The sequence below is a fragment of the Empidonax traillii genome, unplaced genomic scaffold (assembly GCF_003031625.1).
Source record: "Empidonax traillii isolate 1590-97213 ecotype Southwest subspecies unplaced genomic scaffold, ASM303162v1 scaffold91:size2966241, whole genome shotgun sequence".
Lineage (NCBI taxonomy): Eukaryota > Metazoa > Chordata > Aves > Passeriformes > Tyrannidae > Empidonax > Empidonax traillii.
The window spans coordinates 860,017-932,105 of NW_020955284.1; positions in this window are offsets into that span (position 1 = coordinate 860,017).

The following is a 72,089-nucleotide window of genomic DNA, read 5'->3' on the forward strand; positions in this document are numbered from 1 at the left end:
ATTTCCTCCAAGCGTTTAAAGAAAGAAATGCATTCCTGCAGAATGTGTATTTGTAATATTCTGAACCCTATCTGGAATATTATGGAAAAAAAAAGAAATATAAATGCCTGTCTATATACTTTCACCCTGAAGGAGAAAACTGAATTCCTGTGCACAGATAGCTGCCTCTCTCCCTGTAGCACCAATCCCCACTTTTCCTGTGCACAGATAGCTGCCTCTCTCCCTGCAGCATCAATCCCCACTTTATTCCAACCCGGGGGAACCGCACAAAAGCAGTTTTCATTGGGCAAATCTGTGCCAGTGTAAGCAAGGTGACCCAAATTTTTAAAGAAAAGGAGAGGCTGAGAGGAAGGGTGAAGAAGGAGGCAGGAGCAGGAAGGAGGATGCAGAACCCCCGTGGATGTGGAGGGGGCCGTGCCGGGCTCACACGGGTCACACGAGGATGCGCTTCTGATTTCGATCTGTTTAATTTGATCAGGCATCAGAGGTGCTACACAGCGACCAAAGTCAGAGGAGAGGAGCTCTGTTCCCTGCAGCTTCAGACAAGTACAAGTGCGGATTACCACTGTCCTTTGCGTTCCATGTCCTAGAAAATGCAGGCGAGCCCAAGTGCCACTGTCCTCGTGCCAAATCTGCTATTTGACCTGAGTGCTGCAGCCCTACTGGTATAAACAGATTTACAGGGCTTTAACCACCAGCCAGGGTTTTTTTGTTTGTTTGGTTGGGGTTTTTTTGTTTGTTTGTTTGTTTTTGTGGTTTTTTTTTTTTTTTTTTTTTTTTTTTTTTTTTTTTTTTTTTTTTTTTTTTTTTTTTTTTTTTTTTTTTTTTTTTTTTTTTTGTTTTTGTTTTTTGTTTTTTTTTCCCAAGTGCATCTAAATAACTGTCAGTATTGCAGTAAGAACATTGCAATTTTAGTGAAGAATCACTCTTAATTATGTCAGATTCCCTTGCAGCTCCACAGCCCTAATCTCTAGCTGGGGGACCCTCAGCTGCAGTATTTTCTGTGAAACCCTCTGAGTGTAGTAGAGGGCTTTCAACAGAGGCGTTATGTGCTGAAAGATCCTAGTTGCACAAAATGGCTTTAAAACACATATATATTTAGTGAGCTGTGAGATGAAGAAGAGCCTGTTCTGTCCTGGGTACCGTTGTCTCCCATTGGATTTCCTCGAGGCGATGCAATTCTCCATATGCAGCCTCTGAAGTGGAATGTGCTGTTTGGGTTGTTGCAGGACACATGCAACACAACAGAAAGGCAAAAATCTTGCCTCGCTATTTGTGGCAATTTATATTTGGAGCTGCTTGAATAATTCATGACAGGTCTTAAACCATTCCTTTTTATGTGATACTTATTCAAAGGTAATTTTTCTCATTATCTGACTATTTTTTGCTTATACATTTTTGATACATGGTAATGGAGATAAACCAGTCAGAATTGCCTCCTTTTAATGCTGAACAAGGAACTTTATTGCAATGAGCAAAACAGTAGCAGCTCAACAGTTTGTGGTTTATTTGGTATTTGAAGAGATGTGGTGTAACATCATTTCTCTTCCTTTCTGCTCCTCGCTAGAACACTCGTCAAAAGCAAGTATCCTGCTCATAAATCCCTTCTCCAGGCAGTGATGGGAGAAAACAATGGATGTGTATTTGCAACCAGCAGCAGTCCACGGGTATAGATGTGCTGAGTTTCACGATAAGCACCTCTTAAAAGTATTTCAGAGTTTGTTTCAAAGGATATGTTAAAATCTGTCTTCCTGTTGATGCGTAAGTTAATATTCTAAATGTGTTTACAAATCCTAATACCTGATTTTAAATGTGAGGAGGTATCTTAGGTTGTTATTTCGGCTCTTTTTGTGCAGATGCATGTGAAAACCCACATTTCACCAATCACAACCATCATTCTGCTTTCCTGGTCATGTTCCTCCTAGCCAGGTTTAGTTTCCAGGAATGTTTACCCTGTTCTAGGTTCAGTAAAACAGTAAACGAGGCAGAGTCCCTTCCTGGGGGGCTGCAATCACTGTGATTTATCAGCCTCTAAATGCAGATTCTGGATGCTTCATCAGAGTGCCCACATTTGGAAACTGTCCTGTAGGGACACAGTCCGATGTTTATGGAAAGGAGGAAAAACAAAAACCTCCCTTTGACATCAGATTTTACAGGCTTTGGAGCAGACTTTAAATGTTTTTCTCTTCATCGTGTTTTTTCTGTTCTTTTTTTGAGTTACCTTCCCCCTCCACCCGTGCCTTTCCCCCATCCCTCCCTTTTCAAAATCCAAGGTTGTCAGGTGGGAAGGTGATTCTGCCTTCCAGACTGGACAGGTTCGATCCACAGTGGGAGTTTCTCATAGAGAATATCTGGGGGATGACAACTGTCCTGCGTGACCTGCTGGCTGTCACATGCTTACATAATTTATTTTAGGGCGGTGTGGTGGGGTGTTTTTTTTTTTTTTTCATCAGGATTTATATCTAAAAGCACCTCTCCTAAGCTCTAGATGCTTGCAGTCTGCCAGTTCCAACCAGCCAAAAATATTTCACCTTCCTTGGCTTGTGGGCATTTTTGTATCTTTAAAAGTTAATCCGGCTCTAAGCTGGATTAATAATGGAACATCCCTTTAACCAAAGGCACGTAAGGTCGAGGCAGAGCTATGAGGATATTCCAGGCTGGTAACCACGGAAGTAATTTTTTTTTTTTAATTTTTTTTTTTTTTTTGTCCTATATAGGGCCAAAAATGATTTATGATTTATTTCAGCAGTATTTTTTCCTGCTGGACTGAAGGAGGAGCAGAGGAGCAGGAACAAGGGTAGGCTGAAGGAAGAGCAGGCAATCCGAGAGGTCGGTGGTGGGGTGGGGGTATTATTGGATGAGCAGGTACCTAAAGGCAAGAAGAGAGACCAGAAAAGCACCGGCCTTTCAGCGAGGGAGAGTCAGAGGGTGAGAGGAGCTCTGTGCACAGATCAGAGAGAGGCAGGTTGGCACGAGGATGCCTTTTGGAGCGGCAGCGAGCGCACTCAAGCTGCGTTCGCGTGGTTCGTGTCGTCACCGGGGCACTTTGATGCGCTCGGCTCGCCCTGCAAATCCCGCCTGTCTGTCATTTATTCGGCAGCGTTATATAATGTGCTGTTAAGATCACTGACTGTGCACCCTCGGAGCGCCAAAATGCTTCTCCTTGTTACCCCCCGAATGAAGAAGGCACACAGAGATCTTCAGATGCTCCCCTCCTCCCGCTTTCGGTTCAGAGCCTTTAAAAATAAAATAAAAAAGGAAGTAGAGGGACTTTTTTTTTTTGTTTTGTTTCCACGCAGGGCTGTTTCATCAGCGTGTGCTTGTCTGGAGCCAGGCGAATTCCCCTGGGGTTGGAAGTGATGTGAGAGCCACATTGGGCCTTTTGATCCCCAAAAATGCGGTGGCAGTTTTGGCTGCTTTTGTACTGGAGCAGTGCCCTAGTGAAGCACTCACTGGGGTTGGATCTGACAGTACAGGCATTAAACCACGGGCTGGTGCTCCTGAAGGCAATAGAAAATTTAGGCAGCTAGAAATCTGTGGTTTGAAGGCTGCTATTTTTCCCTTGAATTATTATTCTCTTCCTTTTCTTCTCTTGAAGCCCAGAAATCAATGCTTTTCAAAGATCCCCAATGGATAGGTTTCAGAAGTGTTCTCTTTATTGTCTATTTTTGTGTTCCCCCCTCTACTCTCCCCCCGTTTCTCCTGCTCTCTGACAAGAGTTTCTGGAGTGGTTGGAGCAGGGAGAACATTTTATCAGTGAGGGACATGGGGGAAACCACCACGGTGCCTGTCCCAGAGTGCTTATTGAGTGTGCTGTTCACACCACCTGAGGCTGCATCTGGCCCTGAGGTGGTGGGTGCTTTTGGGAATCTGGATGGATAGAGGACTTCAATTCAGTGGGCAGATGTAAAGCAGAACTCGGTTAGCCTTGGTCTTTGGAGGAAAAAATTGATTTGGTCTTGCTTTCTCCACCCAAAACTATTTCATTCATTCTCTCCGAGTCTTCCTGGCAGAGCCTTCAGCTGTTTGGTGCTTTAATAAGCCTGTAGAGATCAAATCATGTAAAAGAAACAGCATGTAAACTTCTTATATTGAGGGACTTGACCTTTCCTTCTCAGTGCTTCCAGGGGCCAGGACAGTGGCAGCTGGCTGAGGGTCCAGCTGTGCACCCCAATTCCATCAGCTCTCAGATTCTGCACTTTCATAGTTTAAACAGTTTCACTGTTTAAATTATCAGAGTACAAAACTTGGATTTGAGCATGAAATACCTTACAGCTTGGACTTTTCTGAGGGAACTGTGCTTGAAACACACATAGGAGATATATTTATCTATCTGTGTATACATACATAGAGTTTTTGCTGCTGAAGCAGGTTTATTGAACATCACAGCATCTTTATCAATGACGGACGAATGATTGATAATTTTCATGCCCATTCCCCAAAATCCTAAACCCAGTGTGTCAGGCAGCTCGGTCATGATCAGAGCCACACAAGAGATCCCTTAACCAGACCAAATGCTTCTTTCTTACCTATAAAAACCCGTGCTGTAAGAGACATTAGCTGCAAACTCCTAACAGATGGGGCTGTAACAAGCTGTTACAGAGCATCTCCTCTGCGGTGGGGCTGCGCTGCTGAAATAGTGCCACGTGGCTGTCTGAGCCCTTAACGCAACTGAGACGAGCTGGAGGAGGAGGCTGTCATCTGTCTAGGTGTTGATGTCCTGCTCGTCACCCAGAGATCTAGTCAAGCAGCTGACCCCTCTGTTAAACTCACTCAGCTCCTCTGCATGTTTACAGAGGCACCAACGCTGCGAGTGGAGTTTCCTCTTGTTAAACAGGTGCCTTTGGCGTCCCAAACATTTCACGAGTGATTTGGAGAGGGCACAGCGCAGGAGAGGTTTTTGGGCAGGCCACGTGTATCTGTGGTACGTTAGAGCTGGTTCTGTGGAGGGTTTTTTCCTCTCTCATCTCTTCAGGTGGTGGGGTCCCTCGGAGAGGGAATAAGACTTTAGATGAGCAGTGACTGAGTTATCATGTTCTGCATGCACATATAAACCTGTGGGGTGGGGTGTGCACAGTTATGGGGATGTGTATATATATATATTCAGCAAAATGTATACAGACATATACAGGTGCCTTTGTATATCTGAATAATGAACAAATTTATTTAAATCCCTGTGGGTCCCTCCCAGCTCAGCATATTCTGTGATTATGTGAAATTTAAGAGAGAAATCTCCCAGAAAAGGAAGCTCACCTACAACTTCTCAACATGACAAAATAACTGAAATAATAAATGTTAGAACTACTTTTATACAGAGGTGACATATTTCATTAACCCTGTGCAACCCCTTGAAGCAATTCCTCTACTCTCCCTCTGACCTAGGAATGCACTCCCACCTACATCGTGTTTGAGAAGACAATAAATGTTTTCTCCTCATTTTTTAGTATGTGTTGGCCTCAATCTTGGGTCATTCCCCCCTGCCCCAAGCAAACTGGAGTTCTTCTGAAGCCTTGCAAAGCACTGCTCTGTAATCCCATAATGAAAAGCAGGATTACCTCCAGTGTAACACGTGCAGGACACGTCTTTGCATGGTGATCACACTGGGCTGGTTACCTGGACAGAGGTCTCAGCTGCCCTACACAGGAGGGACACAGAGGCCTTCCCAGGTCCCTGCAGCACCTTCACCCCATGTGAGCTCCCCGTGTCCTGAAGCATTTCAGTCTACCATTTAATCAGGCATCTTGCCCTCAAACTGCAGAAGGACCAGGAGAAAATTAAAATGCTTGCTAAAATCAGTTAACAAAAAAGATATTTTTTTTTCCCCCAGCAAATCTATCTGCAAGTCATCCTTGCATCATTCTTTAAAGGTGAGGATTTAATATTTAAAACTCAGCCCCAGCTGTTGGGTTTGGGCTCTGTTGTAAGAGTGAATTGAACTTGCTCTTCACTGCATTCAGAGCCAGCGCAGAAGCATCAGGCCCAGGAAATAAATGGGCCCCCTGTGCAACTTGTGAATAATTCAGGTGCCTCAAAATCACACAAGGGAATTTTATTTTTTTTTTTAAATAACGCCTAATCAGCCCTTGGCACACAATGCCACGAGAGTTTAATGAGATTCCAAAAAGAGCCATCTCCAAACAGCTGCAGATTGAGCTCGTGTGTGTAAAATACATAATTTTGTGCCTGGGTATGTTTATGTGTATATACAAACACAAGAATGCAATAAAATAGTTGGGAAAAGTATTCTCATGAATGCTGTGAGAAAAAGGAGATTCAAATAAATTCACAACGACCCAGCTGATATGCCTTTTTAAAGTCATCTTCTGAATCTTCAAGATGTCCTTGTTTATTTTCTTTGATTGTGCTTTGATTTAAAATTCTAGCCTTATTAAATGCCATAAAAAGAAACATTTACATAATTTACAAGCTCTTTATATGAACATTTTAATAAAAGAACACACCTTTAAATCAAATCACAAAGGCATATGACATCTTTGAAGGAGAAACTTATATTCCCAAACACAATAAACATTCTTCTATTACTATGTTAATTTGGAAAACAGGTCATGGGAAATTAAATTGCTTAAAATAGGTCACCAATTATAACTCTGCATTCTATTAAAGCAAATGCATCTCTGAAATCTTTATTAGTTTATTTTAATTAAAGGCAGAAAAATATTCAGTGCTAAATTATTGCCATTTGTATGTTTTACATTGATACGGACACACATTTATTATGCAGTGTAAAATGCTGCACATCTTTTTCATTATGATGCTGGTATTGTTCTTAGTTACTTTACCCATAAAGAAAGTCTATAATAATGTTGTTTTAAACATAAAAGGAGGGGAGCCCAAATGAAGTAACGGTGCAAATTTAATTTGATCATTTATAAAAGGAAATGCAAAAGCAAACACTGCATATGAAAATAGTTACTGACCTCCTCAAAATTGTTATAGTGCTGGAAAGGCCTGAATTACATTTGTGTCCCATGTTTGTATGCAGTATTGCAGCTCACATTACGTTTCTAAATTAAGTACTTTGGGGTATATTCCCTGTTGATGTTCTCTCATAAATTCATTAATACCAGTGGTAATTATTGCACAAGCCTATGGTGAGAGCTGAAATCTGCCCCACATGCCCTTATTTGCAAACACCGTTCCCAAGTCACAGTTAGAGCCTTGAACAGAGATTGGAGTGATTATGAGCTGTGTGCCTCAATCTCCTGGGCTACACTGATGGCCCAGGTTTGGTGTGGGGCACACACACTGGGCCCTGCACAGGTTTTGTTAAGGTAGTCTGGGATATAATCTGTTCCTTCGGACTAAAAGAGGGTCCTAAAGTAGCTTTAGCATCACTAAATACCAGAACCATGTAAAGGAGAAGCTCAGCAGCGGTGTGAACGTGCACAGCCAAGATGGGAAGTTGCCTCTGTGCCTGTCCGGGCTTTGTCCCACCTCTTGCGCCACCAGAAATAAGGAATGTTAACTTTTTATGCATGTAAGAAGTGAAAATGTTAAACATGGGCAAACTGACAGGATGTCAGTAATGTTTTTTTTTATGGAATACCAGGAGGACCTGTCTGGAGCTGCAAGGATCACATTAAGGAACAATTCACAAGCATAACATAGCACTGCTTGAATCCACTCCATGTTCTCCTGTTGAATGTGCTTCTCCAGCCCAGCTGGAAAAGGTCACTGTGGCTTCACAGAGCTGTATGGAAATGGTTTGCCCGGATGCCACAGAGGTGTTTAATGTTATAACCTTTCCAAATCAGGATGGCAAGAGCCTTGAATGCTCCTAATAATAAGCAAAGAGATATAAATGCCCTTTTAACTGTAAGCTATTGGTTCAAATTCAGCCTCCTCTCATGCTCACTGGTCTCTGGACCTGTGAATCCTTTCCTTGCTTTCTGTGCTGTTTGTGAGCCCTTCTGCAAGGTCCCAGCCAGCTCGTGGGAGGGCAGGAGCTGGACATGGTCCTCTTTAAGGTAAGGTCAAAACTACACCTTCATCCTTCATCCTTCACTCAAATTCTTGGCTTCTGCGAGAGGTTTCGTTGTTCAGTCTGTGCTGCAGACAGTTTTGCTGTTCAATCATCTATGGAGACCTGCCAGGGCAAAGCAGAGCAGAAGAGTAGCTTTGGCTTCTTGCCAGTGGACTCACCTATAGATTGCTTGTGCAGAATCCTTTTTTTTTTTTTCTCCCTTCTCTTAGCTGCTCAAAGCACGTCCTTAAAAGAGGCTCAAGAGATCTTTAAGTCTAAACAATAAAAGACCTATTACTTACCTCAGAGACCAACAACAGCTCTCAAGGGTAAACCTGCATTAATTATGTATTTGAGCATTTGTATGTTATGCATTTAGACAGCACATGTGTTATTTACTGAAGGGCTGGTAATGGCTGGGAAGCAGTTGTGATGATCCAGGGTAAACAGGAATGTCTGAGGATTTGAGGTGAAGCAGGGGGACACAGAAATTAGGGATGGGGCACCAGGAATCTCTCCTCCCTCTCCTGGCTGCGTTGTGGCTGCTGCTGTTATTTTGCCAGCCTCGGGACCATGCAAACGTGAATGGTGGTGACAGAAAGCCACATACAGTTGCTATTAAAGTCCTCAGATGGTTTTGTAGCCAGAATCTACCCTTTCAAACACAATAAGCTGTATTCAGTTTGGTGGCTGCAAAAGAGGGGAATGCTTGTTTGTGTGTGAGCCCCTGGAAGATGAAGGGAGCTCTTGAGAATTCAGAGGTTTTCTTCAGTGTAACCAGGAATGTAGATTGCCTTTTTAAAGGTAAAATCCACTCAAAACATGTATAGTGCTCCCCTCTGAATGCAGTGCTGCCCCTCTGTAGGAACATCAGGATTTCACAAAGGAATACTTGATGTCTTCTTCAAGAGAGGAAGGAAAAGCAACCAGTGTTGAAAGTAACAGAAATTGAACCTAAACATCAGCCTGGTGCCACCAGCTGTGCCACAAATCTGGATTCATCAGAGACTCTCATGGAGAAACCATCCCTCTGCAAACCCAGGGGACCAGCTGCTGGGAATAATAGAATTGGGTTGGAAGGGACCTGGAAGAAAGCTGTCTCTTGGCCAGTCCTTCCTCCCTCCCTTGCTTTTGCACTAAAAGGTGTTTCCAAAAGAGTTGCTTTCTTTCTGCATGACTGTGATTTTCATTTTCCCAATATTTATTCAGATGTAATGTTGTAAATATGAACCAGATGGTTTTATGAGGATAACTTTTATCAGTGACTATGTAGCTGTTTTATCAGGTAGCAGTTAAACAAACAAGCAAATCTAAAAAAATTAAGATCCATCAAGTGCTTTTGTTGATGCTCTTATGGAATCAAATTTGCTGAAGCTTCATAAAGATGCATTATTACTTCTCTGAAATAGCATATTTGTGTTTCTTCCCACCATTGTTACAGATACAACTTAACAAGTTACAATCATTATTGATCACATTTCTCTCTCTCTGGTGCCAGTGAACATTTACAGGGTTTTTTTGAGTTTTTACTCTGACACTCTTATGCCCAGACATAAGAGGTCTTATATCACAAGGGTTGCTTGTATGATTTAAGCTTGCGTGATTGGGTCCAAAGCTGGGATGTGTTCTTTAAAGTCCTAAATCAAAAAAAATATTTCCTTCAGAGAGGCACTGGAACGTATATCAAAATGTCTCTGCAACCAGTGGGATTTAACTGTGCTTAAAAGTAAGAATCATCTCAAATATGGACAGATTTCAGTCTGTTCTTAAATGCTTCCTTCATCTGCAGTTTGGATCTGCTCAGTTTTATGCCAAACTTGTAAAAATTAATTTTGAACTATTTAACACAAAATACAGTCAGACAAGCACATTCACCAAGTCTGCAGCCTCAATTTTAAATTTCTGTGGGAAGACTTACGGGGTTTAGGTTGCTTTAACTTGAAGGGTATTGTTCTTGAATCTTAGTCTAGGTGCTTCAAAATGAAAAAGTTGAAATGATACAACTGTGCAAACAGCATTACTATAATCTGCATAAAGATGGGTGCGGAAGAGCAGGGGTATTAGCAATTCATTAATATGCAATGAAGAGCTTATTTGCACTTTGTCTAAAAGTAACAGTAACTTCAGATTTTCTCTCATTTGCATAAATGATGCAGCACAAGACTAAACCACTCCAATAATAGTCCTTAATAGGATAATCATGCAAAGGTTTTATGTATAGGCTCCTGAACTGTCCATTTAGGCACATTTAAGTTAACACACAATACACAGCAAGGAGGACCACACTAAGGAATGTGCTAATTTACTGAATCCGGCTTCCCAGGCAGCATTTACAGGGGTCATTTTTCATGAACTACCCTAGTCACTTAAATCATAATATTTCATAATAAGCATCAAAGGCTACTGTACAGTGGGGATCATAAAAAGGCAGCAAAGCTGCCCCGTGCTCATATTTGCCTTCAGCTTGGACCACTGCCTGGCTGGGGGAGCATCAGCCCTGGTTTTCAATCATGAGAATTTTAAACATATTTACAGCTTCTTAGCAGCAAAGCTCAACATATAATGGTGTCTGCTAAACCTGCATTAATGACCAAAATGGTCTTCCCTAGAGGTGCACTTGCCCTCTAGAAGATAAATCCTCACCTCTAGTAGATAAACAGCTCCATCTTTGCTCACAACAAACCTGCTGCTGAGAGTTGCAGCACAGTTCTGGGAAAAGCAGCCTCTGAAAGCTGCTCCCCTGTGCTTCTCCAAAGAGATTTCTGTGGGTTTTTAACTTGTGCTCATAATCCTTCAGTGATTATTGGGATTGAACCTGCTGGGCTGCTGGGGCTGCCAGAACTGATCCCCTTCACCAAAATATTGAATCATTAGGTGTTTAAGCAAAACATGTTTAATTTTAATTTTAAACCTGTCCTCACACTGTTAGCTGACTTCACTTGGGGTTGCTAATTTGGTGAAAGCAGAGCCCACCCTTTTAAATGAGATCCTTTTAAATAAGACATTGGTAACTAAAGGGATCTTTCCCAGTGCCCTTTCCCACATGCATTTAAATGGTGACACTTGAAGGAACCAAGCTGAAGGTGTTACCCATTGCAGATGTGAAGACAGTTGTGAAAAGCCTGTTCCAATAGTGTGGCAGCTCCATTGTCCCTCCTCTCCTTCCCTTCCCTTGTCCAACAATATTTCAGCTTCAGAGCTTGACCCTGAGCAGTGATGGACACCCAGTAATGTCAGAGACTTTGGAGCTGCTGATGGGCATGGTTACACCCTTCTACATAAGGTTTTTTCTGTCAGAGAGGATTTTTACTGATACAAATCCATTGATTTCTGTGTGTCTGGCTGCTGAGTTTCATGTGAGAGGCTAATCAAGCCTGAATGTCTCTAACTTTCCTAATACCAGCAGCCTCTCTGCAGATGAACTCTTCTCTGAAATATTCATTTTGGTGGCACATCTTAATTGCATAGCAATTATTTCTGAAGTTACTCTGAGAGCTTTGCCTTTGCTGCTGCTACATTTTCCATAGGCTCTTAGAGCATTCTTTAAATCAGATGGTGCTCAGATACCATGGTGATGGTTGACATTATTATGGGTCACCTCTTTCTTTTGGCCTCGGACAGCAATGGCTGACAATAAAGAAGAGCATTTGCTGTTTCTGTGTCAGGGTTTGTGGGTGTTTTACAGTCCTCATGTGAGATGGTGGGTGCAGATTAAACTGTGGATTTTAAACCATAAAGCAGGGAGAACAGAAAAGTCATATGTGCAAATGCCACTAAGAGAGGCTCAGCTGATTTCTTGACACTGCCATCAGCATCCCCGACATCACAAACTCCAGTTACAGGGAAAACAGATTACACTATTTTTGCAGGGGTGGAATAAGTATCTGCTGAGAAAGCAATGTGATTTTCTGCCTTGGCTTTGTGTGTTTGCAAGCACATATGGGTGGGGAAGGGTTAGGTGTTCAAACCTTTTGCTTCCATAGCATAAACCTCTTGATTCGGCCTTGTAGAAAAAAATAGGGTCAGAAATTCAGCCTGCAAACGTGATCTCACAGGGGTGTCTGTCAACTCGTTTTTCAAAATAATATGTGTGTGTGTATACACACACAAACACAGAGAGATGTTTCCCTTTGGACCCCAAGATTTTCATTACAAGAGCCCTGGCCAAGCCCAGGAGATAAAACTGTAAAATGCTACAGTGTGGATGGATCTACAAACCAAAAAACCCTTACTAAAAACAAAGAGAGAAAAAAAAAAAAAATCTGAGTCAAAATTCTGATGATTTTATTGGACTGTGAACAGGGTTTGGAATTTGCAGCTTGAACCTTAGAGACCCCCAGCCGGAGAGCAACTGCTAAACTGGCTGCCCAGCAGCCGGTGACACTCCCGCATTGAATGTTTAAACACCCTCAAAACAGAATGAATTTTTCATCTATCACTTCGGCAAACAATCTGGCTCCTGTGTGCTGAGGGGATGAATAGCCACGCGTGTGGGATCTTAATGGAAAAAGACAGGAAAGCATGAAGTGATGCTTTCTAAAGCGCGTGCGAGGAGCCACCTCACTCGCCTTTCAGGAGTCACTTGTCAAGAATTGTGTTTTGCAACAGCACGACTTAATAAATTTTCCCTCCGCTGCCTTCTCTGGTGGTGTCTCCTGAGCCGGCAAAGGGCTTTTTTTTTTTTTTTTTTGGAATAGTTTTAGGCTGTGGGGTTTTCCTGAGGGGAGGGTTGGAAGCTCACACCTGGCTCAGTGAGGCTGTGACAATTTCTGCTGAGCCACCGCCCCCCCGGTTTGTCTTTCATGCAGTGCTGGAGGCTCTAATAGATCCCAGAATCACACACTCTCCTGTCTGCAAGGCTGGAATGAAGGTGTCCAAAAGATGGACCATCTCCCAACTCCCTTCTCTTGCAGAAACACAGGCAAGAGGGAATATTTATAGAAACGAAAGCGGCTTTTTGCAGTCCCCACCCCATTTCTCGCTTCCTTCTAATCTTGATTCTCCATGTTGGTGACTAAGTATCAGCTTGACTTACTATTTGTAGCACTCCAATTGCTAGTAAAAATAGCAGTTTTCCTATATATTCTTTTTTTTTTTTCTATTTCCGTGTTATTTTTGTGCTGTCACGGTTTTTAAATTTGTTTCCTCTTCCGAGCACGCCAAGTATTTAAAGGAAAACTGCTAGATCAATGTGACTCTTCAAATCCGATCCGTTTGTTGCCCTGATTCAAAAATCCTACAAACACACACTGGTTTTTATTGCAGGAGATTTTGTCTTGGGATCAGTTACGGAGGCTAAAAAGCAATGGAGCTTCTGATTGCTGATGATGCATTTAGAGGTAGGACTATTGTGCAATAATAAGAAAAAAAAGAAGGAGAAGAAGAGGTATCCATGGAAAAACAACATGTGGACTAGAATTGTCAGAAAATGAGTTATTTGTACATAAAATTTTAGGGGACAAGAAACTTTAAAAATTTATTCTACAGTAATTCCGCTTTGCTTCACCCCGCCTTTGCTCTTCAAAGGTTCTGAGAAAAAATGAAGCTTTGGGGTGAAAAATTTAGAAACTGCTATGCTGTGGATATTTTTCATTAAGAAATTACTTTTGGAAAAAACTGTTTCCTTTAGAAAAGCCCATGGTGCAGGTTTTAACCCCCTTAATTTCCATGCCATCTCCTATGGAAGAAGATGAGGGGCTGATCCAGCCCCAGGCAGCAGTACCAGAAGTGAGAGTGCTGAAGTGCTGATTCTCTCGCTGATGAGGTCAAGGACAACAGCAGTTTTCATGGGTTTATTGTGTAAAACAGTTCAAATATATAACTTTTTAATATTTTAATATTTCTTACTGAGTACAAAGAGGAGGAAGCAGAGACAGGAATCTCTGAGTAAAGCTGCAAGTCATGCCACTGGCTCAAAAAAAAAAAAAGGCATCTCTAAGACTCCAACCTGAAAAAAATCCAGATGTTTTGAGTTTCTTTTCTTTCCTTTGAGCCATTTTGCTTTGGGGCAGCTTTTGGAATAGTTTGTAAGCTCTAGGGAGCAACTTACCCTTTTTTAATAAAGCTGAGAGTCTCCCACAGCACATTTCCAAGAGCTGAAGTCTGTAGGGTATTGTGTAGAGATATTTTGCAAGAACATCTTGATCATCTTCAGAGTGCTTTGGCCTTACCTGTACTTTTTAAGTCTATATACGCAAGTGCAGGAAGATGATCACTCCATCATATTATAGCTGATTGCAAAATTGACCATGGAGAAGGCAAATGAAAGGGTTTTCAGGTGGAGTTGACACTGGTTGTGTTCTGCTGGTAACTAGAGCAGGTTCACTCAGTGAAGACACCTTGTGCTGAAGTCTCTATTGTAGATGAAACTGTCCAGGGACAGAATTCCCACACCAGCAAGACTGGACTTTCTGGGAGCCAAGGGTAAGAGGAAATAGCAAGCCTTTAGTTCTATCCCTCTCCCCAAAGACCCACAAGTATTTAACAACATCTCAGTCCCTGGGACAACCTTAAACAACCCTGAAGCTTCCAAAGACATAGCTCAGAAACAACTTCTTTGTTTCCCTGGGAGTTTTGCTTTGGCAAGGACAGCACAAGCTCGTGTAGTTGAAGGTGATGGAGAGGTAATCTCTGGAGAAGGTTCTTGGATGCAGTTCATGGGGGTTCAACCCCAGCTGATATCAGCAGGACTTTGGTCCACTGAGGCCTCCCAAAGCCCAATGAAGAATTCACCCATTACAAAAACACTGTAGGACTGTGGTTTCATACCAACCTCCAGAGCAAAACCAAGTGAGAGAGGTGGGGCTGGAAGAAATACGTTGGTAGAGAGGGGATTTGAGCCTCAGAGAATGTCTGACTGGCATTCTGGTGGACACCAAAACAGCGACAGTGATTTATTTAATTACCAACAGCATCTCTGGCTGCTCTGCCTGATGTCTGTGGCTGCGAAGAGCTACTTGGAGCAATAAAAGTTAATGGCACGTGTGGCTGTGCAGGATGGGGCTGCTGGAGCAGCTTTTCTTGGGAAAGCTGGCTTTGATGCACATGTTTCTGCCCTCACCATTTTAGTCTCAAGGCTTGGGAAACAATTAGTGTATGAAAAGCACATGTGGCAAAAATGCACCCAAAAACCCAAGCGTGAGGCATTTAGTATATCCCCCTTGTAATTTCATTTTTATGGTTTCACAAATGTAGGCTGAGAGCCTTTAATTGCAGGCAAAGCACTGCAAAGCAAGGAGGGATATCCTTGGTATGTAATAGCTGGCCAGAATTAGGCAATAGCTTTGCCCCACCCGCAGCACCCTCGGTGATTTCCTACAGTACTCAGTACAGTCGTTGGTATGTGTGGTGCATTAGTTAAGTTAATTACAACAGCACAGAGATTCATTGCAAATTGTTCCTAGTTAAAACTGAAAATTCACTGGAACAAGGAGTGCTAATTATATTCCACTTGTTACTGCTGTGTCTAGTTAATATTCCAACAGCTGCTTTGGCAAGATAATGATGGCTCCAGCAGAAATTACTGAACAAATAGATTTTTAAATCAGTAACAACATATTTACCAGGGTTTTTTTTCCCCTCTTCATACACAAAGTTAAGCCCTGCCAGAGTTGAGCATTCATATTCACTGAAAAGTAGAGATAAAAAAAAATCAACACTGCCATTATTGTGTTAATTTGGCACAATTAAAAAAAAAAAAAAAAGCTAAGCAAAAAAAAAATTATTGATAAATAAATGTTTCTAAATTCTTATAGGGATATAATGCTCTTCTCAGGGTCACAAAACCCAGTGTTGCTTTTTAGTTGACCATACTCAGTTAATTGCCCAGCATTGCTAAGGACAGGATCGGAAACAGATCTTGCTCTTCCTCACAGCCTGAGTAATGAAGTTAAATGCTTGTGAGACCTCGTGAGGCAGAGAAACCCTTCCATTAAAGCTGCTGTGCTGGAGGCAGGAGCTGCCTGCTCTGCTGGGGAGGAGCAGCCAAGATTCTTTGGTCTTTGCTTTGTGCACAAACATCTTAACCCACAGCCCACGTACCACGGGGAGACTCTCTTAGGCAAAAGTTTCATCTGGCATCTACCACTGCGGCCCTTGTGACCTGAAACAAATCATTTCCATGTCTGAGACAGGGTTTCAGGGCTGTTGGGTGTTGGCATCTCTGCCTGCACAGGAGCTCAGAGCCTCCTGCCACAGGACTTGGAGCCTGTCCCTGTGCTACAGCCCAGACTGGCACTGCACCCACGCAGCGATGCACAGCTGTGTTCAGCAGGACACGTGCACACCACCATCCAGCTTCTCTGCCTTCTCATACCCAGCACAGCTCACCTCTAAACTTTCCAGGGTTTTTATCAGCAGCAAAGTGCCTACCTCAAAGAGGCACCACCACCTCTGTCCTGCCCTCTGAGCACCCGAGGCCCAACAAGGTGGAGAGAACCACCTAACCTCGCCCTAAGGCATCACCTAACCAAGGGGAGAGCTTGGGGTTTGTCCCTCCTCCCACCTTGTGCACTTGTCCCTGCGTGTATGAAAAGATGCAGGACATTTTTAATGAGTCGTGAACAAGAAGTTCAGCTGGTGCTGAATGTTTAAAATCAGAGGCAAAACAAACATGCTCGAGTGTCTGGGGTTCTTTTTTAATGGATAACACAGCTTCTGGTTTATTATTACTGCTATTACAGTTTGCAGCTGCAAAATGATCTGAAATTTCAATAGCAGCATGCCTCTTCATGCTGCTACAAGAATGTATATGCTCCGTCGTATAAATCGACATGCACCTCTCATCCAACCAGGCTGGAGCTCTGGATCACACCATTTTATCATTCATCTCCCAAAAAGGGGAAGAGATACACTTTAACGCCTCAGCTGACGAGGGGGAATGTTTAGCAGTGCTACCACTGTGAGAGCCGCTCCTTTCCGAGGGAGAGCGTGCAGCAGGGCTGCCTGGCTGGAATTGCTTCCATTTTCAATTAGAGAGAGGATTTTCTTCCCACTTAGTCATAACACCAGGATGTGTTAAATAAATTCACTCTGGGTTGTTCCTTGTCTGGCAAAAATAATTTGTGAATCAAGGTGGGGGGAAAAAAATCTAGTTAGCAGCAATTGAACATACAAAGTGGGGTGACCAGTAACTCTCTGCTGCTGAGCCAACATTGATATATGTCCTGTGGTGTCTTATGGGAGGTTTCTAATTGCAATATGAGTTTTGCGTGGTAACCTACTGGGAGAAGGGGAGATGCAATTGCTTATCAGTTTATCATTACAACCTTTTATTAAGGTTGTTTTTAATTAAAATGGAGCAACAAATGTACACTCTTATCCCTATAAGCAATCTTATCTAGTGTGACTGCTGCTATATTAGTGAACTAAATCCTCCTGATTACATTGGATGTGATCTTATGAAGTATGACAGCTTTACATATTAATAATAGGAACTGTCTGAATAGGCTGTCTCATGACCCTCTTCTCTGTGGCTCTCCACCAGCACAGTTTTAATCTATTTATCTCAGTCCTTTCCCAAGATAAGCTGTCATGCTCTCACGAAAGTGCAGTTGCCCCCATTTCACAGCTGGGGAGTGGAAGCAGAGTCCTGGGAAAGACCTGGGACCAAATCCCCAACCACAGTGCTTTCACCCTTGGTCCCAGGAGCTCCTGCTCGATCCCTGCCTTCTTTAGAGGTGTGGAACAGTAGGAACCTATTTTATTCTCCTCATGTAAAACTGAATCTCCTGGTGTTCCTGGCATCAAATTTCTACTTAACATGAGATGAGCAACTGCCTTTGTTTAGTCCCTTCTGCAGCACCAGGAGCAAGTGGGCTGTTCCTGGTGACTCGGCTGTGCAAAGGGACATCTAAAATGAGTGTGTAGGTGGCTTTGTGGGTCCAGGTATGCAACAGCTGAGATGACAAAATGGGAATAAAATAATGGGACTAAAGAGGTATATTGTATACCCAAATTTAGCATTACAAATATGGGGTTTGTATTATGTAGCTATAGGCTCTTTATTGAACTTTTACATGGGCAGATAGGGATAGGACAAGGGTGAACAGTTTTAAACTGAAAGAGGAGAGATTTAGATTAGGTGTCAGGAAGAAATTCTTCCCTGTGAGGGTGGGGAGGCCCTGGCACAGGTTACTCAGAGAATCTGTGGCTGCCCCATCCCTGGAAGTGTTCAAGGCCAGGTTGGACAGAGCTTGGAGCAACCTGGGTTGGTGGAAGGTGTCCCTGCCCATGGCAGAGGGTTGGAACAACATGGTCTTTAAGGCCCCTTCCAAAACAAACCATTCTGTGATTCTGTGATTCTATGAACCATTTTTGACTAACACTGCTCTGACTGAGAAGAAAATCCATCTCTGTGGCATAATAAGACTGATGAAAGATGAAGAGGCTTTATTTGCTACCTCATTTGCTTGCCTGCCTTCCTTCACTCTGAATTAGGATTCCCTTTAGGCCAAGGTAACTGGAGGTGCTCTGCAGCCACTCAGCTGCTATAAATCCATGCAACTCCATGGAAGTGTGGAATTGTAAGATCCACTCACTTCTACCTCGGCTTTACAGGAAAAAGCACATACTGCCCTACAGTTTCGAGTCAGTGGCCCAAATTCTGCTGCCTGCAGCATCATTGCAGCATCCTGAAACTAGTGGAGCTCTTCCAGGTCTGCAGCAGCGTGGGATGGGGCTGTGTAATCCCACAGAGCTGGTTCTTCACATCTACGCCTTTTATGGCAAGCCAGCAGAGTCCCTCCAGAGCCACTGGGTTTTTGTGGCAGACAGGAAAATCAAAGCACTCTCAGTGGGTTAAAGTTTAGGAAATCTGGAGATACAAATGAATGGAAAGGAGGCATGGGATGTGTGACGCAGTTTAACTGTCGTTGTGCCCTCAAATCGTAAATGCAGCTGGAAGAGATCTCTGACATCCTGGAGACCAACATCAAGCCAAGGAGAATACCAGGCACTTACTGCTTCAGCGGTTGTATCTAAATCAGAGTCTGGATGCCTCTTCCCACTCACAACTCTACATTATTGTATTGCAGCATTGTTCCATTAACACTCTATTTTTGTCTCATAGAAAGTTTGGGGGAGCTTGTGCTTTTTTAACACTTTCAGGTAATGATACTTTGCTTTATAATCATAGAATCATAGAAGAATCAAGGCTGGAAGAGACCTTTAAGATCATCCTTTAAGTCTACCAGCACTGCCACTGTAACCACAAAACCACTAAACCATATCACCCAGTGCCAGATCCAGATGCCTCTTAAACACCTCCAGGGATGGTGTCCCTTCACTGCATTTTAGAAAGACAGTTCATTACTATTTTGACATTAATTCCATTTTGTTATTTAAAACTTCACCTCCTTAACAGGAGTGACCTGTTTTAATAATAGTCTGTTAGCCATAAGTAACTGAAAGGAATAGCTTTACTTCCCTAGGAATTCCCTGGCTGTTACAATGACACTCCACACATATTTATATAACTTTTATGATTCCTTTCAGCTGGTCTTTGTAGGCTACAACAGCTGAGCAGTGAGGTTTGCTTTCTGTGCAAGGAAAAAAGATGCATGAGGAAACGTGCCAGACAATCTAGAGGAGAAAAAATAAATCCATTCTCCAGGGAAGCTGGAAACACTGATGCCCAGTGGCTCATCCAGATCTTAGTGGGAGGATTCAGTTGGTGCAGCTTGACCATAGTATTTGTAACCTACTCAAACTAGTGATGTATCTGACAAGTTCCTGAAAACTTGGACATTTGGAAAGTGTGGATAGTAATCAATATACGCTTCTAGAAAGAATCCAGTTGAGGAAAAGTGGGTACTAAATAAATATGACAGTAAATCTGATTGGTACTCTGATTTGAAAATATATGTCTACCCCTATGGATAGGGGTAGGTCATTATAAATAATCAAGTTCAAGTAGATGTTTTCAGCACTTGTCATAAGTTGATTCAGAACTGGGGCTGTTTCCTTCCATGACACCTCCTCTGCTTTAACAAACAACCACCAGACGATTTATCTAAAGGGCCTCAGATGCCCCGGCCAAACCGCTGGCATGAGTAACGGTTATGGCCCCACGTAATACACAAGGATCATAAACAGTTAATCTTCGCCAAAAGGGGGAGTGAAATATTGTTTGATATCATTTTTAATAAAGAGAATAAATTAGGCTTTAAATATCATAACGCATCTTTAAACGCTGGTTACAGCTCCTGCACGCGGGGTGAATTAGCAACTGAACGAGCGTGTCAGGGGTTATCGGCTGAATTATTACCTCCCAGTCCACTTTGCATTATGCTGGCCGTTGTGTCCATGGTAGCTTGCAAGCTGGCCACCTGCTTACGATGGCTGTGCAGATAACCAGCTTTGTCTGATGAATTAAAATGGTGGCTTTAATCTTGCCGTTAATTCCTGATTCCGCAACTAACGTCGGCGGCGTGAGGGAGGAGAGCTCTGGCCACCCCTATTTACCTGTCAGTGTTTTAGGTTTTGGTGATGCCCAATCTCCCTGCCATGGCAAATTTAACTGTTCAGGTCTCTGGCCTGGAAATGCTATAGTTGCGGTGGTTTATTATTCTCCATAAATCCAGTGTTGTCAAACAAAAAAGGAAGGGGTTAAAAAGAAATTCAGTGCACACGTCCCTTCCCTCTGGCTGTGCATCAGATTGAATTCTAAGAAAGATTGATGGTGGGCTTTAAAATTAATTGCAAGTACAATTGTTATTATTAATACACATGAATAGCGATCTAATAATACTATGGAAGTGTTAGGAATAACTGTGCCATGAGAAGGTAAATCAGATGTAAATTCCAGGTCTGGTGCTGTTTATCCAACAATGCCCACCTTTGTTATAATGCTTCCTTCAGGAGCACGAAATAGTCTTCAGAGCCATTGATGCAGTGAGGCTGATTATGTTGAGGTTTTAGGCAATCCATGAGAAGCAACTCCTAGTGGTCCCCACAGCAGCAGTTGTGGGAAGCGATGCTGTCACTCCTTGCACGAGGCTGTGATTTGTTGTACTCTGATCTATCCTACTGCTTTAGGATCTTCATAGACCCAGTGAGCAAACTGCCAGCACTGCCACAGGCTTGCAGTGCCTTGGTTTCCCTCTTTATACATCAGAGAGTACTTAATGATCTCACCTGGAAGATCAGAGGCCCCCGAGCCGTATGCGAACTAGCGTATAACTCAAACTAATTTGAAAACCAGCAAGACACTTCCCCGCTTCTTTTCTAAGCAGAGGGACAAACACTGCTTGCAGACAGGCTGGTATACATCCAGAATATCCCTGTGGAAGCTGGTGGTAGTGTGATTCACTGCCATGACCATGTACAATGCACAGTACGATACAGAGCCCTGGAAAGGCTGAACCACCTCTGGATTGGGGAGCATTCCTGTTGTGCCCAAGCAGCATATCTGAGTGTGAACACAACCAGGCTGCTGCTGGGACTCAGGCTTGTGCTTCTGCACATCACCACTCTGTCCTGGTCACATGCAAGAGAGGGATCCCCTCACTTTCTCCAAATCCAGCTTCCTCCCTTACATATCCTCTGGGAAAAAGCCCATGAGTGAGGGGTGACTCCACCATCCTCCTAATTGTACTGGCACTGAAGGCAAATCAGTTTGTGTATTTCTAATTCCTGCTGTTCACATGCCTTATTAATTATACCACCTAAAGCATATTTCCAGAAATATACATATTTCTCTTTTGAGAAGAATCCTACATTTTGCTCTCTATGGTTAAAAAGGGGGCAGAACTTGAGAAGATCAGGAAAAAAAATAGAACCAGAACAGTTTTCTTTGTTGAGAATTATTTGATCTTTTTATTTTTGAGGGGGAGGGAGGAAATCCTAAACTTTGCATTTCAATGGATTTTTTTATTATTATAAATCCATCTGTGCTCACACACACACACACACAAGTCTTTTCTGTTCTGTACAAGGCACAATTTAAGGCATCTTTCAGAAATAAAAGGCAGAACAAATGTTATTGTTATTCCCAATATACAGATGTTTATTCTTATCTTCCCCCCCCCACCCCCTTTCTTTATTTTTATTACTGTCTTCTCGGTGACATCATAAGTAGGACTTGTCTCTTTATCGTCTTGCAAAGACTTTTGTTTGCTGGGACAGGAGCCTATTATGTCGTCACACGCTGGAACAGTAATAATCTCCCCCCTCACTTGGAAGTCTTCATAGAAGACAATGAAAGAAACCATATTGTTTTCTGCTGGCACTAAATAAAGGAAGCAAGGGAATCTGAAGGGGGGAAAATTACCCAAGAGAAGCAGTCACTCTGGCATTTTGCTTTCTAAATTAATGTTTGGGGTAAAGAGAGAGAGGGTTTCCACACTTCACAGATAAGGAAGGACATCTTAATTACTAGGTCAGACACCAGGTTGAGTGGCACATCAGGTGAGAGGACCTGATCCTGGAAGGAGCTGGGCACACTTGGGGAATGATCTTTCTCCCTTACCTTGCTGTATCCAGCTGCTATGATTTGCCTTCGGCACAAGGTGACATTTTGCAATCAGAGTTTGTGCTGCCCCAAATATCCAGGTGCTGAAGCACTTGAACTGCTCCAGTGCTGGCCCATCCTCTCTAGCTGTGCTGTACCTCCTTGCAGCTGGATGAGTGGGCTTTCAGGCACGTGGAGCTTCCTCTTGTTGCTGTGCAAATCTTTTCCTGGAGCAACAGAGTTGGCACAACCTTGCCCTTTGCTCTTCTCTCTAGAGCCAGTATCCAAGGGAACATCTGAAATAGAGTTTGCCTGTTCCTTTCTCAGGGCCACAGACACATACTTTCGCCAGAATCTAGTTTTATTTTTCTTACAGGACCTAAACATTCTCTCCAGGTTCTGGGATGTTCTCCTTTGTGACTTTCCTTGAAGCATTAAGGGAGGGTTCAAACCCCCAGGCTAGGAACAAGCCCTGGAAGATGTACCAGTTCCAAAGGGCAATGTCCACCCAGACTTATTACCCTACAAAGGAGATGCATGTGTAAGTTATGATGATGAGCATCTGGGTCATATTCTAGCTTGCTCCACCTTCTCCTCTTTCCCTTTGGTTAGACACAGATGATTTCTTTAGAAAACAGGGTGATGCAGCAGAAGGAGAGTATTTTGAACAGGCAGGTTTTTGCCTTCATGTGGGCAAATAGACCAGAACTACTGAAACAAAAACAATTCTTCTTTTTTTTCTTTTTTTCTCCTCTTCATCTATATATTGGGAGACAAGCAGCTAATCCCCTTACTTACTGTAACATTGTGCAGCAAAGAAGGCAATATAATAATATCATATGGGAATTCAGTGTTCTTCACACCCCGGCTGCCTCTTTGGGAGTTGCCGTGTCTAATGTGTTATCCCTTTTTATCTCTGATTTTCAGACATATTGAAGTGCTTGAAAGGAAAGATAATGCATACAAAATAAATGTACATTAAACTAATACAATGGCACAAGAGTGAGCCTTGTATCTCATTTAATTAAACAAAAGCCAGAGGAAGAAAATTGCTTGTATGGGGCCAAAGTTTCCAGGATAGGCTTTGCTCCAGCTGGAGAGACCTTGTTGTGGGTCGGGCACCAGCTGGGAAGGAGAGAGATCTGTTCTCTCTTTCTGTTCCTGCCATCGACCTGCTCTGTGACCTTACTTCTCCTCTTTGTTTTCTCTCTACAGCTAAAAATATCAGCTCAACTGAAAAGCAGCTTTTGCTTCTTTTTCTTTTGGAGCGTGGTTGCGCCATTGGACCTCAAAGCTCTCTGTTTCCATACGAATGAAATTTCCTTGTTTCCCCAAGTCTGGGGCAGTTGCAAGGGACAAACTGACGGTGCTGGTGTTCTCCTCAGTCACAGACAGCAAGGGCTGGAAAACAGCAGCACAGAGTGGTGCCAGCCCCTTCACTGCCAGCCTGGTTCAAAAGGGAGACCTGTCCATGGCCTCCAGACCCCAGAGCATTATTTATTTTATTTTTAAATCCAACGAATCACTCACATCTGTAGATTGTATTGCAAATATCCTGCTAGACAACCCTATCAACACTGAAACTCATGCCTCTAAGAAAAGTGATCCCAGAGTCATTTTTAAGGTGCAGTCTCAAGTGAGGTAGCACCCTGTCCACGAGCAGATTAAGATTTTCCATTCAGGTAAATATTTTCCAATAAGATTGCTGTGTCTATTCCTGTATCAAATATGGTTTTCATGAATAACTCTTAGAAAAAACACCTTAGGATGGTAATCTCTTCTGAACTTAACTCTGCTGAGGCTGTGACCATGAGCAGATGGAAACCTTACAGCTCAGAGCAAGTTGTGTGGTTTGGATAGAGTCAGAGTGCATAGTGCTCGCTGGGAGAAGATGGTCACAGGTGCTTATCCAGAGGCAAAGCTGAATAGAATGAGGCCTCACTCTTTATTAATGAATTGTATTCCTCCTCTTCCTCCCCTCCTTCCCAACAAGCAACATTTTTCATCCTCTTCATGCCTCCAGCCTGTATTCTGAACACCTTTCTCAAGGGGTTGGCTTTCACTTGCAGCACTGGGCAGCTCTCTCTCTCCTGTGGTGCCGTTGCTTCAGCCTGGTCCCTACCCCAGTGTTCAGAAATTCTGCTTCTCCTGGCAATGCTATGGGAAAGGCACTATTCCTTCAAATGCAGAAAAGGCAGAAATCCTTGTGCCATTTCAGTAAAGCCCTCCCTGAGAAGGCACAGCACAGCAAGACTGTCCTGCTCTGCCATGCCAGGAGCTGAAAAGTTGTCGAAGAAGTGATAAACCCCACACAGGGCTTTAAAGGCATTCTGAGATTAGAGAATTTGGTCACAAAGCCCAGTGATATCAAAGTATGGATGCTTTAGTAATCAGTGAGCGGTGTGTTCACCAGGTGTCTCTGTGTACATGCCACAGGTTTGCCCCTTCAGCATGTAAAGCCCACTCATTGCTTTGTACCTGCCCACACATCACAAGTGCTGACAGCAGAAGTGACCTGAATCACTCTTAAAACAAGACCTTTATGGTTGGTGGCACAAATACAAAAGTAATTCACTGACTTTTGGACATATTTCATTTAAAAAGAAGTCTGCATACCCTGTCTGAACACTGCCAGGTCTTGTTAATTCTTTGCAATACCCATACAGGTTTGCAGCTTCAGGTATTTGTGTTCTAGGTCAGAGCTGCAGAGCAGTCCAGCTCCAGAGCTGGTGCATTTATAATAATCTGATTTTTTCAGAGGAATTCCTGGCATCCAACACAATCCTAGTGAAGTACCCACTGTGTAACCAGCACCCAGCCTGCTGAGTGCTGCTGGAAAGCTGGACCTGCTGATACACACCACATTTATTTGAACACCTGGTGGTCTATGACTCTCAATTTTCATAAAGACTTTCTGGCATTCCATCAGCGTTCTCACCCATTTTGGTTTTTCGGTTTACAAACCATGCATCTGTGTCTCCAAACTCCTTCTGTCTGTAAAACCTGCCCCTCAGAGAGCAGTTCTTATAGACAAGGAGGTCCTGGGTCAAAACACCCTGAAAGGTTATATATTGGCCAGACAGAAAGTTAAAAGGCATTTTGGATTCAGAATAGATAGCAGGTGCTTTACTGGGCCTTTGCAGAAAGTGTTGTATTTAGTTTGACTGAGGTTTGAGATATATTTGTCTTTTTTGAAGTGGTTCAGTCGCTCATTTCTGTCAACTACCAACTGTGTCCTTAATTCTGCTGAAGTAGAAAAGATGTTGCTAAGATCAGCTTTTGGTTTGTATCATTAAAGCTTTTTTAAAAGCAATTAAATTGCACACTATTGTGCAAAAAGGTGTAGAGCAGAAATCACCCTGTAGTGTTGTCGAGGCAGAATGATTAATGAGTACCGTTTCCTTCCCTCTGCCTCTTTAAAGTGGTGCTGCCTTTTGAAAGGGTGGGTTTTAGGCTGAAAAGAAAAAAAAAATGTTGTTGAAGGTCTCAGTGCTGGCAGTGGCATTAGCATCTTGTTAAATTGCCAAAAATGTTTCAGCCAGGCTCTCCTTTTTATTTTTTTCTGGTCAGCAGAGACCTGAGTGAGAGGTGCAAGGTTTATGCCTGTTGGGTGGTGGATGTGTGGGGAGATGTGGGTACCTGCAAATCCCACCTCGGAGATGCCACCTCCCACCCCTGTCACCGGATATTATACCCAGATCTCACTGAGATCACCAGAAAGTTGACATGAGGGTAAGACCAGATGCTTTGCAGACCTTGTGCCTCTTTTCTCCTCAGATATGGAATTTCTTAGTGAAATTTAGCTCATATGAGCAAACTATGCATGTTAAAATATAGGTGAAGACAAAACATAGATCAGGGAGATCACAATTTCTCAAGCTCATTTAAAACTTGCTGCTTTGAGTTCTCTAGTTTTGCCTTAGAAACCAAAACTCACTTTTCTTGCAAGTTCCATATTTTATTCTCACGTTCAGATCAGTGGGTAAGTCCAGATCCGAGCCCAAATAAATAATCTCTGTTCTTGTAGATTTGATCCAGTGGAGACTGTGACATTTAACTTTTCCTTATGGTAACTAAGGAGACTCCCACAAGCTGATGTCCTACCAACTGCCTTTTGTGCTCGCACAGAGACAGCCTTGGCTCTGGGATAAGAACATTCCACCCTCGTCTTCAACTTCAGAGCCAGCTTGGGTGGCTTTCAGGGCAACGCGTTGTTTCCAGATGCGTCTGTTCTAATCTGAACAGTGAGTAGGGACTGACATTTGATTTTAAATTGGGCGTTTGTGGAAAGGAAGAGCAGAAAAATCACTGTCCAGATCTAGCTCTGGAGAAGAGCTGCAACCTCCTGGTACCTCAGATCAATCCCACCTGGAAGCAGTGGGGCTTTTCTGCTCCTGCTTCTTTTCAGGAAGCCAGTTTGTGGGTAAATTATGCACTGGGATCAGGGCATAACCCTTGGCTACTGTTTCTGACATTTATCCTCTCCCAGATCAAGTGATGCTACGTGAAGACATTAACTTTCCCCAGCTGTCTGTTACCAGTCCTGCAGGTAGGAGTGATGATGTGTGCACTCCCTAATCCGCTTCGGGCAGAATCAGCCAGGTTAGTTTAGACCTCCAGTGACTGCAGGTAGGAGATGGATGACCTTGTGGAGCTGATTAGGGAGCACTCGCAGGCTCCCGGCTGTTGGCAGGGAGGAAGGAAAAGCTGGAGGCTTGTAAAGTCTTTCATCAGTTCTGCAGTTTGCAGAGAAATATCTTTTTATTCTCTTAGCTTGCACTCTCATCTACTTGGGAAACTTTCCTCCTTGAGGACAAGGTGGCACATGGAGCCTGGTGCTGACTTGGTGATCACTGTGATAGCCAACATCTGTAAACTGGGGAATGGGGCTTTCCAGGAAAACTCCCAGCAGAGAGAGCTTCTCAGAATCATTTTACCTTCTCTCTCTTTTGATTTTGTTCTTGAAATTAGAGATGATATCTCAAGGGTGGTCTCTGAAATAGCCATGAGGATGAAGCTTTTTGTATGGGAAGCATAGAAGGAACTATCAGGAGAAGGGTATCAGGGATTAAAGTTGTGTTAATGACAGATATTTCACTGTGGATGGTGGTGGGCAATAAAAAGCTATTCATGGGAGAGCAAGGAAACACAAAGTATCTAACTATTAGTGAAAGATAAAAGGAAAACAAGAAGCTTTAGAGAGGAAAATCTGTGTCTAGAAACGATGTATGGACCTGTGGACGCAGTCTGGCCTCCAGAGGTAAAAGTGTAGGAAGATGATGGGGATCATCAAAACTTGGGGAGAGATATCAAAAAAGATGGAAGAAGGCACTGCCAGTTAATGGTAGATATTTATGGAACTGTTATGAAACACATTGACCTTATGAACCCCTTTTCTCTCTTCCCAGCACCTCCTTTGCCCTTCCCCTCGATGCCCTTTCGTTGTTAAAAATGCGTGTTCCTGTCCTCAATTTCATACGGGGGAACACAGTGACAATCAGTCCCATTAGTCTTTGGGGCCCTGAATGCATGGGCTGAAGGTCTGAACAGTAAGCAGAGAGTGCCAGTCTGTCCTTTGTCCAGATCACAGCCTCCACTGCAATCCTAGACACACACAGTCCTCGAGCAGCAGCTCTGCCCTGGATTTCCTCAGGCTCTTGCTTAGTTCCTGGCCATAAAGAAGGTAAAAAACCCATCCTGAAATACATCCCGGTGTGGGAGATTCATGGGACTGTGGAGGGATGCCAGCCCAGGAGCTGTTATCCCCTGCCCACCTCTCCATTTGAGGATGCCTTTCCCAAATGTCAGGGTGGTTGACAGTCCTGAAGAATAAGGGGCAGAGGAGGTGTTTCCTGTCAGAAAAAAGGCAGAACAGAAAATATGAGAACAATTTTATAATGGCAAGAAGTAGGAGGAAGGCAGGGATAAGGAGAGGCTTGGGATCTCCCAGAGAACCAGGAAAGTACAGCAGAAAATTCTCCTCTAGCTGCCTCCCTTCAGGCAGGTAAAATACAGGGAATCTCCTGTTACAACACGTGGTTTTGAATTGCCTGTTGAGTAAACTGTGGTTTTCTATCTGCACTACTCTACTGGTAGCTATCACTCATAACACAAATATACAAAATAAATTAATTAAAAAAAAAAAAACCACCTCATAATGATTTTTCCCTGCTTAAGTTTTCAATTACATCGGCTATCTCATACTCATTAGAAAGACATGAGCCCATATTCATTAAATGCAAAACTAACTTTCCAACAGCAAAAAGGCTTGGGTGAAGAGGGTAATGATTTAATTTTCTTCATTTCAGAGAATTACATCTCTTATCCTGGGGCAATATGTCTGTAAATGCAGACTAAGTGCTGTTTCAGTCTCAGTTTCAATTCCTAATTTGGTGAAGCTACTTGGTAGGAAAGCCTGAGAAAGGTCCAGGCACCCATTTTGCCTTTTACATTCCACCAAAGCAAACTAAACGTGAAAATTTTGGATGGTTCCAGACAATATCCTCAAATATTATCCATTTTCAAAAATGTATTTGCCTACATTCACCCATATTTATCCTTACAAATAGTAGCCTAGGTTTGTAAAAAACTCTCCTCTACCTAAAAATTCATAGAGATATCTACTTCAACATTCAAAACTTGTGACATGTAGCTGCTGTTAAAGACATTCAAGAGCTTTTAAAAATCACAGTATGAGCGTGTGTACCCTCGGGTGCCCAGATATTTTTTAAATTGCAGTAAAAATCCATTTTTGACTGTGTGGATGTGGTTAGTCACTGTCTGTTGGAGAGGAAAGGACTTCTGCTGCAAGCAAAACTTTTAAAACCACAATAAGGATTGCTTGAACTTGCTTGAACTTGCCTAAGTACATCAGGTATTTAATTCTCTTGGGTTTTTCAGTGTAAACTACATCTAGATCTGTGAGAGTTTAAAAAAAAAAAAAATCTCATGTTGGATGCAAAATGTAGCAATGAATTTCAGATATGTATCTATCTTTATGGAAAAGCAGCAATTCCAACCAAAACAACATTTGCTGTGTACTTGATATTTTGTCCAGTACATGGGAGCAAATGTGAGCTGCTTCTTCACTGCATCCCTGTGTGAGGCATCTTGGCTGCAGCAAACAGGGAGGGTGTTTTTCAGTTCCAGTGGAGTCACCTTGCAGTGACCAAGGTGAAAGTGTTTATCCAGGGCACCAAGGAGAAATGTCAAAAACAACTGCTCATTTTGCATTTGACAAATCTTGCCCCAAGTCTTGAGCATGAATCCCTGTCTTGTGGATGTCAGCGGAGCCAAGTCCTTCAGACTTGACGTGAGAAATTATTTTAAAAGAAAAAACAAACAAATTTCATAAATGCGCATCTCTACTAACTCAAATGTGTTATAAAATAGATTTGTTGTTTGACTAAAAAAAAAAAAGTTAATTGCTAATAAGTGCACTTCATTACACACAGCATTTTTTATCATCATGGACATTCAAGGTATAGAAAAGTATTTCTGGGACCACTGGCCTGACCTGTTTGACTCCTGCATTGTGATCACCTAGGACTGAACAATTGTGTTCCTAGAAAATATGGTTTTATCAGTAACCACTGATAAAACAGATACAGGACACACTCACAAAGTGTTGGCCATGCCCCAGAGTCCCAGAATTTATTACCTACACAAAGTGTGTGCCTCTCCTGTATTTAGTCATGGCACATCTTTGGTGCTTAATCATGAGATAACTTTGGTGTTTAGTCAGGAGATATTTTTGATAACTCGAAACCAGAGGAGATAGATTAGTTGCTTATTGGATAACCCTGTATTTTTAACACCACTTACACCCATACACACCTTCAGCACTTTTTCTAGAAACTGTGGTGAAAATGTTCCCAGTTTATAAAAGGCCTCTGAAGCAGTGCTGGACATGCCTTGGCTCAGCTCTGTGCAGTCCTTCAAAACCCCCTGAGTGTCTTCTGTCCTTGTGTGTCTTCAGAGTTAAAGCCCTGACATTTCTATTTGTCTACTGCTTACTACAACTGGCCAAGTTACCTGGAAAATCCAGAATTTCCAAAATTCTTGCTGGTTTTAGACATATTTCCATTTATTTCTTCAAATGCGTGCATGATTTTTCATAACATAGTTCAGAAGGTTTGCTGATTTTTTATAGACTGAATCAAATCATGAGTTGAAATCAAAAGTTTTAATGGAAATGTCACAATTGTTTCAGTGAGAAAAATGTGGCCAGTGCTGAAAAGCCATTTTGTGTTCAAACAAAAAATCTATCCTTAGAGCAGCTCCTCAGATCAGGCTCTTCCCACCTGACTTCCCCCTGCAGCTCTCCAATTTTTTTCCATTCCCTGTCCAAACTAATGAAACAGCTGCATTTTTATCAACTGTTCTTTCCACCCCAGAAACGGCTGCATTTCACTGGAGGGAAAAGCAATTTTTATACACAGTGCCACCGACAGAGCCTTGTGATGGGGGGCACCACAGCAACACAGGCTCAGGACAGAAGCTCAGGTTCTATTTTAACATCCCTCTATATTGCAGTAACATTCTGAACAACATCTAAGTGCAGATATTACTTTCAAGCCAAGTTTTTCTCCCTTGAAGTTTTCCACTCTTGTTTAATAAAAGCAGCAGCGTTGGGTTTCTGGTGTCTCTGTTGCTGGTGGTGGCTACAGGGCTCTGCAGGCAGAGCCAGCGAGGGAGCAAAATGTTCTGAGCAGCAGCTCAAAAGAGATGTGAGTTTTCCTCTAAAATCTGGGTCCACGTTAATGCATAAAGATCAGCTCCAGTTCCAAAATAGCTGCACGGGGCTTTGTGAAAGCCGGCAAGCACCGGCTGTGAAGTCAGAGCCCAGCATGGACCGAGTTAGGGAGGGCCACGAGGAGCATTTGATCACTTGGCCTCTTTCTTATGTTTTCCATGAAGATAAAATACCCTCATTCCACTCTGAGCTCGTCGCAGGGCAAACCAAGCTGGGTAACCAGGGCAGGATTTGCTTCGGTTTGAGGGAGCCTTTGCAAGCAGGAGAATTAAAACCCTGTCCACATCCCTAGTGATTGTCCCCGCCTCCATCCTTCAACGCCATCAAACCGGCAACTTGTGGGCCAAACCAGGCAGGTTCTGAGCAGAGATGGCCTCTTCAAAGCAGATGAGAACACCCCTCAAGGAGGGGTAAACTAATATTTTGATGTTGCTTTTTGGCAGGAACATGTTCAGTTCTGGAGGTCAGATTCTGCATTTCAGCAAAGTGCCCAGCTTTGGTTCTCTCTTGGGAGGAAACGTGGGGCGGGAGGATTTGCTGAATGAAGGATGTTGTCCCATGTGGAGATGAGGATGAAGGATGATCTGAAGGGCAGAGAAACAGCTCAGGGCTTGCCTTCCTACTCTGTCATAGCCTCCCCAGTGGCCTTATCTCCCTAAAGGGAGAATATTAGAAAGGATACTAAAGGGTGCATTGGAATACACCTCCCTGAAAGGTTTTGGTGGAGGAACCACAGCTGATTCTTTTGGGCTGTCTGCTCTTCCAGACAAAATTAAATTAGTTAAGTTTGCAGACCAGAGTCCATCAAAAAGTCTGCCAAAGAGCCACCTCCAGAATGGTGGGAGTTCAGGGAATTGGGTTTTGTGGAAGTTGTATAACAAGTGAGTCACGTCCATCTTCCCCAAGAGAAGAGACTAATATGGGTCTGGATGATGGCAGCAACTGCAGCTCAAACACCTGACCTCAGGTCACGGTGACAGACACAGGACCATTTTGTGCTCTTCACTCTAACAAGTACAGCCACCACCTTCCTTTCCCAAACACAAGCTGTTCTCCCAAACCGTTTTGCAAACCTCCTCCTCTCCCTCATGTAGCCTTGTATGTTACTGAGCATGGAAGTTCTGCAGCTCCCCCAAATGTCTCCAGATTTCTGTGGGAGAGGACATGGGTGTAGCAGGGAGGGAGGGACAGAGGAAGGACCATTATCCACAATTCAAATATCATTTCCAGCCTCTTGCTGGCAGTATCCCATGACTTCCACACCAAAGAAATCTTGACATAACCTTGGAACAGAGTCAAGTGAGAAATCCCAAGGCAGCCCATGGACACTGTGGAGAAGGAAGGGGTGGAGGGGAGGATGGGGGATGCAGCCTCACCTCTCCCTGCTGGAGATGTTTATCCTGGGTTTGAGAAAAGAAATAGGGCTGGCAAGGTGGGGAAGAAGCAGTAGTAACTTCTTTAAAAGTGATTTCATGTGACTGAGGGCAGTTGGTTGTCATTTATTGTAGCCAAAAGTATAAAGTGAATTCTGGCATACAGGCCTGGAACTAGAGGATGGGATATTTCTCCTTGTTAGAAACAAATCCTTATGTCTGCAGAAACATTCTTTTTCTCTGTGTGCTGGCTGTGAATCTCAGCAGAAGTAGTGTGAGTTGAGAATGAGCAGTGGCAAGTTTGCTGCATTTTGGAATTAAGTTCATATTTCAATTGTGCTTGTTTTGGATTATTACTGTTCAGTAGAGCAGGGAGGAGGCAGGATTTGCAGGGAAATCCTGCAGGACCAGAGAAAAACAGCTTCCAAATGACTGCCAAAGCCTGAATTGTGCTACTTAATTCCAGTTAACTTCATTTCCTTCATCAGGATGACTCCTGAGCTAACTTTTAAACAACGCCTGAGATACTTGACAATATAAATTGTGAGTCCTGGATTTTGCAAGTGACAGCAAACAGGAAAGCTGCCATCTGACTCTGGAAACCCAAAGGGTATCCCCAGATGTCAGCTGGACCCCGCAGAGCTGCATTTGCCAGCAGCCGCAGGGTATCCCAAATTAACGCCATGACACAAACACGGGAGCCATGTGAACATTTTGCATTGTCACATTGAGCTGGCTTTGGAGAAACATCTTTCTTTCAGACTCACCCAAAGTCTCAACACTCTACGTGATTTTAGGGACAATGATTTTTCTGTCAAAAATAAACTTTGCTCTCGAAATAATTAGCACATCACCCGCTGGAAGTAAGCCTCGTCTGGAGTGAAAGAATGGAGTTATGTGGGTTATTTTTAACTAGCACAACAATATAAGCTAGAGGTAAAAAAAAAAGTCGCTTAAATTATTTACGCTATTTACACTATTCTCCTGAACAGCATCTTCAAAAACATGTTTTTAAAGAATGGCATTATTAATTGAGGGGGCTTTTTGAAGAGGATTATTTGAAGTTTTTGGAGAGGTGGTTAAAAACTGAAAATGACCTCAAAACATATCACAGACTTGCTTGTGGTTTGACTGGGTTTCAGATCATGTGTGGAATCTGGACCACTGTAAGCGCCTTCCTGGGGTGAGTGAGCTTCTCCTCACGAGAGCAGATCCAGGGCAGTCAGATTTCAATAATGTGGGGAATCAACCATCTGGCCCCAAACAAATCAACTTACAGCCGGCTCTCCCAGCCTTCCATGGGTGTTGTTTTACTCCTGTGAGTAGCCCAAACGCATCTCCTCGTGTGTGTAGAAGACGCTGCACACGGGAGGGGGTCACAGGGGAAGGCCCTTGGAAGCTGGGTGAGGGACAGTGCTGAACCAGGCAGCGCTTCACACCGTGGCTGATACCCATCAGCAGGGTCTGGAGGCTTCAGCATGAGGTTTGCTGGTGAAAACAGTAATTTCAAAACCTAAACTTCTTCCCCTCGGTTTATAAACCCCAAATTCCTGACGTCTCCCCGGGATGAACGTTGGCTTTTTTTTTTGGATGGGGGGGCAACTCCACCTGTGCCCCTCCCCTTCACAGCAAAGGACGAGGGAGGTGGGGAGACATCAGGCCCGAGCTCTGTGCCGAAGCCTGACCCTTTGTTTCGGTGGTGTCTCTGTTGGTGACAGATGGTGATGCTGTCCTGGTGAATTTGTTACCTTCTCGATGACATGCAATATGTCTGCATCCTGACAGTGAGAGGAGAGACTCCAGCTGTCCCTCCAGTAATTGACAGCAAGGAGCTGTTTTCACTTTTGACAGAGCTAAGAAGCATTAGCATCATATTGGCTACTAGGAGGGGTTTTATTATTATGTTTATCATCTGAGAAAAGTCATTGTGATGTGGGACTGGGTGGGTTTTTTTTTACTACTTTGCCTCGCAAATTGTCACATGCTCCAGCGGAAAAGAAAGGGAAGGAAATGGGGGTTCCAGCCACCTCGTCCCCAAACGAGCCCTGCTCCTCTCACGTTGATGGAAATGACAAAAATCCCACCTCCTTTCTTCAGAAGCAGTGGGGGAGGCGGGAGAGGAAGGATTATTTTAGGATAATGAAAGTGCTGAAAGTGGGTCGCTGAGGTTAGTCGGGAAGAGGTCCTGTCTTGCCTCTTGCACGCCTGATGCCTGCTGAAGTCACTGGTCACTGAAGGAGTTTGGGTCAGATCCTCTGCTCTTTGGAACAGAGAAGGAAAATAACCTTGGTTTTCTGCAGGTTTTAGGCCCTGCTGCCTGGCATTCCAGATGATTTATGTCCGGTTTTCTTCCCTTTCACTCTTCCCAGCTCACACACTTACCCCTCACTAGCAATAAAGGGCACCTCTCCTGTACCCTCATGGACTCTGCAGCAGTCTTCACTCTATAATCAGCCCTTAACAAGATTGGGGGAGTAAAATCAACTCCGAGCACATAAGTCACACAGACATCCATACAACAAAGATTCCTCCCTAAATTAGATTCGAGCTGACCTAAAACAAAGGTTGGGTCTCACTGCACATCTAGCAACAGCAAAGCTACTGAGACAAGCAGTTGCTTTAGGAAGAGCTGGATATTTCCCCTCGGTCCTACCAGCTGTAGTTCCCTGAGTGAAAACCACACCCTGACACAAGGCTGAAATTATATGAGGGGAAATTGCTTCTCCATGGACCAGGGTGTGACCACAGACAATGCACACACACAGGCACCTGTAGCAGATGAGGCAGAGTCATGGATGCTGCTGCTCCATGAACAAGTTTACCTCTGCTGGAGGAACCCAAACTTCAGCTATTTCCAGTCACAGAACATTTGTTCAGTTCTCATTTCAAACTGCTTCAAGACTGGGCCTGATATTTGAATATTATAATGCCACTATTTTCACTGTATATGTGAATTTGGAAATTCCAAGATTAAAATCTCCAAAGTGACCTCTGTGGATTTCTGCAGAACAAAAAAAACTAGGATGAAAAAATAAAAAACACAGGGTCTCTCAGGTTTAGAAAAATCCTTGGAAGTTTATGAAAATATAATTCCAAACATTTCTATAAAGAAAGACTGTGTCCACAACCAGGTCCTCTGTGAAAACAAACCTACAAAGTAAAAGATGCCAGAACTATTTGTCAACTCTGATTTTCTATCATTCCAGGCATTTTAACAACGGTTGCTACAATACTTTGCCAGTTTTTCCAAACGAGCATTGATTTTTAAGTCTCATTGAATACCTTTGTTGAAAGGTCCTTTTCCCAGACAGCTTTAAATATGCAAGGATAGCACTCTGCTGCGAGGCTGTTTGTGCTGACTAAATTCAGAACTTATCGATCTGAAAGCATGGCACCGACCTCAGAAATTAGCTGGCTTGGGAACAGCATCAAACTCCTAAACTCGTATCGGTGTTGACACGAGTGCGTGACAAAACCCAAGCCAACTGAGCGCTGTGCAAAAAAAACCAATTGCTGGTCCTGGTCTGGGGCCAAAAGCTTGACTCATGCCTTGGACCACAGTTTGGAGGAGGCTTTTTCATTCAGTAATTCCTGAGATCCGAAGCTTGATGTAAAAGAAGAGCAAATATCCTTGCGTGTGTGCTTGGGTTGAGGGGCTGGAACCAGGATCCACGCAGGGATGCAGAGCCTCTGGAAAACCTGCTGGTTTAAGAGTGAAGTAGATGGATGCCATGGAAGCCCCATGCTGTCTGTTACGTGCCCTTATGAGCTGGTATTAAATTATTCCTGTTTCTTTCAATATGCACTGCACTGTCCTGGTTCCAGTGGAGAAAGACAGTGAGGGAGAGGGCGCGGGACCGAGAGCAAGGGGGGAATCCACTGCGTAACCAGTATTTGTCAGAAATGGGAGTAATTGCTGCTCTTTGGTGTGATTTATTGAGGTAACAAAGGTTAATAACAATGCCACTCAGTCGGTTTATTCTATTCATTTTCATGTCATTACAACGTATCAGGCACAGTGCACGTTGCAGCTGGGGTAAGGATTGTGTCTCTCCCGGAGAGATGCTCCTGTCTTCCTCCTGACCACCAAAGCCCCTTGCCAGGGTGGGCCGGGGGCTTGGAGCCAAGCTGGAGCATGTCCACACAGGGTGGGCATCACAGGCGACAAAGGACTCACTCTTTGCATCTCCCAGGCCTGAAATTTCAGACAAATTAGAGAGGAGTCATCCCGAGGAGAAGTTAACATGGGACCAACATATCAGAGCAATGCTTGGCTGGAAGCATGTAGGAGTGAGGAGCAAGGGTGGGCAGCGAGGGGGTGGAAAGCTGCCTGTGACAGCAGATATCCCCATGGGATGCCCGAGGGATGGATGGGGCTTCCATGGGAAGAGGTGCATAATGCAAAGGAATCATCTGTCATGCAAATGGAGAGGCAAGGAGAATATTCCTGGGTGAGCTCCACAATGGCTCTGGGGGATTGGGGAAGGCTTTATAGTGGGATGCTGCTGCTCCAGCCCCTGCAGCTCTGCTGGGGAAGCCTCTTGCAAGGGGAGCGAGAGGACAGGCAGGAAGGAGAGCAGAGCAGGTTGGGATTACTTTGTTGTTTTGTTTAGGATTTGGCAAAAGCCTAAAACCACAGTTGAGAAGTGAAGGAGGCTGGCATTTCAAACTAAAGAGGTTCTTTGTCTGTTGATGAGGCTGTGACAACCCAAACCCTCACCTGGCTGTCCCTACCTACATGAATTTATATCTGTGGTGTAGGGATATAAAACATGCTCCATGCTGAGCCTTCATTTATCAGCAGCTTTCACAGAAAACTTCTTTTTCCCACAGTCTTATATTGCAAACAGCTACTTCATCTATCTCAGTACCTTCTCTGGGCTTGTGGAAGTCATCAAGACTTGGAAATTTAGTGGCAATGATATTCCCTGCTCTTCAGGTATCCAGGTTTGCTGCTGAGTTGTGTGTAAAGTACTGCAGGAGATGCAAAGGTCCACAGTTTCCAGAGTGGCTCAACAACCACAGCTCCCTGCAGACCAAAGCATTTCCCCAAATCATTCAGCGCTGCAAGAAATCCATCAGACCCTTTTTCCCCAACACTGAGTACCAGTGTCCACACATGTTTCATCTGCACACACAACCATACTGATCTCCTCTCACGGGCTTAGCCTAGATCCAGAAGCCAAGCTCCGCTTAACCTGCACCCAAACATTCCCAGCCCTTAAATCCCCCCCACATGAACAGTGCAGGGGCTGTTCTTTGTGTGGAGAGAGGGTTAAAGAAAACCCAGCATCTTGCTGCGGATCATCCCTCCCTTCCACCCACTTCGGCGCTGGCAGTCTCGCTCCGCTCTTTCATCCAAGTGGGCATCAGCACCAGCCCCATATTCATAAGTGTCAAGAGGTGTTGATGCGTACGGCAGTCGGCTGCCTTTGCCCACCCCGGAGACTAAATGCCTCGCACCTCCACTCGGCTGCTGGGACTTGGCTGGCTTTCAGGTTTTAATTTTTGGAAGGACTTTGAAATTTTTCCAGCTCTCTCCCCGCTGTTTTTCACCGCTTGCTCAGGGAGGTACCTGGGCTGCTTTGTTCTCGGAAATGCATTGATAAATTAGCAGTCGCAAGCTGCGGTAAATGCCGGTTTTTTACGTGCTTTGGCCAGTCTCAGCTCCTGTTCTAAGGTGTGAGATGGACAGCAAAGGACAGCGGTGCCTCAAAGTGCTACTGAATTGTCCGCCTAAGTGCTCCTGCTACAGTTTAGGGCAGAGAATGTGGATACAGTTAGACAGAAAATAGACGAGAAAAAGACCACTATGGTCAGAGTCCTAATGCTGATGGTGGAGCATCCAGCTCACATGTCATCTCAGACCCCAGCTGTCCAAGAGAGGTGTTTTCACTCAGAAATCTGCCTGCTGCAAGATTCCAGAAGGGTCCTACAGCAGTTTTTGGTATTGAAAGAATTTTCAGTGTGGGTGAAAATTTCTTTAGATATTTTTGGAATACTCTGAAAGTCCTTGAGTATTTTCTTGGTGTTTTCTAATCTTTTGGGGACAGGCTGTTGGAGTGCATGTTTGTTCAAATCTCACAGACATGACAGCAGCCCATGGAGGAATACTGGAGCTAGTTAGCACTGCCTGGCTTGGGACTGGGATCAGAGTGGTTAAAGCCGCATGGAGAGCCAGAACTCAACCAGGACTAGTTTGGCATATAGCCCAGTAAAGAGATCTGTGCTTTTACAGGTATCTGAGATAGCTCATTTCAGTCTTCCCTTTAGTAGGGAGGTAAAAAATGTCTCTGTCCCCCTCCAGGTCCTGTAGCCATTGTGTTTGAAGAAGACCTTGGGCCGGAGCAGGATGAGTCCTGCTGACCCAAGCTCAGCTCACGAATCGCTGGGTTCCTCCGGGCCCTCCCCCATCTTGTAACATCAAGGTCTTTCTTCTCTGTAGCAAGGTTAGGCTCTATATGTCTTAACCATATGCCCCAAGTGAGGAATTCATTAGCATTCATTATGCATTCATAAGGAACAAATGGGCAGAGGAGTGGGAGGTATTGCAATTCGTCTCAGCTGCTCCTTCACACCCAGCGTGGAGGGAGGGGCACCCGCTGTGTGGGCACTGGGCCCCCGCCAGCCACGCTCCTGCCTGCACCACTGACCACTGCTGAGCACTGCTGAGCACCCCTGAGCACCCCTGCACCACTAACCATCACTTACACCGCTGAGCACCCCTGCACCGCTGACCGGTGCTGACCACACCTAATCACCACCGACCACACTTACACCCTGACCACCCCTGCAGCACCGACCACCCTTCCATGCCCGCCCTTCCACGCTCTTCTGACGCCATCAGCTGATTTACAGGTTCTCAGCTGACAAGACCCACCTGCCTGCGTGAGTTCCCCGTCGGTTCATTTAACTCTACAACATAAGCTGATTACGGAGGGAAATGGCTGAAGCATAAATCTGGCTTCTTTCTTTTATTTTTTTTCCTCTCTTTTTTTTTCCCCCTCCTTGGTGGTAGCAGCTCGTTTCCCTCCCCTGCTTCACTTCCATTTGTTCCCTGTGCAGGGAGGCCAACACAGACAGATACAGGCACTACCATCCCACAGGTCCCAAGACACCTCTGCATGGAGAAAAGAAAAGAAAAATCTTGATGATGTTAAACAGTAGCAAATGTTTTTCACTATTCAGAGACGCATGGAGCAAGCTAGCTCAATCCTTAACTGTAATTATCTGGGTGAGAGTCTGGGTCAAAACAAAGCAAAATACCTTGTCACAGGGTTATGTCCCAGGACACAGGTCACGGTGCTGGAGAGCCCATTATTCAGCTCTTGGCTCTCACCAGTGCAAAGTGCTTCAGAGTCACCAGTTCTATAACAAGAGCAGTTGTGGTCTGGTTTGTTTTTTTTTTTTTCACCCCTTCTTTTCACTTACAAATGACCAAAAGGTTTCAGGCCACCTGTGAGAGTGTATCTTGAAGACACAGGTAATAGGCAGGAGAGTGGTGAAAAGAGCTTTGATCCGTATCTAAGGAGCTCCAGGATTGTGTCCAGCACCTCGCTGGCAGGTCTTCCTTAAAAGTGATAGGAATATCCACCCACCACGGGAAAGATGGCTTCAAAAAAACCTCCGAAAGAGAAACACAATATCTCTGTCTATGGGCTTTCAGCTTGATTGGGAGGTTTTGGAATTTGCCTGGGTTTTGACTTGTCATTTGAGAGTAACAGGGCCTCATTTTAGTCTCCTTTGACAAAGCCCAGCCCCTGGAGCAGGAAAACACTGCTAACGCTGCCACCTGCTACTCTGACAACTTTTTCAGTAAATCTACTGAGCAAAACTAGAAATCCAAGCCAGGGAAAAATTTGTAAGACTAGTCCGATGCGTTCAGAGCTAAATTCCCGCTGTGTTTGGTACCCGAGCATCACCTGGGAACCTTCGATGGTGAAAGACGGCTCTCGGCTGCAGCAGTTCCCGTGCTTTGCTGAGCCGCTGGGAAGCCCGACTTGCCTCCTGGTGGAAGGTCTCATTACAGCAAGGATGCTCTCCGGCTCCAGGAGCTTTCGGAAAGAGCAGGGCGTGAGCTGCGAACGCCTTTAGTGGAGCCTGACAGGGAGGTGGGTGCCTGGCACGGTGCTGCACCACAGCCAAGAAGCCACTGTATGGCCCCAGCTCCATGCACAGCACCACGGCACTGTGGGCTGCAGGAATCAGGTGTCCCTGCCACGTATTCCAGCACAGGAATCTCCTAACACAGCAGAGCCCGAAGCAAACAAAATTAAAGACCCCACAGCCCTGGAAAGCAGTGTGTGACTGCAGTTCTGCAGTTCTCCCCACAGCTCTCCTTTGGACAACAGAATATTATATAATATCTCTTAAAACAGCAAAAAAAAAAAAATTACTTCTGTGTTTTTTATCCTGCTGAGTGAGAGCAGTACCAAGCCCAAAGTTTCTGAGTAAGTCTGTGGGAAGGGATGGGAGGACTCTGAAGTCTATTTTTTTTAGGTGGTCAGAACAGAGGTTTTCCTTCCTGAGTCACAGTGACCCAGGCAGAGCTGTGCATTCATCCTCCCATCCTGCTTGTTGGTGATTCCCCTCTGCTTGCCGCTCTCTCCTTGCAGTTAAGTCCTCTTTTCTTTTTGGGATGATTTTTTGTTTATTTGTTTGTTATATTGTTGTGGGTTTTTTTAAACCGAACAAACCAAATCTTTATCCTGAAGGGAAATTTAAATATTTGGTAGTTGCCAAATATCATATCAATAAAGCTCTAAGGTAAGTCCACAGCTCTGACTGTCTACCTGCCTCTCCATCCCTGAAAGGGCAGCAAGGCAGGGAACAGGCATTTGCCATGCACAGAGCAGAGCCACTCTCCAAACAAACACCAAATCAGAGCGGTGTGGCCCCTCATTAGCAGTCAAACATCAAGGACCTTCATGCAGCAAAATTAACTATTTTTTGTAGGATGTTTAACAAAAGAAGAGATACTAATGAGGTTAGTTAAAGGGTGGCCCTCTTTCATTAGCTCTGCTGGGCTAAGTCTGCCAGTGAGGAACTATCAAGAAGATTGCTTTTTTTAATTACTCTGTTAATTGATATAAAACAAAAAGGACGCAGATTAGTTGCATGCAATTAGCAAATTAATTCTTGGCAATTACAGACTTAATAATGGAGTACTTTTGCTGCTGTGTGTTGGATTCTGTGGCCTATATTCATTGCTTGTATGAGCTGAATAATTTTTTTTTTTTTAAGAGGAACAAGAGTTAAATGTAGACATACACACATTTCTTTGGAATTCTCTCAATAGCATGATGAGGAAGATAAAGTGCATTTTTCGCCTTTGACACAGCAGTGCCTCGTAGTATCTGTGTTGGCTTGTTAACACTGAAGCCTAAGGTGGTGCAGCACTGCCTTCTTGCCTAATTCTGACTCCTGTGCTTGTGAGCTCAGTGAGACAAGTCAGGCACAGGTTTCAGCTTCTTTCTGAATGGGGCCAATGGGCAGGAATATTGGAAATCAGGTCCTTAGGGTCTATCCTCAAACTAGGACTCTTCCCAGGCTGCAGCACTCTGGCAGATCAAGTAGGCTGAAAAATACCCCAATTCTCCTTGAAAAGTCACAGTTTTGGGGTGGTTGCTACTGAATGATTCCAGCAGAACAATGACGATGGCAAATTCCCTTTGAGATTCACGGCTGTCACCTGCAGGGGGATGCTCTTCCCTCTCCTGGACTCTGTAGGAAGAGGAGCTGGAGAGCTGGTGGACAGCAAGGCCTCTGGTTGTTCAGGATTTTGGGATGGAGAGGCAATGGTATACCCCTATACAAGGAGTGAATCAGCACAGGGAGGGAAATGCCTCACTGTGCTTGACTCCAGATTGAGTGAATTTGATGTTATTTACCATTCAGCCTGAATGACCCCTCTGCAAAACCACCTGGCAGGTTACAGTGTTTTGGAAGAGGAGGAGAAAACTAAACAGGTGGGGACACCTGCTCTGAAATCTGCCCTAGTTCAGAGGAGCTGGGCATTTCCATGATCCACAATGGCAGCAAACCTGTTATCCACGCCCAAAAGACTCTCCTCAGCCCTCAGATTTCTTCCCACCCTCTCCTCTGCTTTTTTCTCCACCTGTGCATTTTCTTGAACTTGCAGAGAAGACAATGGTCACGTCTGTTGCTTTGATCACATTGCTTTCCAATATTTTTATTTTTCTCGAGGCTGAGCCCATGTGTTTTTGCAGACTGGTTACAGGCAAGGAGGGACTAGGGGGAAGAAGAGTCTTGGTGATGAAACACCCACACACACATAAGGAGAAGCATATACACATGGAAATGCTGAATCCAGAGAAGTTCAGAGAAGAAGGATTTTCTCACTGGCTTTAGTCTCCTGGGGTTCCTCATTCTGGTCTGTATTTGGAGAGCACCTAGCATAGCAAAGGGCCATGACAGAGGCTCCTGCTCCTTTTTCTCAGTCAAATCAGGATTAGCATTAGGAATCCTTTTTTTAGGTTGGGAAATGTCAGTGAGGCTGTCTGTGCAGCACAGGCTACAGGGAGGCAGTGAACAAAGAAGTTTACATCCAGTGTGATTGATTTGCACACTGAAAGAGCGGCTGCATGTTCCATGTTTCCCACTGATCCAATCTTTCCTGGGTGTATCATCAAATGAAGTTCCTCTGGTCAGTTGTCAAAGACTCAAAAATACTGGGAGGTCATGTTCTGCTGGCTAATTGCTTTGATTCCATATACTGAAATAGTGAAAATAGTCACTGAAAGCATTATTTGTGCATCTATTTCTACCTGTACAAGCCCTTGTCTCGTAAAGGAGGGGGAGAATGAGACCCTTTGCAGAGAAAGGGCACTCAGGTATGAGAGCCGTAAGAAGGCGTGGGGAATTTCTCATGGGAACAAAGAGCCTTGCAGGGTTTCACTGCGAGAGCATGAGGCTTTCTGCAGCCATGTGTCTCCCTTCAGCTATTTCAGAGCTTCCCAGGCTGAAACCTGCCTTTAAATCCCTATTTTCGAACACCTGTTTAATTTCATTATTACTTTTTAGCTCATATTAACAGTGGTTTTTTTCCTTTAACCTTTTGCTGTTAGCTGCTGTGAGGAGCTTTTTGCCAAGAATATGGACTTTCCATGTATACAAACCAGCTTGTTTCCATCTGATTTCTTCTGAAAACCTTTTGACTACCTTTTAAATGTAAAAATATTGGACCTACCATAAGTGACTCTCAGGCAAGCGAGAAGATCATCCGATGCATCCAGTGTTTTGCTTCACATGAGTTCTCAGTATTGACAAGGAGGAAGAAACCTGCAAAGGGAATAGATCAGACTTGCTCTTAAAGATCTCTTAAAGAAGAAAATAACCCAGCAGCCAATAATTAGATTGTTTTCTTCCAGCACCCAAACCCAGAGTTTATTTGCAAAGCAGTTTCTCAAAGAGTGGTTTAGCAATGAGTTTCTGATTAGTTTGGGCACTAGGAACGGGCTGAAGCACCTGCAGAGATGCAGTGGTTGGGAAGTGTTAGCACAAGGATGTGGATACAGCCTGGGGATCAGATCCTCCCTTATTCCCTGCTCCAGCCAGTCTGTCTAACCTGGAGCAGACTGTGAACCTCACTGTAGAACTCCAGATCAGAGATTTTTAAAGTGGCATAAGAACTCTCCACTGAAAATTCAGCTCTTGATCAAGGTACAGGGAGAGCACAGGCAGGCCTGAGCTGGGACCTGACCCCAAATGTTCTCAAGGAAGTCGCTTCAGGCAGAGCCACCAGTGCCACCCAGTACATCTGTCCTCCCTTCCCAGCCCTAATGTCTTTTCCCCTCCACATGGAATTTCAGACAGACTTTGGAGGCTGCTGGTAGAGGCTGCAGAGGAAACAGCCATGCAGGAAGGCATCTTGCTGCCTCATGCTTTAGTTTGGTGGTGTTTTCCCTTTCCTCCTCTCACTTGCCTTTATTGCCCAGCAAAGCCCAGCTATTGTTTAGGATATACTCCTTCCCATGTATCCCAGATTTTCAAGGGGAATTAGTCCACGTAACTGCCCTCTTTTCACCACTATTCCTTTCCTGCAAAACATGTGCCTTGCTTTAAATTTTTTTTTTCCTTACATGAGACATCTTGTTTATTTTTCCCCCCTGTCTTTGCTCCCCCCTTGGTGCGGCTGCTTCTCCTGCTGGTGCTGCATTGCTGGTTGCCAGAGAAATGTTTTTCTTTCACATTTATTGTAATTTATTGATTCCCCCCACCCGCCCCCCTTATGGGCTCAGAACCTTTTGCTTCTACCAAATGAGGCACAAGGCATTAACAACCTACTATATACAAACTTATAGTTAAATTAAAATAAGGCATGCTCACGTCAAACACAACCAGTTAGAACATGAGAAGACCTGAGCCACCAAACAGAAGCCAGCAGCATTTTCTGTCTGACTTCTCCCTCTCTTCCCACACACTGGGACCTTTTTTCTCACTCTTCTGAGGGGTTTCTGCCTCCCCTGCTACCTGGTTCTGTAGCCAGTAGTCCTGCCTGCTCTGCTCTCCATGTGGAAATGGGTTGTGATTTGTTGGATTCAATCACTGCTTCCTCTCCAGAGGCTCTGGGCGAGAAAGCCACGAGCACTAACTTCAAGGAGTTTGCACCATCTTGTCTGTTCCTGATGTAACTCCCTCCTGGTCAAGGCTCACAGTCCTGAGGGAGAACTGTAATTGTTATTTTCAAGGAATCTCTACAGAACTGGAGAGGTTTCCTTACCCTCCATCCCTTTCTCATTGTGCCATGGAGCCTTACCCTTCTTTCCCTGACCTCTTTGATTTCCACCCCCTGTTGCAAAGGGCAATCCCCCCACGTTCCAAGGTCTCCCCACAGTGATGCAGGAGGGTACAGTCTTCTCCATCACAGTTATTTTGGTCCTGGTTGTCTGAGATTATGTTCTCCCACAGATCCCACTGGCTTCAGAGTTGCATGGGTTGAGATCTTACAAATCTAGATTTTTGGGAACTAGCTTGTGCTAAATCTGCCCCCTGAGTGCCTCTTCTGAGCTTTCAGAGACCCCACTCACAGGAGACATGGCACGTGGACTGGACAGCAACTTACTATAATGTATAATATGTTTGGCATTAATTTAAATGAGAAATGCAAAGCTTACTCAAGGATTTCTGTGGATGGTATCACCATTCTACCCAGCTGCCAACCTGCAGACCCCTTTTACCACTCTCCTCACCTCCAGTCTCTTGCCACATCATCTATATGTGCAGCAAGAAAGAAATTTCATCTGTTAGTGCCCAATAATGTTTAGGGGCAATGTTTAACTCTTCTATAAGTAGTTTTGGACTTGTTAAGCTAAGAAAAATCCCTGTGGAACAGAGCACTACTCTGAGGCTGGGTCTCCTCAGCACTGTCATAGTAACAATTATTTTTATGTTGTTTTTTTCCAGTTTTTGCAAAACCACGACACCCCTGACTGCAGCAAGACTGGAAAATAAAAACAAAAACACAAGCCAACGTTTGAAGTATCAGCATCTTTTCTGCAGATTTATTTTTTCGTCTACACAAACCTTCAGAGACAGAAAGAAGCGTTTGCCAGCTCATAAAGATATACATTAGTCTTCATAAGCATAGGTTCAAGAAGTTGGATCCTCCAAGTTTTCCTTACACCTACGACCATATTTCATCAATAAATTTGCTATCTAGACAGTACACAAACCTAAAATTGGACCAGCAGCTGACAGCCGGGGGACTGAGCTGGGGACTGTCAGAGCTGGCAGTGTTTGCTAATTGAGTTAAAAGAAAGACATCCCTTTTCTCTAACTGGGAGAGTCTGACACATTTTCTGGGGTCAGGGAAAATGGGACCCCTCCCTTAAAAAAAAAACCCCACTTGCCAAAGGGTCCCTTTGTAAGCAGCAAGACAGGCTTGGATGCAGGTATCCGAAAGCCTGCCTGGTTCAGACTGTGTTATTTGCTTTTTCACAGTCAATAGGCAATCGTACATGACAACAAAATATTGGATCTCGCCTGCAGCGCCGTATAGCCTTTTTCTTTAATGTGCCAGCACCGAGAAAGAAACTTGCACAAGTTGTGGAAATCACTGCTGGTCGAACGAAAACTTCGCTGTAGCATGAAATGCGAAGTGGCACCTTGGATGCTGCTAATGGAGCTATCATGGTCCTAAAAGTAACTCTCAGGGCACCTCGGAGGGATTCGTTTCTTCCCTTTCAGCCTCCATGTCTTGCAGGGACGTTTTTCATGGCTTGTCTCTCGGTCCCCATTCGGGCTCGTTGTTAATCATCAGGCGCCGGGACTTCCAGGCATGTAGGAGTGTGCTTGGAGGGAGCTTGGACAATGCATCATTTCAGGTGAGGGTAATTCTGAGCTCACTACGACCTTGAAAATACTGTGGATTAAAAATACCGTGCGGGGAGGGTTTGGGGATCTGTTTTTGGAAGGAGAGGTCAGCTCAGGCAAGATATCGGGAGTGCTGGAGCAGGCGCTGCAGGCTGGCAGGGCCGAGGTGAGGACACACAGGGGTCAGCACAGCACAGGGCAGCCTCTGCCTCTGAACCCCGTGCAGGGGATGGAGTCCAGCCACAGTCCCACATCCAGTCCAAACTGGTCCAACAGCAGTGGATGTGGCGTGACGAACTCACAAACCATCTTTAATGTGCCAGAAGCCCCTTCGTAAAGAGGAGAACCTGATTGTGGAAATGGAAGCGGAAACATCATTACATTTTCAGAGTAATGAGCTTGGCCCCCACCCTGTAGCTAATTAAAATTGTGGAAGTCTTATTTCAGCTGTAATCAACCTAAATCTTAGCTACAAGTATAGCAAATATTTTTTTTCAGTGTGTGTGGCTTTGGTTTTATGTTGATAAGTGAGTAGGGAAGGAGACAGTGTGTCTTCCTCCATGGCAGGAGCTGCTTTGAGCTTATTCCTTGACTGTGCAGGTGATGTAGTTCCTACAGGGGCAAACACAGCCCTTCTGTGCTTATTTAGGTACAGTTACCAAACACAGAGGTATTTCAATGCTCTGGTGTTTCAGCCTGATTTAGGATGAGCATATAAATTAAACATAATAATCAAAAAGGTAGAAAAACAGGTAACTCATCTCTCTTGAGCTTCAAAAGTGAATTGATTCAAATTTTAGGTACGTTGTTTCTTACTTCAGTGGTGTTGCCTGTTGTCCCCAGCTGAGCCACATTAATGCAGAGACTGAGATCCCCTTCCCAGCATTTCTAAATGGATGGAGGAATCCTCCTCGGGGACATGTGAGGTGAAGATGTGTAAGAAAAACCTCAATTTAGTATTCTAATAAGAATTAAGCATCCCTATTTCTTTAACAGCTTTGCAATATCAGACGTGAAGCACAAAGGGATCTTCTCCCTAGCTCAGGGGCACGACACACTCTGTGAACAAGGCACAGCAGAAGTGCCGTGGTCTTCCCCCACTCTCAGCAAATTATGGTTTTTTCCTCTTCAAAAGCTCTTGATTTTATTTATGTCATGAAATATGGAGTTGTGGGAAAAAAAATCCCCATCTCTCAGAAAGCTGCGGTACTGGCAGGAGGGCAGATGCTGTGTGTGCTCTAATAGGGAAAAGACAGAGAGACATTTTTCTCCTTGCTTATTTTGGGGGCCAGGGGGGTGGGGAGGAAGAAAGGCACGTTCAAAGCACTGAGCACACAAACGTGTGCACACACAAACCCTCCAGCCTCTGCACATGTATTCACCAGGGGTTCAAATTAAACTCCAAATCGTGCAACCGTGATCTGTACAGATTAGAAGCGGACTTAGATTGCAATTAAGTCAAGGGAAGTCAAGAGCTTAGATAACGATTATCATTTTTTCCTATTTGGAAGAACCAATTGGAAAAAAAAAAAAAAAAAAAGGAGGGAAATAAAAAGAAGATTAAAATACAGTATATCTGTGCACATGCACTAATAAATTGCCATTAACAGTTCCATCCTCATTGTACGAATGGAGATACTATGAAATATTTGTAATTAGCAACACAATTTATTAAAGCTGCCCTATCTTGGCTTGGTGCTGTTTCACAATCAAATGCAGTTTGGGATTTTGCAGCCAACCATTTTTTAATCACCGGAGCACTTCATTTTTAGTAAATCCAACCCTAATTTTTGTTATCCCCTGCTGGGCTTTACTTGAAAAAAAAAAAAAGTTTAATTTGGTTGAGATCCCCTCAAAATCATCTCTGCTTAATGCCTCCCAGCCTTCTGCAGTCTGTCTGCCTGTTTTGTACAAAACACACACGCAAGCAGTAATCAGCAACTATACCCCAGCCTTGCATTAAATGTCAGTTTTGTGCTTTGAGATTTTTCCTGGGCTTTTGAAAAGGGTGTAGCAGGATGCAGCCCACATTAAAAAAAAAAAAAAAAAAAAAAAAAAAAAAAAAAAAAAAAAAAAAAAAAAAAAAAAAAGAGAGAGATACAGCAGAAAAATAGTGTTCATTATCGGGGAGAAGTAAGTAAATGATAAGAGATGATTTAGAGATCCGGAAAATGTAAAATGCATGATGCAAACGTTCAGAAATGGACTGCTCCTAGACTATTAGGAGTTGAAGGTCATGCCACATGTCATTGGAAAGGTAATTTTCTCTAGATTTTGAAATAGGATCTCAGATTTGACCTATGCCCCCCATGTCAAGAACATCTGGGCATCCTTGATACATCTATTCCTTTCTCTTTTTTCCTTATCCCTTTGTTCCCAAAGCTGGAGGACAGTCTCTGGTTTGGAAGAAAGAGAAAAACAATGGCCAAATTTCAGTTTTAACCTTGTCATGGACTTGTCTGAGACCCTGGACAAGTCATTTCATGCCTTTTGGTTCCCCCTTGTCAGTAAGATGGATTTGGTATAGAAATGCTCAGATAGCTCATGCTTAGGTCTCAGTACTTGATTAATTAATGTTCATAAGTTATTTTGTGATCCTTATATGAAATAAGTTATTCACAGCACATTCAGATGTGGTTTATCAGGTTTGGGAATGAGATTTGTTTTCCATAAATAAGATATTTTTTATCCATATAAATAGGCACCTAAGTGTGCTCCCACAGGGCACAAAATTGTATGAATAATTTGAAATACTTTTATCAGATACTTTTCATTACCTTTGGAAAGAGATTTAAAATGCCCTTCTCTTGAATCTTCTTCTCATAGTGAGCTCAGACAGAAATACAGGTGTTTAGTGCATCCAGAAGCCAAAATATCCAAAAATAAAACTTCCTTTGGAAAATACAGGTACCTATGTGCTTCCTTTTTTCTCATCTTTAGACTGGGAAAAGCGAGATTTAACTATAGAGACCACAGAGAGAAAGGAGAAAGAGAAGCAGAAAAGCTTCCAGACAGTTCCTGCAGACAACATTTTGAGACAACCTCTCCATGCAGGTCACAGTTTCTGTTCTGTGCAAAAATCCGGCTCTCAGCATACTTGGCTTCCTGATTTCCAATGAAATCTTCAAAAACTAGAGGCCAAAGTTGCTCCAAGGCTCAAATTAAAATCCTTCACCTTCAAAAAAAAGCCCAGTTCACACTATTAGCGATGCTGCAATGTAAGGAGGGAGAGCATCCATAAAATAAATGTTTTCCCAAGAGCAACAGCAGCATTTCGAGAGGGGGTAGCTTACTCTGCTGGTGCTGGGCATTTGCACTGTTATTGCTGAATGAAGTCAGAGACTAAAATCGGACCTAAAATCATCAGTGCTTCAAATCTGCTTTACCATCAGCCTGTTCAGGATCCTGTCTGAAGAATCATAACCTGGAGAGTGCTGAAGCAGAGCCTCTGCTCCTCCAGGATGCTCTCCCCAACAGCCCCATGGCAGCCACTGGGCTCCTCTGCTCAGCTGCTGCCCCTTCAGTTCTCCTTTCTGTTTATCTTCTCCTCATGGACAGAGCCCAGATAATCAGCTAGATGGCCAGGATGCCTGTCAGAAAACAAGTAAAAGGATTTAAATCCCTTTCCCTCCTTTGGGAAAACTTTTCCCTGCAGTGGGAAAAGGGTTCATGATTCTGACTGTGGAAGAGAGCAGGGGGATCCACACTCAGGGGGCAGAGCAGTGCTTTGCAGACCTGGACTTGGGGTTCATGTCCAATTCCCAGCTAAACATCCTGTCTAAGGTGAACTTAAAAAACAAAGTCATCTTGCAAATGGTTCCCGCAGCAGGTTGAGACATGCTGTTGAGGATAATGTGAACTCCCTGCAGTCTCAGAGAGACAGGGAGAAAGCAGCTTATTTCCATATCTTAATTAAAATTTCCATTAATCCCATCTGAGGCCTCATAACTTCAAAAACTTGGACAAAAAACCCCAACACTTATTTCTGATAAATATTTTAGACTAATTGTTCTGAGGTAGCAGACATCTCTGGCTGGTGAATATCAACGAGCCGTGGGTCCCGCCGACTATTTAAAGGGAACCGCGAGGGTTTTGTTTGTTTGTCCTCTGAAAATTACTGAACACCTCAAGTGCCAAAGATAGGAGACACTCAGAGCAAATGCACTGGGCTGAGCAGGGCAGCTGTAGATCATGCAGGATCATGTGGGGGCTGCTTTTGTGTCTTGCAGGCGCCTTCCTGCAGGCTCAGAGCCCTGGTGCTTCCAGAACATGCCAGGCAAAGGAGCTGCTGGCTCAGGACAACATCTCTTAATGATGCTCTGGGCTATGTCTTTATGCCCTAACTCAGGAGGGCGTTTGTGTAGAGTGGTGAGAATCAGGGGCTTAAAAGCAAAACACACAGTTTCCCCAGCCAAACACCGTGCCGAGAGGAATTGTGTTTTGAAGGGAGACGTGGATCTGTGGTATGAATCAAGGTGGAAATACCCATGTCAGGGCAGAAGCTGAACATTTTGGATGTGACCTGTCACTGCCTTCCCCTTCTGCCCATCCCGGGGGCCATGGGCTGCTAGTTTTCCTTAGATACAAAGCTTCCATGAGGGATGGAAAAGCCACTACTCTGTTGAGCATTTATCAGGAACCCAGATGAGATCATGACTTTTCCCTCTGAGGAGCATTTCTCCACTTCTAAACCAAGATCACAAGCAATACTTAATCACCTTCTGCCTTACTTCCACCAACCTTTCCATCTTCCCATAGCTCCTGCAGCTTTTCCAGCAGTGACCAAAAAAACTTTCCTAAAGAAACAGAGGAAAGAGCACAATTAATGGTAGTTTCAGCCACCTGCCTGGCCACTGGGGATGGCTGAGAAATAGCAGCAAGGTTTAAAGTGAGTAAAAGAAAAAACATGATAAAGGGTTTTCCTTCGCCATTTAAAATCATGCTTCTGCTCCATTAGAAGACTTAGACTGGGTTGGAGGGGAAGGAGTGGTGGTGTTGGTGCTTTTCATCAAAACGAAATCTAACATTTTGAATATTTTTTTAATTATTATTCAGTGCCCCCCAAGCAACGAATTCAAAGCACTGGCTGGGAATTGCCTTACAGCAGGACCCTGCAGCCACCACACTTAAGCCAGGCCTAGAATTGGAGCCTAATGAGGTAAAGTGCCCCTTTGCTCACCTTCAGGAATGCAAAGTCTCTGCGTGCTTGAGCGCCTCACCCAAGACCCAAGCCTGCAGCTGGGCTGTCACCTTCAAGGATACTCATCTTTGAGGAAGAGTATTTTTCTGGCCCCCTTTTTGCCAGGGGGTGGGAACAGAAGGAATACATTTTCCTCTGGCAGTGGAAACTGGAAAGCTGCAAGTGAGGAGGAGATCGAGAGTCACTGTTCCTGCACTTGTGCCACCACGGGCACTGCAGCGAGTTGTCACTTCTGTGACAGTCAGAGGAGATTCACAGAAAGACAACTACTCCAGCAATTCAAAGAGATTCTTAGTGTGAGTGAAGTGGGCAAGATGAGCAGGGGTCTTGGAGGCAGAGCCAGCAGCAGCCTGAGGGATGATCACCAGGGTCTTGACTGTCCCTTTGCATAGTGCTAAGCCAAAGCCAAAGCCCATCTCTTACATCCTCCCTTCCCCCTTTGCTCACTTTTGTTGCTCCCCAAAAGTGGGACACTGGTTTGGGGTAAGAAAATACTGATTTAGGTTTTGTGTGTTGGAGATAGGTTTGGGGATAGCACAGAAGTCTTAATCAGCTGTATTGGACTTGGACTCTTTCCCCCATATGATTCAGCCTTACAGACAGCTTAACAAATGAATGTAATGATCTTTCAGTTAATTTTAAATGCTATTAATTTAATCCATTGAAAGAAGCATTTATTACTATTTGCATATATACAGCAGTAAGCAAAATGCATTCAGGTTTCTGTTGGGCACCTGAGTGAATTTGGGGATGCACAGAGAGGGATCAGCATCCATGTTTGATGGCTTCTCAGGCACAAGGGTGAGAAATGAACCAGGCAACAAAGATGAAGGTGAAAGCTGCAGGGGAAGGGTTGAGGTGGAAAACAGAGCAGGTCATCCAGATCTTCTGCTGGGGCAAGGCTGGGGATTTGTGTGCAACCTCCTGTACAGCCAGGCTGTCGAGGTATGGAAATGGGAAAGGGAAGAGCTCCTCTCTGGCTTTGCACTTATCATGTAAGTGGCAGCCAAGGAGAGGAGCAGCCATAATTAAACCATGAGGCAGAGCCCTGGTGTCCCGGAGGTAACATCCTCAAAATGAACTGAACACTGAGAACGGCAAACTGCAAGGGACATAGTGACAGGTTCTCCGTGGTCGTAGATCACCTCTGAGTGACAGAAAATTGGACACGGATCACAAGGAAGGCAGGAGAGAGCACTGGGGAGCGGGGAGGAAAGGGAGAAAACAACCACTCCTAAAACGAGCCTAAAATCTGCCTGGTTGCTAGGGGAAGTGGGACTCCTAGTAAGTAATTTCAATTTGTACCTATATTTATAACAGTATGAAGATACGTTTTATAATCTGTGTAATAAAGAACCTCATCAGCAACTTCTCAAAGAAACTTGTTATTACGGAGAATGACACTCTAATTGCCTCCAGACATTTAGCTTGTCTAGTGAGTGAAGTAACCTGATAAGCTATTGAGCTATTAAGTGATGTAGAATCAATTAATGTAGTTAGATAAGAAAGTAATACCCTACCTGGGTTAACTAAGTAGTATGTGTCAAACGAGTCACTATTAATTCAGGTCCTGAACAGCATAGCAGACTTGTACAATTCCCAGTAAACTTCATGAAATTAAGGAGGTTATATCTTGACCAAAGGAAACTGGTTTTTCAAAGATCTTTTATGGGGAAAAAAAATAGAAACAAATACAGAATGCATTACCAAGCTCATTTTTTTTTCAACAATATTTTCCATACCTTTAAGGCATAAATTACTGAATAGCAGTGCTGCAGAGATGGTTAAATTGTAGGGACTGACTCTCCTGAGATTTGGAAAGAGAGAGAGACTTGGGGAAAACTGTATGGGAATGCACACAGGACCCAGATAATGGGGCGTGTCATTGCTTGTGTCCCCTCCTGCACGTGCAGGCTCTCACACAGAGCAGTGGAGAGCAGCACACACAGAACCATTAGTGCCTCAGTGTCCTCTCAGTTCAGCAGCAGACCAGGCTTGCATGGCTGTGAGTAGAGCTGACGTGGGGACAAGGTGACAGATGGGGAAGGGTCGTGGTGCCTTGTGTAGATACAAGCAAAGAAACGTGTGAGGACCGAGTTCTAGTTCCAGTTAATTTTGTCCCTGTCTGATCTAGCTTCGGGTGTGATTATCTGGAGTGTGTTAGAGCAGAGGAGAACGGGTGAGAAATTATCATCCTGTCTGTCTCGCCACTGCTGCAGGTTTCCTCTCCTGATATATTGTCTCTGTAGTTGGGGAGTGCAGAGGGAGGTTAATGAATCTTAAAACATTTGTAAGTGGCACAGTGTAGCTCCAAGCAAGCTGGGGTATGTGGGAAAGCGAGTGTGAGTCCTCAGGTCTGCGTTGCTGTGCTGATGTGCTGCTCAGCAAGAGCTAATTAGCCCTACCTGGGAGCACAGAGCACCAGGGGACACGGTGGCACTGCCAGCTCCAGGGCTGGCTGTGCTGCCTCCAGCACCGCTGGCTCCACAGCTCTGTTTTAGGGCTTTCATTCCATCTCCTCAAGTTTTTGGAAAGTGGATGTTTTCAGCTATAAAATTGCAATCGTCTGGGTATTGCTGGAGGGGTTGTTCTCATCCATGTATCCAGCTGTCTGGTTATGTCCAGTATTTTATATATTCAAAACCATAGAATCATAGAATATCCTGAGTTGGAGGGAACCAGCAGGGTTATATGTCCTCCTGCAGTATTTGGAACCCCCTGGAGTGTATAGGCCAGGGTGTAAGACAGATTCTAGGAACATTTTGAGCTTTCTCCTAAGATTAGGTCCCTCATGGAAAGAGGGTTGTTGAAGGACTCAAAGCAATGTGTCAGAGGTGGGGGAACACCTCCAGGTCCTCATGGGTCAGCTGACAATTGTATAAGCTGCTGTGCTTCGGTAATAAACTTGCTTAGAACTCTTCAAAAATCCATGGAATGGTTGTTTGCATCTTTTGGAAACTCACAATCCTTTGGAAATCTGGGCTTGTAGGGGAAATGGTAAAGTCCTGCTGGAAGCTTTATTGCATATTACGTTGTGGATCATCTATGACAGAAGAATATTTAGGGAAAGAAAATATTAACACCCCTAAAATGTCTTTCTCCCAGCCCATTAAATGCGGTGTAACCATATGGAAAACTTGGTATTTCTTCTGTAAAGGACCACAGCAGTTCCCTATGGACAACAAGGCAGCAATAAAAGACCAGTCAGCTGAGTGAAATGCAGAAAAATAAATATATCAAGAGTGAAGGTTTTAGTGCTTCATCTCGAGCATTTAGATGTGGTACAGGATTGGAAATTTTGTTTCTGATCTTCTTTAAACAAGAACAACTCAGAGCCATCTGAACTGATTTGCTTAATGTGCTGTTCAGCATTCACGGCATAAATTGAATTGTTAGCCTCTCTGTCTGTGCATTTGAATGTTTTGATTCTAATATTACCAGCAGAGCAACCTTCCCTAACTGAATTGTTCTCACAAGTGATGTTGATGCTTTGCACTCCCACTCAATTGATGTCGCTGGGGCTACTGACAAGAAGGTGCCTGTTAGAGTGAACAGGTTGAGACCGTGTAAGAGGGGAAAACAAGAAAGATATCATTTTTCATCAATGCCCTTTATTTCAGAAATTCTTGTTTTGCCAATTTCTAGTGACTCACTTCCTGCGCTTCTGACAGGGATGGGCTTGCAGATGCTTTACCCAGAGCTAATGCTGCTGAGGGGCTGGTTGGGATGTGTGGACCTTCCCACATGTGTAGAATGTGTAGATGTGTAGAAAGGCCCATCAGGAATCCTTTGCAGTTGATCATCTGCCCCATGACACTTGTGTGTCTGCACAATCTTTGTGTCCAGTACTGGGAGAGAACTCATATCACACCGTGCCAACTGGTGCAGATTGTCCACACTGCTGGAAAAGAACATATTGTGGGGTAGCTGAGCTTCTCCCAAGTCATCTATGGGCCCATATGGAGTCATTGTAGATAGATAAATGTCTATTTCAGTACAATGGACTCGAAGTCACAGAGCAACGTGCAGTAGATTGACAGCTGGGGAATTCTGGAGAGTAGTTGAAGGCAGGAGCTGTTTGGTAAGTCTGAAGCTGCAAGACCTTGTAGGGCTGGTGTTTTAGTGCTGCTGTGGGGAGAGACACTTCCAAGGGTGTCTCTGGTGCAAACATTAGCACACAGCAGGTGCCTGGGTCTCTGTAAGTTGGATTTTGGTAGCAAACCAGCAAGGCTGCAACAGAGACCATCAGGACCAGCTGAGGTGGAGAAGTGACAATGCAACCATGTTTATCAAAAGGAGAGATCTGCAAAAGGTGTAGAAAACAGAATGGAAGACTGGATACAGAATTTGGGATATAACAGAAGTGAATTTGTCACTGCTAGATCTCAGCAGAGTCTCAGAGGCCCATGAATGGAGAGGCAAGACTCTGCTCTGGGATCCTTCGTGTGTGAGTAACTGTTGTGACCTACGTGGTTTTCAGTCCTTGACAGAGTTTGATGCTTCATACGTAGACAGTTGCCAGGGGAAATTTTGCTTACACTGCAATTTTCCATTTGCTGATGGATTTCAGACAGATGAGTGCAAACTGTTCTCTGTGCAACTCAGGAGATAATTTTACAGTCAGTGTGAACACTGCGAACCTTCTAATTTTAATATTTTTTTTCCCTTAATAAGAGTTTGGCAAATCAAAGTATCTGTTTAGTTAGGCAGAAAAAACACCTAGGAATCATATAAAAATACACAGGCATAGAGATGGACTCCAATCTGGCTGTGTCTCAAATTAGATATTCTCTGGGATTAGGGGTATTGACCATTTTCCATTTTATCTTCTCTGCACTGAAACAGAAGTGTTGAAGATGATTTTAGAGGGAAGGGACTAACACACACACACAGTTCCTAAGTACTTCAATTTACACAAATTCCTTTGACATATTTTTCAACATGGTAGGGCAATGGTCATCAAGGTAAATTCAGAAATCTGGCCACTCCTGAGAAGTCAAATGGGGGGAAAAAATGAGAAAGTGAATATTTGTTGTTTGTATGGTAGAAGTTAAGGAGACATGAGTGCATTTCTTGCCTTTCAAATAACTTCCATTTTGAGCCAAGAACCCTGATGGTGGGACAGCAAGTAAGAGGTAAGGATTTTCTCAGAGAATAAATTTTAATTAGTTCAAAAAAAAAGGTAATTTCTGAGACATTCACCCAGATTGGTTTATCTACAATAAATAATAGCAATAAACTCTCCCTCTCTACTTCTGTCTTGCACACATACGAGCACATGCAAACCCAGGTTAGCAAAACCACACTTTCTTTTGTTCTCTTTGTTCCCTTTGTTCACTGTGCAGTAATGAAAAATGACAGCCATATTTATTGTAACATTCCTCCAGGAATGCAGAGATAATTACCTGCCCTTAGCATGGGAGAGGAGAACGAGCATGAGCTCCAGCTCCTTCCAGCTCCCTGGAATCCAACCGATGCGCTGGCATGGAATGTGAAGCGGAGGATGTCGGGAGCAGAGGAGATCTGCTGCCTTGTATGGTCGTTTTTAGGGTTCATGTTTTTGTCTGTTGCAAAACAGACAGCTGAGGAGAGCTCAAACATCTCTGTTAAAAGGGGACTGGTTTGAATGTCACCTATATTTTCACTCATTTCTAAAGGAAAGGCCTCTGTGTGTTCATTTAAAATAGGTTTGACTTTATTGGTAACACCACTATTTTCATGAGGACTTTCTCAGGGTCTGCCTTCAACCCTGGCAATTTTTGGAGTGTTTCTGCTTTCTATTAAAGAAAACCCAAACTTCATCCAGTGTGCTTTTAAGAGGATTTGTGTCGTTTTTGAAAAGCACTACCTTAACAGACACTGAAACAGAAAACCTCCAATCTAACAAAATAAAATAGTCATTTTGCTGCTGTAAGAGTATGTGTGAGCTGGTTCCTGTTTACTCTCCTGGTGTGTGTGTGTTGGTGCTGAGCTACAGCCTGGGCATAGGAATCAGAGAATAGTTTAGCTGAAAACCAGAATAGGTTGGTTGGAAAGGACCTTAAAGCTCATCTCATTCCAAGCCCCCTAGACCAGGTTACTCCAAGCCCCATCCCACCTGGCCTTGGACACTTCCAGGTGTGGGGAAGCAAACATTCTTCCCTCCTCACCCTGTGGGTGGATGAGCTCTCCCTGTGGTGGGAGCCCTGGGGTCAGGAGGGCTCCCCTTCCCTCCCTGCCTCTGCTTGTTTGGGAAACCCCCCCGGATGAGCATGTTCCCATATCTAAGATCCAGTGCAGAAAACTGTGGGAAACTATTGCTTTTACTCTTTTGCTCAGTGAGAACAACCCGTCTCAGTGAGATCCGTTCAGGTGCCTCCTGTGGCTTTTCATGATTATCTTCTATTTGTTCATGTATAATGGAAATTCAAAGTTTGGCGGATGAGGGATGAATTGGTTGGTGCCATCACGATGGGATAGTAACCGAAAAATAATAGAAAATATGATATAATGTTATATTATATTTTATTATATTAATCAAAGTGCCCAAGTGTTTAAGGAACCTGATTCTCTTTATCCTTCCTCTCCCCTTTTTCTCTCTAGCCCCAGGAAGTACTTCTGCTCGTACAGTTCATATTTTCAAGTTTTTAAATAAGTGTTTAATGGGTTTTATAAAAACACCTGAGCAGGTTAGATAGGTTAGAATTCCCACTGATTTCACTGACCTCTCTGTAGATGGAATACAGGCTCCTATATCACACAAGCTTATTTGAAAATATTAAAGTGTGCTGGAAAATATTAGTCCTATTAGATTTGTGATTTAAATTCTGGGAGGTACCATCGGAGTTAGACTGGTGCATGGAAATATAAATAAAAATAAAAATATATATGTGTGTTAGTACCTGCCGCTCTGTGTGTGTGTGTGTAGTCTTTATTGGTGACTAAAACCCAGTGCCTGCTCTTTGGTTTTCCATTTTAGCTGGCCTATTATCAGAGATTTCTGGAGTGTGAGTTTCATAAGTAGAGGTTATCATACATTGCAGGCCATCTCTCCTGCTGGGGAGCAAAATGAAGGTTTGATAATGAGATCGCCCAAAGGCAGATAAGAGCTCCAGCTTGCTGAACAGTCCCTCAAGGTTTCCTGTGATGGCAAAAACGAGGGAATGCAATTTATTATCCTTCTTTCCTTGTACCTTTCCATTGTTTGAGAAGTCAAAGCAACAAACTACACGGGTTCAAAATAAATAAATTAATAACCAGAGCAGTGGTGTGGTGTTGTTTTGCTCTGAGGAAGAAGGTCTGTGATTTGCTCTAACACTGTGAAGGAAGTCTCTGAACTCCAAATCCTGAAATTCCATTTAAAGGACAGGCTGTCTCCCCCTCTCCTCCCACCTTCTCCCCGCTAGGATGGATATTCTAAAATTGAGTCAAGTGCTTTATCTCGATAGAGGGTGGAGGGTGGCCCTGTAACTGCTGCTGATAACCTCCCCATCTCCAATTCTGTTTGCTCTTCTTTCATGCTAAACGCTGCAAAGCGCGTTACAGCGAAGAGAAAGGTCGGATTTGAGCCGTAAAACACGGAAGATTCAGTGCTGAAGTTGCCACGTCATTAAGTCACAGCATCTTCATGCTTATGTTTTCTAGCACATATGGTATATAAAATCACCTAGTGTTTCACAACCCTCTTAAATAATTAGGCACAACAGGGTTTGCTGGGTGACCACCTGGATAAAGTCAAAACAGTGGCATCTGCATCAACCAGATGGGAGTCTGCTCTTTGCTGCCATCAGGAAATGGACAGCCAACTTCCACTCGAGTGAACCAAAAGCTACCTTCTTCCAGATAAGAAAGGGGAAGGACAGTGTAGGAGAGAGCAGTAAATGTGTCTTCCTTCAATTTTCAGGTTCCTGAGTCTCTACTGAAACCAAAAAGAGGAGATCCTGTTCCCCAGCCAGAGAAGAAGCAGGGAGGAGGTAAGTTGAATTTGTACGTCATCAGCAAACCACATACCTAGGAATGACATTTTGAAGGCAGGTTGAACAAAGGTTTATATTTTTCTTTGGTTTTGTCATTTAAAAAAAAAAAAAAAAAAAAAAAAAAAAGGAAGTGGGAGAGGGAGAATATTAGCAATTTAGCGTGAGGCTCCATTAGATCAAATCAGTGCCAGTGATAGTAACTTATTTCCTCCATTTCATAATGATTTACTCTATAAATTAATGTCTGCCTATTTAAACACCCTCAGTGATTCAGCACTGGGTACCATGGCAATATGTGACAGGGACTAGGGCTGAACCCACCAGTCATATGGCTCTCAGTGCTGTCATTATGTGTGCTGGTAATGGGGGGCTATGTGGGAACACAGACAGATATTATGCAAACATATACTGACTTAAGTATCAATCTGTCACTGGAGTAACTCATGGTAATGGCTCCACCAAAGTCATTACAGAGGAATATGCATTACAGCATGTTAAACATCTATCATGGGTGGAGGTTCAGAGAAACCACGAGGAAGATGTAAGAAAGTACCCACATCCAGACCTGGAAGATGCTCAGATGTAAGGTTTTTAGTTCAGCAAAGGCCTAAAAGAACATATATTTTTCTTCCCCTTTGCACTCCAAAAAAGATGAATCTGGAAAAAAAAATGTCTCACAGCTTAGAGAATTAAAAAAAAAAAAATAATCCTCTTGATCTTGTATGTGTGAAGCACAAGCAAGTTAACTGCAGCAGTTCAGTTCCAATCTCTCTTTCATAAACACAGACACAAATAGGGTTTGATGGTGGGAAAGCCTCAGCCTGGCTGTACTACACAGCAGTTTTAGGATGTGATCCCTTCTCTTGTCACCCTTAGAAGTCACTCAGCCTGATTTTGTTGCACAGAAGCTGAACAAAGGGGTAACCTCTGTATCCCTCTCCCTAACACACCCGGTTTATGAATGTATTAACACATCCATAACCCAGATCAGTCCTTTCTCTGATATAAATCAGCCTGGACACTCACCACCCTGAGCATTCATTTCCCAGTTTTGCAGTGGTCTTTGTCTTTCTGATGAGCAAGGTCCTGTTCAGAAAGGGTGAGGTACCTCTTGGATAATGCCAGTGACTTAGGATAAGCTTTTTCCCCGCCCTGCATGCTTTGGTTGCTTTTCAAGGAGCGCTGCTGCAGGACTGGCTCAGCGATCGAAGGCGGGGAGAGCGTCTGGCATGGGCAGGGGGATATTTCATTGCTCAGTGCAGAACTTGGCTATTTTGCTAGCACAATATACATCCTTCAGCCAATCCAATGGATTAGAAAAGCGCTCTGTTTAAAGGTTAAATAGTTGAGACTGCATCAACATGTACGGGAGGTGACACACAAATCCGAAGTGATCCGCGGAGGTTGGCTCGGTCTCCAGCCAGCTCGGTGGTGTAGCCAAGGGTAAATGCAAGTGCACAGATTTCTAAAGGGGGTTTACCCACCGCTTGCTGCTCAGCTTGGGCACTCAGTGGTGCTTTGACTCACTTTTTTGTGTGTGGTAAAGCAGCACTGATCCAGCTCACAGCATCCTCAAGCAGTTGTATAGAGGGTCAGGGAAGTGGCTTAATAGACTGAAGGTGCCTGAATGCAGTGTTACAGTAAGTAACCGACTCATAAAAAGAGAGACTGGTAAAAGAAAAAGCCCAGGGAACAAACACTGGATCTGTTGTGCTGTTACCATTTAACCTGCATTCACTGCCAATTGAAATGCACTTTACATTACTTCAGTCAGATACTTCAAAGGAAATCCTGGAGATGGGAGCACTTAAGCAAGAGCACTTCTGGTGGTAATGTGTGTATTTGAAAGCCTGGCAATTGGGAAGGTTGTGAATGCCGCGGCGTATCCAAATATAGCTGTGGCTTGTTATATGTAAACGGCAAGACTCATTCTGATATTCCTGCTCCTATTCTGCCCTTCCTTTCCCACAAAACAGTGTGATTCCTCCATCTGTCAGCATCTCCAGTATTTGTGTTTGCACGTAACAATGTTCGCCCGGGCACATTATTCCACACAGCGGCTCGGTGAGAAGAGTTGATGGAGTACCAGGTTATAAAAAGCCCAGAGGAGACATCTGAGGGAAGTATTGCTGCTGCTGCAGTACTGCCTCATCCTTACAGGCCTGCAGGGGAAGGCAGCAGGGGCAGACAAAACCATGCACAAAGCTGAGGGCAGGCAGGGTTGGTGCCAACTTTGGGCTTGATGGGTTAAGTATAACCAAGATTATTGGGAAAAGCTGTAAAACTAAAGCAGGTGAAACCCTGGAGGCTCCTCAGCTCGCTGTAGTTAAATCCCCCTGAATGAGAGCATGCACATGGAAGTGCAGTGTGGTTTGTGAGGTCTGGGTGTTGAGTGCATACAGCTCCACCATGTCCTGCAATGTGATTTGTGGGGTGTTTCACCCTCAGACCTCATGCCCTGACTCTTGCACCAGGACTGAAGAGCAGCAGTATCTGCACCTGCAACTAAACAGGCTCTTGCACAGTTTGCTGGGACACAACCTCTCCCAGTTCCCACTGCACACTGGTGCCTGCTGGGACTGGAGCACGTGTGAGGTGTGCAGGGAAAGGGACAAGATGGTAACTTTTCTGATTAGCTTTCCTGGGGAATTGCTGTTGCTTCCTTGCCTTCTGCATCTGGGTGCAATCTAGTCTCTGTCTTCATTGTCGTGGTGGATGAGTTTAAAAGACAAATTCCTTTTCAATGCTTGGCAAGAAACATCTTTTTATGGTGTGGGTTCATTAAAAGTAGCTGAGAATACCTGGCTGTAGAATAAGGGAGCGTGATCTCCTGGAGATGGGGAGAAGAGCCACAGCTGCTCTCTTTCCCTCAACACAAATGGCAAGACTGTGAGAACACGCTGACCTTTATTCAGCACAATCAAATGCCATGCAAATAAATAGCTAATTCTGTTTAACAGCATTGCTGCTTTTATCTCCCTGTGGCCAAAGCCAGGTAAAACTCACCTTTGCTGACCTGACTGTATGTTGACACATTTAGGGCTGTGGCATGCAAAGGAAAGGGCCTGTTTGCTCCATCCCTTCTCTATCCCTGGGAAAGGATGTTTTTTCCTTCCTCCAGATTCATACATTGGACATGCAACTGAAGGGCTGGCACTGGTGCCTTTCCAAAAGGCAAGGAGCAGGAAAGGTGGGAGGAAAGGTTGTGTGCCACCACAGTGTCTGGGATAATTCCCTCTTTGCAGCAGGAAAATCAGAGGGGTGACTGTCCTGACAACACACACAACAAACCTCATCCAAATAAGGGATGTAATCAGGGAGCAGCATCACTTTAAATTTGCTGCAAGCAGTCTGGCAGCTCCACCTCCTATGAATTTTTTCTTGACTTGCAAAGACAGTTGCAAAGACTCTGGTCCAGTATCTGGCAATACTGTCTGTGGGGTTTGAAAGTATAATGACATCTATTTTGTGCCATTCACAATCTCATCCATAGGGCTGAAATCTTCCTCTTCTGGGAAAAGCCCGCCCCATCCCACATTTCACGCTGATGTCCCAGGCTGGAGTATGATCAGCCTGTGGGTATGGCACAGCTCCAAGCTGCTCAGGTGGTTCTCTAGAGATTTTTAGCTGCTAAAAATAAAATTAAAAAAGACTCTTCTGAGCATGTGCAAATAGTAATTTCACAAATGCATTTAGCACGGCCAAATTTGAACAGATTTTTATGGGAACTTCAAAAGGCATATTCCCAGCATAAAATCCTTCCACATCCCCCTGTAATAGTCAAAAATTGAACAGAGCAGATTGCTGTTCATTCTTCCTCTTTTTTTTCCCCCTCATAAACCTCTAATCTCTACTACTTGATTTTTTTCAAAATTCCCCATCAGTAAATTTCGGTCCAAACCATAAAGTCCCAATCAAAACAGCTATAAAGGCAGGTCTAGTTTTAAGACCGTTGTCTCCGAAGACCTGGATAATGTCCCTCCCTCACAGAGTTCCTACACGAGGTTCTGACATTTTTGGAGCCATTGATAGATGCCAGCTGCTCACTCCGGGGTGATACCCTGGTCTTAGAGGGGTGCTGAGCTCCAGGCAGTTTAACAGAACCCAGGGCATGAGGTACCCAGCTCTGCATCATCACAAATCTGGCACTGCAATGAGTGCATTTTAGTGAACTTTCTGTTTGTGACTCAACACTTTCCTCTGTAAAGTGGCAATAATGTCACCCTCCCCCTAAATTAATGCTAAACTGATGAATTCAACAGACAAGCCTGAGAGGAAATTAGTCATTGCCTCCAGAGCAGTGTTTGAGCAGCTTCTTGGAATTAAAACAGAAAATAATTCCTCCTTAAATGAGCTCTGTACTTCGTGCATGTGGACGTTTTGGAAATATATTGAAGAGCCTTGTGATGAGATGCACAGTTCTTGTCAAGTCCTTTCATGTCCCAAGAAGTCTGGGATCCCAGTCTTCAAGGTCTGTATTGCTGAGCCCTTCCTGGCATCACCCAAGCCCATGTTTATCCTCTCTGCAATGGAAACCTGGCTGTTTCCTGCTCTCTGGGGTGGCATCCCACAGTCAGTCTGGTTTGCCCCCACTCCCACTTGCTTGTTGACCCTGAATACACTCTGCTGATCCACCACAGCCAGCTGGATCCTGACCTGAAGTCCTACCCCTGATTTAAAGGTGAAAACAATCACTTAAAACATCTTTAGGGTGATAGGACTATGATGCAAGTTCGTATTTTCGAGTTAAACTTAGGGAATAAAAATGCTGGTTCACCAGCCAAAGAGAACTCAGGAAACTAGATATTTCTGGAAATGACAATCTACTGGAAAAAAACAAAATCCCTTGTAGAGATTTATTCCTACCTCACAAGCAAAGTAGCTTTGTCACCACTTTATGCATCATTTCAACAGATAAACCTATTAATTATTTATAGCACGTTCAAGAGTAAACATAGATTGCAGGGAGGAAGCCAGGGCTGTTTAAAGTTCAGCTGGTTCCCAAAAATCCTGAGAGTGTCATAGAAAGGGCCACAATACAGACAAAAATTTGTATTCATTTTCACTTTTGTCACCAGTTTATAGGTAAAGGCACTTTTTCAGTCCATGGTCTGACATCCCATGCTCAAAGTAAGCAAAGCAGCAGTGTTTCTCCCTTGACAGCATCGTCTCTTGATTTTGTTAGCAATCAGCAGGGACAAGTCTATGGGCAAAATACCTCCTTGTTCTTTTCTCCAAACCCACAAAACTCTTGAATCGATTTTGTTTCTAATTTAATAAAATAAAATTAATGCTGCAAGTAGGAAACGTCTGAGGGCAAGTTCCAGCTCAGAGTTACTTTATTATGGCTGAGTTTTAATCCTCGGTGCATAAGGAGGATTATACTGAGAACACTGACATCACCTTAAATATAGCAGCATGAATATGCCACTGTAATAAATCTTTTCAGCTTTTAATTTCAATTCGAGAAAAATGTTGGTCAAAAATATCTTCTTTCCCAGTAACCTTCCTCTGTCTCAGACATGCCCAAACTCCCAGGCACCATCTGACCCAGTCTTGTCAGTCAGGAGGTGCCATCTCCACCACAAAGCTCAAAAAAGTCTCCTGCAGATCCAGACAGAGCAACAAAATGCCAGTTTTACCTGTTGCAATCAGCATTTGTGAAGGGGGTGATAAATCATCTTGTTAAGCTGTAACAAAAAAAAAAAAAAAAAGGCTGACCAGCAAAATTGGAGCTCCCACCAGGAAAATTTGCCCTTTACAACTTTTTTTCTTTGGGGGAGACAGAGTGAAGGTGGAGGTGGGCTCAGTGCTCCACAGGAATTAGTTCCCACAGCTCAGGAGGAGGATTGGACACAGAAAAGTATCCGGGAAGGAGAAATTTGATTTATGAGTGAAGCATCGGCAGATGTCTTAAAAGGTCCCCTGGGAGTTTGTAATACCCCGGAAGAGCTGAGAGTAATAAAATGGAATAAAATCGATGACAGAGCCAAGTTTCTATTCCGACTATCACCCCAGCACCGCGAGCGCTGCTGCTGGCGGGCAGAAGGGACTCTGCATCAGGGTCTGAGTTTTTTGTCACCTCAAAAACAAGAAGTTGAGGATGCTCCAGCTCAAATTGAGGTCTGATGACCTTCACCAAGAGGACATGTGCTTCACTGGGTATCAGAAACATCCTCCTGAGCATTCCAGTATTCCCCAGCACTCTCATGATTTCCCAGGGAATGTGTCTCTTTGTCTTTCAGATTATCGTGGGAGTGTAGATTTATTCGGGGGTTTGCATGGTGACTGCAGTAAAAATAATATCTACTTTTCTTGCAGAAATATCATATGTTGAAAAATTGAACTACAAGTAACACAATTTTGTGCTCGAGGAGTATTTGCTGGTTGTGTTTTATGAATTGGCATTACAGTTGTCATCAAAGGAGTGCTAGAGAGCCAGTTACTACAGCACAGAGAAATCACCAGTTTGGGCCTGCAAGTGATGTGCCAGTCGTATCCTCTCTGGCAGGAGATGTGGAATGTTCCAGCACTCGTTTTACTAGGAGGGAAAAAATCCCAGCTATGGTATCATCCATCTTTTCCTGCATATGGAGTATTATCACCAAGTGTTGATGGGAGCACCTGACACTTCCAGACTGTCCTGATAACCCACCTCCCATCCAAGATGCGTGCAAGGCAAACACGTGGAGCAGCACCACTGATCACTGCTGTGGCAGCCACTGCTAGTGGTACAGATCCATGGGAAAGCACAATCCACAGCATTTGAGGGTGAACATGTGCAAACCAGCACTTAAATCAGGCTACTGGAGCTGCAGCAGCCACCACAAACCCAATATAAGTGTGCCTTTACACTTTTGGCCAACACCAGCCCTAACTGGAGAAACAGCTGCAGCAGCCTGCTGGGAGCTGAGAATACCATTACATTCTCTGGTTTGGAGCAGAATGGACTGAATGCAAAACCCCCTTTGCAAATCTGTGGTCCTGCTAAGTTTTTTATGGGTGGGTTGATCAGCATTGTGCTGTTACGTATGTTTTCTCAAATGGGTCTACCCAGGGCTGTTACCTGCACATTGAGGGAAAAATGACTTTTTGCATTATAATTCCTAGTTTGAAATGAACATTGCAGTCATTTAAAACAGGCTTAGTTTAGAGCTGGTGAAATCTTTGGTTCAGCCTGATCTGTCTGCTTTAAGGCTGTCAAACTGAAAGGAATTAAAATGCAGAGAAAATGATTTAGAAAAGAAAATGCAACTTTGCAATTTAACTTTGCTACAGGGATGAAGTTTTAAGAAATGATTAGCAATTTGGGTGTCTTTCGTCTTGGGAGTCCGAGGTTGGACTCATTAAAGAGAAACAATTTTCAGAAAATATTGAACACTCACCTTTGGAAAAACCATTTTCTGCAGGTAGCTAAATATGGGCCCTAAACTCAGCAGTTTGTTTGAAAGGCTCAGCTTAGCCTTAAATTAAAAAATAATGAAAATAGTAGGCACAGAGCAGTGCTAAAACAGGACGTGGCCAATCTCCCTCAGTAATGAGGACAGAGACCATGAGGTCTCCAGGATCTTGGGACTTGTTGCTGTTAGTTGTGAAATAATGAAAATTGGAGGGCTCCTGTTTGTATTTTTAAAGGGATCTGACTGGCTGACTTCCTTTCAAAATGGTAATTTTGATGATAAAGTTGGGACTTTGCTGCTTTAAGAAAGGAGGGTTAGGGAATTTAAGGCCTTAGATGTGTATTTCATCTTTTAATTTAAATTTAAATTTAAATAAATAAATAGTCAGGAATAGAAACAGAGTGATCTGATGTCATTTCCAGAGCTAAATAAAATGCTGAACCTAACTGAAACCCACTGATGGTGAAAAAGAAGTGAGGAGTTCAAAATTAATCCCATTATTGTGCTCTAAAACATTAATAAGTACAGGGGTTTGGGCAAATCCTGTTATTTTAATATTATCCTTCCTCCTAAATATTCCATAGCTGATTTTTATTTCTTTTATTAGTCACTTTAGAAGAAAGATAAACTGCCTATTAGTGCCATTCAGAACCACACAACCTGCAGGGTCTGGCGATGGAGAATTTTTGAGGGATCTGCAGGAATTCACAGCAGGGGCAGGAAAGGAGGGAAGAGGAATCCCTGTGCGTGAGTGGCCCTTCAGGCTGGGTCATCCCACGGCTGTGCAGCCCCAGCACCAGGCCACGCAGTACTGCAGGAGGATAATATTGCATTTGCAAGATGATAATATCATGCTGATCAATTCAGAGCCCCAGCAGACCACATCCTATAATCCCCGAGCAGGCAGAATAATAACAGCGCTTCGCGAGTAGTCCCATTCATTCCTGTGGGACTCTCTTGTAATCAATATATTTGTTTCCAAATTATAGTGTTATTGGTCCAACTTGATCTTTATTCCCGTGAACCAATTGCGTGTGCAGAAGGCCTGGAAACGATGCCACAGCCAGGGCTGCTCTCGTCCCACTCCTATTGTTCCAGGACTCCAGTCCTTGGAGTTATTGTTCGAGCTGCCAGTTATCTCCGAGTCCTCCCAGCAGATGTTGGGGGGAGGGGGCAATTTATTTATTTTTTTTTTTATGAAGTTTGCCTCTTTAAGGACCAATCCCCACAAGAGATTAATTGTTTGCTCTCCCCTGAACTGTGTTTTGTCTCTTTAAGTTGGAAAATATACAGAGAGGAAAAATGCGTATTCTTGCTGTTCAAAATTTGCCCGTGGAAATTCATTACTGACTTCAAAGGGAGCCCTAAATTTGCTGATAGTCAATAAGGGGCAATCCTGCTTTCACTACAGTCAGTGTAGCTGTTCTGGGGGGTGTTTTAAGGGTGCTGAATTTGGATGAAGAGTTTTCCACGATGAGATGCTTCCATTCTGTGAGCATCTGCCAAAGTTCAGCATTTATTTTTGTCTATATTGGAACAAAACTAAAGAATTTGGGGCCAGTTTTTGAAGAAATATGATTGGATCAAAATATAAATATATTCTTATAAAAATATTTTTTAAAAGAAAAAATATGTGTTTGTTGTCAAGTCAAAACCTGGTTATCATAAGAAGGTTTCCTAGATTTGGGAGTGTTGGATTATCCTAATAAATAGAAGAGACTTCTGGGCCATAACCTGGTCTCTGGGGTGGTTTTCCTAGTCACAAGAGAGGCAAGGTTTAAGCTCCTTGTGAAGAAGAGTTTTTCACTCTACATCATGTGTTTGGTGATCCACTCAACCCCAAATCAAGTGATGGGGTGTGACAGCTCTCTCTTTCCTGCTCTCTGTCATGTGCACATGAGAAATAAGCAGGGAAGCCCACAGGAAAACTGGCTGATGTGGATTTGTCTCCATGCTGCGTTTTACACTTAAATTATAGAATCATAGAATTACAGAATGGTTTGGGTTGGAAGAAAGCTTAAAGATTAACCTCTTCCAACCATTTTCTATGGGCAGAGACACCTTCCACTAGACCAGGTTGTTTAGATCCATGTCCAACCTGGTCTTGAACACTTTCAGAGATGGGATGTCCAATAATGATTCATCCTGTTTTGGTGACATTTCATGAACTAAACAATGTCCCAGCCAGTTGTGCTTTAGTGCAGGTGAAAGTGTAGAGCACCTCAGTGAATGAAGCCTGTGGGAGCCACGTGGAGAGCTCATACCCCTGGAAGTTCACATCCCACCCAAAGTTGGCTTAGCTCCACGCCTAGCCCTAACCTTATTGCTGGATATTTTACCAGCGAGAGAACAAAATGAAAAATAATCCATGCCATGCCTTGATTGGGGATTAGGAATGTTAACTGGCCAGTGCCTTTTCCTGCAGGGGCACGCAGCCCCTACACCTTTAATGAGGGTAGCCCGTGGTACTTGCCATAAAGCTGATAAGTAATAAATAGCTGCCTTTGTCAGATGCGAGTTCAGCATTGTGAAACGGCACACGGACGGCTTTAAAAAGCCTTTGATTAAACCCAGCACTACAGTAAATCTACAAACACAGAGGAAAGAAAAGAAGCTATTTAGTCTGTGCCAGTTCCCGGCATTAAGTATGCAAATTTCTCGGTGTCTTCAGCTCCCAAGAACAGCAGGCGCTGAATGCAGCAGCAGCAGCAAGCGGCACGACATCATTCATTTCAATCATTAAAACAAAAGCGGGATAAATCGCTACCTAATTTGTAAAATATGCTTATCATATAGGCTCTTTGGTCTTTAAGAAAAGCACCAGCTGAATGAGAATCACTGAATTATTTTGGAAAAAAAAAAAAAATCATAGAATCAATTCCGGTTTTTCCCCTTCTCCCAGTGATTGTTCTTTTCTTTCTTTTTCTTTTCTTTCTCCTTTTCTTTTCCCTTTCCCAGTTTCAGGTGAACCCTATCTGTAGCCTTCCCTCAAGCTCTCACCCTAAGCTACAGGAACACCATGACCTTTTTCCCTGAACATGCACAACTTGACATTCCCAGATCTGTCTTATCTCTCCCTCTTTCCAAAACCAAAAGTAAGGTAGCACCAACCAAAGCCCAGCCTGGAGCTCTGTGCTGGGCATCACCCATCACTGCACTGCCACCATCCTGTCCAGCAGCCCCCACTGCCATCCGTGTGCAGTTGTTCAGCAATCTCCATTCTTCCCTACATGGGAAAATGTGTATCCAGACAGTTCATCCCACAGCCTGCCTGGAGTTGCCTGCCCAGGGATCCCAGCTGGGTGGTTCATCACAACAAACTGTCTCTGGCCTCCCTCCCTAATCCCGAGTGCTCAGCTCAGACCCCATGACTCCTTACAAACAGAAGCAGTGAGGATTACTGGAACCAAGGGAACGTCACCACTGGATCCCTAGAAAGGTTAAATTCTACCCCATCTGAATGAGTGGTGGCCTGCACGTAACTTGTTTACCCAATTAGACTGTTTCTTTTACGTAAACCACTTCACCAGCTCCTCTTTGGCTCGTGGCTGCTTGGGGTGCAGAGAATGCCAACTCAGGCTGCCCCTATAACATGTCACTGCCTACGTGGCTCCTCTGCCTGCTCTCCACGACGTGTGTGTGAGGAGAAACGGGGCCAACAGCCCTGCTCTTGTATGAAAAGTGTCCTTTGATGCTTTCCCAGCTGTTCAGCCATTCAGCTGTTCCAGGATAGTGCCTCTGGCAGTACAGCTCCCCGCTGTGGCTATGCTGGGGCGTCAGCAGATGGAGCATATCGTGGTTATTGAAGCTGGATACAGTGGCTGTCAGCAGCCTTGCATTGCCTGGCATATGCAAATAGATCCCAGGCATCTGGTTGTGTCTTGGGCTGGCCACACTGAAAAATGTTAAAAGGAAAACTCTTGATTTGGGAGCTCCACTGGCTGTGGATGTTACCCTGCAGTAGCCAGCACGTGATTCATGATGTGGTAGACGGGAAGGGAGGGAGGGAGGGAGGTTTTCAAAAGGACTGGATGTAGAACTGGCCATGCAAAATGCACTCCTGACAGGTGACCTGGGTGTTACTGGGCCTGGATGGGTGTGACAGCACAGCCACAGGTGGATGCAGCACCAACACAGTGCTGCAGTACCCAGAGGCTGTTAGTGGAACAGGGATTCAAATGAAATAAGACAAGAGGCAAAAACTGATGAACAGGAAGTTCCACCTGAATATGAGGAAGAACTTCTTTACTGTGAGCACTGGAACAGATTGCCCAGAGAAGGTGTGGAGTCTCCCTCACTGGAGATATTCCAGATCCCTCTGGATTCATCCCAGAGCTATGTGCCCTGGGATGACCCTGCCTGAGCAGGGAGGTTGGACCAGATGACCCAGTGTGGTCCCTTCTAACATGTGATTCTGTGATTCTGTGAAATGCTTGATGTGCCTCAGATGCTTGTGTCACATTTTACTTCTTTCTGGTATCACAGAACCATAGAATGTCATGAGCTGGAAGGGACCCACAAGGATCATGTCCAACTCCTGGCCCTGTGCTGGACAATCCTAGAACACCTGCTCATCACTGGCAGGACACTCAAGAAAAGGAAATTAAATGTTAGCTTATCTCCAGTGTTCTTCAGGATG